General features: G+C 38.3%; 4 protein-coding genes and 2 long non-coding RNA genes across 6 annotated transcripts in view; 4 read left to right on the top strand and 2 right to left on the bottom strand.

Annotated features, from left to right (window-relative positions):
• The window catches only part of LOC124180779, a 762-nt gene extending 72 nt beyond the window's left edge, over positions 1–690 (top strand). The window contains exons 1-3 of the long non-coding RNA XR_006870309.1: positions 1–24; positions 265–529; positions 617–690. The exon at positions 1–24 is cut by the window's left edge and continues 72 nt beyond it. This is a non-coding gene — a long non-coding RNA (uncharacterized LOC124180779). The remainder of the gene's footprint in view (positions 25–264; positions 530–616) is intronic.
• An 8,893-nt stretch (positions 691–9,583) lies between these two features.
• On the bottom strand, positions 9,584–12,706 carry LOC124187808 (cullin-3B-like). The gene is made up of 4 exons (XM_046579994.1): positions 12,614–12,706; positions 10,234–10,422; positions 10,013–10,177; positions 9,584–9,679 (listed from the first exon to the last, which is right to left on the bottom strand). Exons 1-4 carry the CDS (start codon positions 12,704–12,706, stop codon positions 9,584–9,586), a joined length of 543 nt encoding a protein of 180 aa, XP_046435950.1.
• Positions 12,707–16,851: 4,145 nt separating this feature from the next.
• Positions 16,852–17,429, bottom strand: LOC124180783. The gene is made up of 2 exons (XR_006870310.1): positions 17,380–17,429; positions 16,852–17,011 (listed from the first exon to the last, which is right to left on the bottom strand). It is a non-coding gene; the product is annotated as an uncharacterized LOC124180783 (long non-coding RNA).
• A 2,443-nt stretch (positions 17,430–19,872) lies between these two features.
• On the top strand, positions 19,873–20,663 carry LOC124187807. Its single transcript, XM_046579993.1, has 2 exons — positions 19,873–20,488; positions 20,542–20,663. The coding sequence occupies exons 1-2, from the start codon at positions 19,873–19,875 to the stop codon at positions 20,661–20,663; spliced, it is 738 nt and encodes a 245-aa protein (XP_046435949.1).
• A 17,771-nt stretch (positions 20,664–38,434) lies between these two features.
• On the top strand, positions 38,435–41,228 carry LOC124187806. Its single transcript, XM_046579992.1, has 2 exons — positions 38,435–38,957; positions 39,010–41,228. Exons 1-2 carry the CDS (start codon positions 38,435–38,437, stop codon positions 41,226–41,228), a joined length of 2,742 nt encoding a protein of 913 aa, XP_046435948.1.
• Positions 41,229–41,291: 63 nt separating this feature from the next.
• Positions 41,292–43,712, top strand: LOC124187805. The gene has a single exon (XM_046579991.1). It carries the CDS (start codon positions 41,292–41,294, stop codon positions 43,710–43,712), a length of 2,421 nt encoding a protein of 806 aa, XP_046435947.1.
• Positions 43,713–72,089: the final 28,377 nt, after the last annotated feature.

Genomic DNA, 72,089 nt, shown 5'->3' with positions numbered 1-72,089 from the left:
AATTTTCTCTCAATGACACCAATGGTAAGCGAAGAATTGGATTAAACTATTGGAAAAAGACACGAGCGTCGAAAACGGGAAACTTGACGAAATCTTTTCAACACAGTGCAACAGAAAGTGAAATCTTTTATAGAACGCCAAAATTGATATTTACTAATAAAGAATAATGCACTTATAATTGGAAGAAACGTAGAATGTCGATGGGCTTATAATATATGTCAGCGATGTTCCTGTTCGTCTATCCTAAGATTTCTGTGTTCTCAGATCTTGTAAATCTTGGACCGTGCTTGCAACGATCTTGCGAACGATCCATGTTACTCGGCTAGGCGTACCATCCCTTGTCGCAATTACAACGTAAATAAACTGTGTAGCTGTAGCTGTGTAGCTTTTGCGCAGCGAAACAAATTGTGGGACAAACACAAGGCGAAATCTCGCAAACACAGACCCTCGATGGTCGTCTCGACGGACATCAGTTACGGGACGCACGTTTGCATGAAAAACAGTCCAATGTACCAACCGGGAGCGATCGGTAATTCGCAATTTTCTGAAAAAAAACCATTTTAATCGTTTTTTCGACATTTTCTTTCAATTTTATCGCTGGCTTGATTGTTTTCAGGCTTCACCATCGCCAACGGCGTTCCCAAGGTCAGTCAGCTGCTCTTGGCCGCCTGGAACCTCGATTCAACTTACCGTTTTCAAATTTTGCCCGCTGGGTCTCTCCATACCGGAGAATCTGTCGATAAATGCGAATCCAATGGAAACGCCAGTGCCACCGGCAGCAGCAAATCGAACCACAAGGAAACCGCAGATCATTTGAACATGCTGCCGTCTCCTTCGCCGGCCTCGAGCACGTGCAGCGATACCGGAAGCATCACCACGAATCACAGTCAGTTTTTATCGATTTTTTGTTTCTTTTTCCGTCAAATCCTTCGAGTACACACTGGGTCATTTTGACCCGTTAAATTTTTTCTCTTCTGTTTCGTGAAAAAATGCATTCAGGCTCGCATAAATTCGCAACTAGAAAAAAGAACGAGGAATTCATGTTTTCCGGAATTGAATGATTTGAAAAACGTCTCGGGTCAGTTTGATCCACTGTGGACTTGAGGAGGTGTTTTTCTTTTTTTTAAGCCCTTCGAGGACACATTGGGTCATTTTGACCCGAAGAATTTTTTCTCACCGGTCGTTTGGCATTGCATTTTGTTTTTCGTGAAAAATACATTCAGACCTATAAATTCGCTGAAAAAAAAACGAAAAGTTCATATTTTCCGGAATTGAACGGTTTGAAAAAAGCCTCGGGTCAGGTTGACCCGATGTGGACATGTAGGATGTTTGTGCGAAATGTTTGCATGTTTTGCGTGAAAAAAATATATTCAGGCCCATAAATTTGCAGCAAAAAAAAAACGATTCACGTTTTCCGGATAAAAAAATCTTATTTTTCGGAATTCAACGATTTAAAATCCCCCTCGGGTCAGATTGACCCAAAGTGGACTTTTTGCTCCTCGCAAATTTATGAAGTTTGAAGAAAATTCAAATTTTGAGGTTGATTGAATTTTCCAGAACGCGAGAAACGTATGACCCCGAGGAGCGACGGTGAGACGGGTTCGATGACACCACACCGGCAACGCCAGTGGCCACGACACCTCATCAGACGTCGATATTGACGCTGAGCAGAATTACACCAACGAGACATTTGGTATTTTGACATATTATGATGAAAAAAAAATCGAAATATAGAAAGTCACTCTTTTCAACTCCAATTTAAAAAAGGTTGATGACCCACCTAGCTCGAATACTTAGAATGAATTCTTACTTCAGAAGGAAGCTTAAAGATACGACAATAAACAATCTTAATAGCCACTTATTATTAAATAATCGAGCTTCTGTACACACTTTATTTTCTTTCCTTTTTCTTATTGCACTCTCGCTTTACTCATTTCTTCTTTTTGTTCCCGTTACGAGACGATGAAACAATCGACAAATTCTTCATGACACTCATCCTTTTTTTTTGCCTTTTTCAGTTTTCCACTTGTCGCGCTATTTCGTGCCTTCATTTCCGGTCCTTGCTGAGATCCGATGGAAACTCCGAGTTGTCAGAAACGGAAGTGATCGTCCGCGACGACAGTAACAGTCTTTCAATGTCACTTACTTCGGTTGCATCTGCATTTACGAGATTCACCAAAAACAAAACACGGTTAAACCTTTCGATCGACGACACATCACGTTTTATTGTTATTATTATTTCTCGAGATGGAATCAACCACATTGTTGTTGTTCCTTAGAATATTGTCTACATTTTACGATATTCAAGTCACGAAATTACTTTTCCTTCTCTTTCATTCTGCCATATGGATTTCGGATTTGACCGGTAAAATGAAATTGTTCGACAAAAATTTAAAAAAATGATTTCGATCCTGATTTTTGCTCTGAGGTTGAATTGTAATTTTTTCTCATCAATGAAAATGAAAGAAAAAAGACAATATCGAAATTTTTTTCTTTCTATCGAGTAACTCAAACCTTTGCCGCACTGGACCCTAGATTGTAACTATACGTATCTCACAAGAAATTACGCTCCCAAAACTCGAACGTAGACGATGAGATGGGGTTCTATTTCTGTCGTAGCCGATTCAGGTTTTTTTTCTATTTTTAAATCGTCATACTGCTCCCAATTCATGGTGTTGCGATATGAATATGCGGTGAAGTGCCCCGAAGTATACCCGACTACTCCACATAATCTAGAATTAATTTTAATAAATTAGCATAAACGGTATGAAATTATTATTGGTGATTTATTATACGCACGGTTTGCGTCAAATGTATTGAAAATATCTTACCGGTATTGCTCATCACTCATCTCTTCGTTGGTTTTAAGTTTTAAAAATAATGGTATTTCGGAGAGCTTGCATCGCATTCCCTGCTTGTCGCTGCTATTTTTATGGATGTCTGCATCGACGAACAGATGAATTCCCGGTCGACTGATACGCGTCATCGATCCATTACAGCCCTTTGTAAAACAGCGGAGTTTTGTAAGACGCGCCCAAAAGTTGAGCGCAGCTTCCAGGGCGCCAAATCCGGATTTCGCCACTGTTTCGTGATTTGGTGACAGAAGGGCCGATGAATATTCTCGTCTGCACAGTTGCAAGCATTCTTCGGTTATGTGGACACTTGGTGCCGTTTTCATTGCTTTATCGACGAAATTGTATACGCTGTCGTATGCGCTTAAAGTATAGGACAGAACTTTATTCGCTGTTTTTATGTTCGGTTCCGGGACATACAAATTTAAAAGAACGCGCACTCGATCGTTGTACGTTTTACTGGTGACTCCCGTATTTAACGTGTTCACAACAAACTGGAGTCGGGTTCTTGCATTTTTTGATTGCTGAATCGTAAGCCGTGTGGTCAATAGCTCCAGATATCAGCACTTGTGCCACAGAGTCGAAAGGGCACGTCGACTGTACGAAGTACGTTTTGCTGTTCAGTTTAACCGGCTTCGATAATTTCGAACCATTTTCCAGAAAACATGGTTTCCTTTTTCTCTGTCTTGCAGCTGGTTTTTCATCAATTTGGCTGTTTATGTACCTTATTTCTGGTAATGCTCCGAAATATGTACTTTTTTTCGACGTCTCTTCTGTCTTCACTTCATTTTGTGGTTCGTGTGCTTCGTTTTCGGGCATGTCCTCACTTCGGCTATACGAATGATCCCATGCATCAGCGACTTCTACAACATCCTCTTCGTCTGCACTTTCAACAACAGCACCAATGGCAAATTCGGTCTTGGGCACTTGGCCTCCCCAATTCTCCACAGACCACTGGTCAGGGTCATGCTGTGGAATCTGCGGAGTCATTGAAGTAAGATTCAATGGGCGCGGATGAGGCATTATTATTCATTTTTGGCTTCGTGCAATTGGTCCAAAGTGGAAATTGCACGGCAAGTGGCTTCATCGACGCAATGAACCCTGGTACATAAAATGCATTCATTTCACGCCCTTCGTTTCCAGTTGTAGCACTTGTTTTTAAAATTTTGTCGACCCATTCTGCGATGGATTTTATTTCGCACCCATCACACTGACTTATCTCATAATTTGAGAGATTATCAACTGGACGGAGATGTTTATTTTCTTCGATGTCGGTTCCAAATTTTCGTAGGGCAATGCCTGTCTTTGCCATTATACTCTCCAGATGATTTCTAATTGCGAGGACACTTTCAACCTTTTCAGCAGCCTCGTCGTCCTTGATTGGAATCGCCACGGTAGAGTCCAAATATTTTTGGCTTGCGACAACGAATGTTCGCGTCAATAACATCTCGAAATGGTTGATGTCCGAAGATTGAATCATTAACGCAACGGACCGGAGGAAGAATTGCTTCACTTCGATGTGCGTAACGAATTTCCCACATTTCCACCTTGACACAGCATGAATTATGTGCGCAACGTCAACCCGTAGGTGAGTATCTACCTTTATCGGTTGCTTTGCCACCAGAATTTCAAAACAGTTCTGAATGTATTTCTTAAATGTTGTGTCGTTAAATTCCTTGCACATTCCATACAGGAGCGCTTTGGAATAATTGTATATCGCAAGCTTCGGTTTGGGCGCACCGGCTCGCATAAATAGATGGATCCAATTCATGATGAAGTGCGCGTCGTGTCTCTCCGAGAGCATCTGGTGGATCAGAATAGTCAACTTAACGAAATTAATACCCATAGTGTACAGGAAAATTGGACCACATCTTGATTTGTCGTTTCGATCGATTTTTCTAACTAAGCTCCCTGTCGCATCAATCATTACGGTACTGATTGTGCTGTTTCTGCAGTATTCTTTGTACGCATGAAGCTGTGATGGACTGCGATAGACAACAATAAAAGGGGTTGATGTGATGTACTCAATTTTGCCAAGAAATTCTGGTTATTGCGATATAGCTTCTAGCGAAGCATTCAAGTTTGTCTTGTTCAGTGGGTCGAGCCCCAAATTCTTATCAATTCGCTGTTTTTTTGCTTGCCGCAGAACAGGTGCATCTGCAAAAAAGTGGCTCCGCATCCCCCAGAACCATTTCTTCCCGTGCCGTGCGTTTTCGGAAATTGGATGCACCTTCATGTACTAAATTTTTCTGGACCTCCTCTCTGTATTTTCCATTTAGAGAACGTAATACGTTCAGTATAACACTGTCATTATTGGTTGACTCTTTTTCGATAGTCACTTTTAGTTTATTTTGACACGACGTTCCTTTACATTGACCCTGAATTGTGACATAATTACCGATACAGGTTGGAGCTTTTGCAATTTTGGCACGCTTGAAAACGTATGCACATGGAATTTTCGTCTGACGTGAGATGGCAATCGGTACGATATTATTTCAGACTCCTTTCTGTAGCGTCGGTCGGCATCCGGAGGACAGACCTGCAAGTGCAAGTAATATTGAAGAATAGGAATCACAAAATATTTTGCCTTATTATTTTGGCCCAATTTCAAGGTGGCCATTGTAGTTATATTTCACTGACTGATTTAAGTAATTCATTTTTTTTTTAAGATTTGCTTCAGAGAGAGAGAGAGCGCTCACAACAGTAGTACAAATGGATAACATTTCGAATTTCGACTATTGGATAAAAACCGCGAACACGCTTTCTACGGAATCATAATAATTTTACTTTTTTTACAGGACTGCCAATTTATCGTTGCTGAACAGCCTGGTTCGACAAAATTCGGTTAATAAACAACCTATTCCTATATTTTTAGTTTTTTTGTTCATTTTTGTACCAATATATTTCGGACAAACCATACTGCTCAGTCCGCCCTATTCATTATACTCCTTACATTAAATGGTTTGAAAATAAAAATAAACAATTTTTTCAATTCTAACTGAAGGAAAATAAAAAATTGAACTAAATTTGAAATTATAGATATTTTTAATGAGCTAAAAAAAATATTAAAATATCAAAAAAATACTATTTTTTTGAAGAATTTGAATTTTACTTCCCAAAAAAAGAAACAAGCTTCAAAATATGAAAATATGTTGTAAAATTAAATACCTTATTCGATTAATTAAAAGAAAAAGTATCGGAGACGTACTCGTGGGTTTGATAGCATCCCATTCTTGGCTTGTGAGCTTCACCGTGAAGAATTCTTGACCATCTTCCGGTTCATTTTCATGATTTGCTGCGTAAAACTCGTCGGAACTTTCGAACGTTGTCGATTCATTTGACGAATACGAATTGCTCGGATTCGTGTCTGTTTTGTCCTTCGACGGTGGAGTAATTATGCCCTTTTCCTTTCGTGCAAGGGAGAGAATATTTCGGCGATCCTGGACCACGTTGTTATAAACATTGTGAATACTCCACTTCTTATTTAAATCTTCGGAGATTTCTCCCATATTTCATCCGAATAATTCGGCAATTCCGATGTTGCGAAGCGCGTAATGAATTTCTTCAAGCTCCGCACAGCTTTTTCCACTGTCACAGCAGCTTTCCGTGGCATATTGCGAATCAAGTGGTCTTATACGCGAGTATTAAATCAAAAATAAATCCATCCGAAAATTAAAAAAAAATCATGAACACTAAGGAGGAACAACACAAAACTTGGGATAAACAACACAAAAATAACGCGAACGAAAAGAACGTGAAAAAAGTTATTAATAATTAAAAAATCGATCATAAAAGGAATGAAACACTGAAATAATGATTATACGGAAGCTTCAAAATTTTTATAATAAAGTCAAGGGAGTTTTATTTATCACCGTGTCGCGTTAGAAACAAGACTGAGCTCGCTTCTTCTAAGCGATGAAAATTGTATGGTGCACCATACAATGTAACAGCAGATCAAAACAATGTTTACAAATTTCCATCAAATTGAATGTAGAATTAAATTAAATCTCGCTTTTTGCGAACATATATGTATAACTTGGATAACGGTTAACGGTAACGGATAAAGATAACTTGGGAAAACGGTTGGGATACTACAATACCGCACTTATTGAATTGAAAAGGTACATCGAATCTTGCATTTCTGTCGTTCGTTTATTAAATTACAATTTCGAAATTATTCTTCAATACTTTTCTTAGAACTATCGCTCATGAATTTTTCTACACTTTGGAAAAATGTTGTTGGTAAAAAACATTAGTCTTGCCGATATCGAGTTGGTGATGGTGTCGCAAAGTGCAAGGCGATGGATCAGACGTGACAATTTGTCCCTCTCGCTCCGTGTTACTTTTTCTTTTTCCAACTTTTGGCTATTTTTCAAAAACAGCCTCACACTGCAATGCCATTTCCCCTTTTTCCATTTTTTCTTTAAAGTTACTAGAAATTCTGTTTTTTTTTTCATTCACTGAACATTTTGAATTTCTTGGGATGAATCATTGAAAATTGAGAAAACTGGAACAAGGTCAGTCGATTCATTCTACGCAAAAACAAAGAAGGTTTTTTTTCAGGTTGTTCGAATGTTCGCCAAACATTTTGAAACGGGCGAACCAATGCGTGAAAATATGTTGCAAAAATTGTGCACATCCAAGAACATGTTTCCAGCTTCGGAACTTCAGCTTCAAGTTCTTTACGGTATGCTGGACCAAGTTTATCACTCGAAAGAATTGAAAGGTTCGAGCGCAGAAATCTATAAGGAAATCCGATCCAAGTTCTATGAACTTCTTTACGTGGAAAACACGGTAAAAACGTATGATTTTTTTTGTATTGATGAGAAAATAAAAATATTAACCAACTTCAGATTCGATAAAAATCACCGGAATAAAAATAATTCGAGTCAATCGGGATCGAGAAAGTTTTTAATTCGATCGAATTTTTGCAATTTTTCAAAAAAAATAGTTCAGTCGAACGCATCCATTAAAATATCCATTTTTTCCAAAAAAAAACATTTCTTTTTATTGTAGGCGAAGTTTACCGAACGCCATAAAAATGAAAAATTTCCATAATAATTTAAGAAAATGGCATAAAAAAAATGGGAAAAAAACATGAAGTTTCTGTTTCTCACTAGGCATGGCAATTGAGATTTACCCACATTGTTGGATACGGAGCAAAATATTACGCGCATTTGATATCACGAGCGGTTGCTTCTTGGATTTGTCAAACGTATTTCCAAGCGGATCCATTGAGCAGAAGTTGCGGTGAGCGTTACCGTCGCGAGTGTCTTGCTCACGGTGGTGGTAAACCGACATCGCGATTGGCCTCAGATTTCCTCAGCAAAGGACCGAGTGCGACGAATTTTGCAAAGTCTCTCGTTACGGAAATCGATAAAGAAATCGACTGCGTAATGAAAAATAATAAATATTAACGATGTACAAAAGCTGTATATTCAATGAAGAAATTTTCTGAATTTCGCATCATCTTCGTTGTTCTTTTTCTTTTTCTGTTGTCATTTATTACAAGTACGGAACCTTGCCCTATTTACACTGTTGAAAAAAATCTACGAAATATTACATAAAAATACGTTTTCGTAGGCGAGCGCATTTTTGTTTATTTTCTTTATTTTTCATTTAATCATTTATCATTATTTTTACGAAATGGTCGAATTCAGCACGCATAATATTCGTTGAGAACTGGCCATCGTTGCTTCGTGTAATCTTCGCAGTTATTGGCCAAGGGAATTCAGTGACAGCCAATTATTTGACACATTTTTTATCTTGTTCCTTTTTTCTTGGATATTCTCTCGCTAGATTGAAAATTAATCGACAACGATAAGCATCCATCCAGTTTTGAGATGCAAGCACAGAATTTTTTTTTCTTTTTACAATCTTTTTTTTCTCTGTTTTTTCGACCTTTCAGGCTCTTTGCTGTTTGAAAAAAATTTTCGAATCCTTGGTCACTGATATTTCACGAAGCGCGAAACTTCGTTGACTCGTTATTATTCGAAATGAGAATGAAAAAAAGATAAACAAAAAGACGTGTCACAATTAGCGCACTTGAACTCGCTCAAAAGTCTTTTATTTTTAATCCCTTCGACAATTCGAATCTCTTTTTCTACGAACAGCTAAAAGCAAATGTTTGTTTTTTGCACGAGCTGTGGAAAAGTGGCATTAAAAAATTCATCACGTATGAATCTTAACAGTACGTAATTATTGTTTTATTTTGAAATCTGTTGATTTTCTCGAGGAGAATGTCTTGAGAACAATCCTCTCAATAATAATACAGAAGGGCAAACATACCAGCTGCATAAGTAAAAGAAAAAAAAGTAAATGGCTTTTCACTGAGCGCACTGACCGTTCGCGAATTCGATGACCGATTTCATCGTTCAATTTAACTCGCTCGTCGTTTTTTAGCCAATGTACTAAAATCCTTTCGGAATTGTTTTTTTTTTTCATTCCTCTTAACGTTCACTCGAGTTCCTCCGTAGCAGGAAAAACAAATGATAATCGTGCATTCTAATCGCTTCTAAGCAATTGACGGATCTCAAATTCACCAAAAATCGAAGAAAATATCACTGGAAAGTCTCTCGTTCCTCGTTTTTTTCTTCTGATCCAATCGAGCCGGAAATCACTCTGAAAAGACGCTTTCGGACCGGAAACTTTTCGCTTCTCCTTTCTCGTTGTTTTTCTCCAACAAAAATCGGATTTACCCGGCTCAACATAACTTTGGCAATTGGTTGAGGCTACGCAACGTAATTGTACTGATTAGCGTTATCCTTATCACGCCCCATGTAGTCTCTGTCTATTAACGAAGCGATTCGCTTCTTCACGTCGGCAGGCTGCGTAATGAAGTTAATAAAAAAAAAAGTAAACACTTGAGTATTTCGTACGTCCAAGGATTTTCAAGAACTTTCAAAATTTACGAACTCTCGTAAATTACAAAACAAAAAAAAAACGATGCATACAATTAATAAATCGCGAGAAACTTCGTTTCGAAATTGAGTAATTTGTCGAGATTTTTTTGATCCATTAAAAAAGTTGTTGAGCATTTTTTTTTGGCAATTTGCAAAACCTTGAAGCGGATATGTAAAAATAGGGAGAAGAAAATTCATTGACAGAATGAAAATGACGATAATTTGGAGAAAGAAAAAACTTGATGTGAAAATTCTTACCTTGACGGGAAATTTGAGTTGGTTGTAGAGCTCGCTCATTAAAAGATTATGCGTCATACTTTTTCTCATTTTCATGATTCTTACTATGGCTGCGTCTATCTGATATTGTCGATCCTGATAGACTCTTTCTTCCGATCCCCATCCTGCGATTGCTTGTGCTCTTGGCTGCACAAGAAGAAAAGAATGGGAAAAAAAATTGATCAGAGCGCTTTCAAAATTACTTTGGATTTTTTTGTAGCCGCTTTGTCAGCCTGTTTGTTGTTCCTAACAGGCTTAGACATTGTACCGTCTCTGTTAATATTTCTCGAACTTGTGCGTCTCGAGCTCTCAACGATTTTAATGACCTCGATCTCGCTGTCGATCAGTCTCTTGGCGTCATTGAAAAAATTGTCCCTTGCGCCAGAATCTGTCTGATAGCAGAAATGAAAAATGACGTCAATGATATTCAAACAAACTTTCGAATTTTCGAGTGCTCAAAAAAGAAGAAACGATAAATGCACGCGTTTGTAACACGGTGATAATTTAAACTCTGAATCAATAAAGATAAACTCAGATTTTCAGTATTTACAACGAAAACAACATTAATACGCCAACTTAGTGCTGACGGATGTAATTTTTTAGCGTGGGCGATATTCGAGTAGAGACCAGCAGTCCTTATATAGACATGCTTGTGCTATAGAACTCTCTCTCCGCCTTTTATCCCTTCTGTTACTGCACTTTTTCCTCATACACATTCATTGAGAGCTATATATATACCCGTAAGAAAATTATTATTTATATCTATGTATAAACACGCAGATTGGGTGTCTCTATAAGCACGGTTGAATTCCTCAACCTACTGAACGAACCGTAACAATGACACTGGACAATGACTGAAAATTTCATAACAAAGCTATAAAATAAACGTCATTATTTTTAGTTCTCACCATACCACGTATCGTTTCCCTGTGTTTATAACCCCTGAATTCCCACAAGCTTCAATATTTGATCACAACTCGACGATGTTTGGCAAGATCATTGAAAAGACGTCAGATAAATTTATTATACGACTTTATTCCAGAAGTTCTTTCGCTCTTTGAACATTATTGCTCTCGTTGGAATGTTGCTCAATTTTTTGAAGGATTAATTGATTTTGTTACTGGAGAACACACGATGAAACAGAAACGCCAGTTTCTTCGGCGCAGAACACTCATGACCAGCCTCCAGCTGATTTTAAATACACTGCGCATGTACACCGCGCATATCCATTGCGCAGGCCGGAAGTGCTCGGAAACTAGGGGAAATCATGGGGAAATCAATCACTCAATAACTATGGAATATCAATTGAAATATTAACTCTCTAACAGTTTTTTTCTACTCTCAAGTCCTCTCAAACGATTCTCAAAAGATTAAAAAAAAAATTAAACGTCTTAGTCCATTTTTTGAGGAGATAGAAAATATAGGGGCTAACTTTACACCCTAAATTAAAATCAATTTTCCGAAAAAACCATTAACTCTCAAACGATTTTTCTTTACTCTCAAACCCTCTCAAACGATTCTCAAACGAATCGCGTTAATTAGATTTAGAAATAATAACTTCGTGGGGCCAACTTCACGGAGGTCAAACACCGAACCATAAGAATAAAACCGTCGAATGGCACCGTCGCAAACGAAAGGCTTATATTACATTAGGCGTACGGAGGGCTTTGAGCGATACCTACCATATCGGCAAAATTCAAATCCGGTGACAAAGTTCCAATCAGCAAATTCAAAAATGTCTTCAAGATAGGTTACACTCCTAATTGGACGACTGAAATATTCACTATAAGTCGAGTGGAAAATACTCATCCTGTGACGTACAAGCTTAAAGACTACCGAGATCAACCTATCGCTGGTAGTTTCTTTTAACAAGAGCTCCTCAAGGTTAAACATCCGGATATCTATCTCGTGATGAAGGTGCTCAAGAAGCGTAGAAGAAGAATATACGTTTAATAGTTAGGTTTTGACAATACACACAACGGTTGGATAAACGAATCGGACATGTGACATTTGAATAAATGAATTTTTTGTAAAAACGTATGTGCCTCTTCATTTTATACCCGACACATAACAAGTATGCATCTCTATTCTTCAGATAATCGACAGACATACGTATCGTTGTACAATTTCTCATACTTTGGAGCGTTCTTATTCACTATCCTACATGATAATATCTTATACATCATGGTACAGTTATGAATCAAGTCCTACATAGATTACGATACGATAATTACAGAGCTGAGGTGCAGGTTTGTAGCCCCACGGAAGTGTGTCGGTTGTGTTTTGAAACACGATCCGCTTGTCGTCATTCGAGCTCAGTGCCACTTTCTGCTGTTCTATGGTGTATACCTCGTGCTTTCGACTGATTATCGAATGCTGATTTCTAGACAAATTTTCACGGTTCAAAACACATTCCAAATAATCGTTGAAAGTTAATTTTCTCAACGCTGATCCTTTGACACCTTTGACACGTTTATTGTCTTTCTCATCTCCCAAGACTCGAAATGCGTACAAGTTAGCTCTTAATCCTACAAATTCCAGCATTATTTTTTCGTTATTCTCATCTTTCATTAGGCCGCGAACTTTTTTGATCGCTCGAGGCATTCCACAAACGTTGTCAAGCGGATAATCAGACGTATCGAATTTATGCAAGTCCTCTTTCATATGTTTGTACATGTCTGGGACGGTAAAATTGTAAATCAAACTGTCGGTATCCGTATACATTAATTTTGCTCGGTTGCCGAATTTCCGTTTAATATAGTTATAATGAAAATCGTAGATATATATTTTAGCCCGATCCAGGATGGAGAAATCTGCATACAATGGTTTATTCAACTTGACTTTCTTCTTACTCATTTCGACGATAATTATATCTGCGTCGAAAACGGTGCAGCTGTGAAAATCAGGTTTGGCTATAGCAGCTCTAGCACCGTATCTTCCATCCCATTTCGTGATTAGCCTGATATCTCTATACTTTCTATCATTTTCAATTGTTTTGCCAGAAACTGCGTTGTTCGTCGGTTTGTAAAAATTTTTCTTGAATTTTTTCCGAAAATCGGTATTCAAATCTATGTATTTTTTCAGCCACGGGGTTTGTCTGAATTTAAAAACTCTGTGAATATCAACCAACTTTAGACCTAATTATGAGCATTATTCCATAACGCTATAGTGAACAACCTAGTTCTTCTTGGAAAGTAGCGTGGGCATCAATTCCGGTTGCCTACTATTTCAGATCGACCATATGTATGTCGGTGAGAAGCTCGAGCTCAATGTCGATACACTTCAACATCGCATCAAACAACAAACCGGGCGCAGTGTAGTAATGTAACGGGTCCAGGTTGTACGTTGTCCAACAGCTCTGTCGAAAGTTTTAAGAAACGTCGGCTAGTAAAAACACGTCCGTTTGTAAATACAAGTCCGAATGCTCTCCCAAAGTTTGAACGTTAAAAGTTTGCCAAACTTCACATTCATGTGCACAGTCGTCATCTGATATATCCCGATCATTCAATTTTGAGTAAAATTGTTGTTTGGATGGTAGCCGTCTGTCCTCGAGCTACTCCCAACTGTCTATGTAGTCGTACGGGAACACTCCTCTTCTGGTCAATAACTGAAATTCATCTGAGCTACGATTAAATTTTCGTGTGATTGATTTTTGATCATCACCGAGTTACGTTGCTGATTTCTCAAGACTACTGGGCATGAAACGGTACCAATCTATGAACCTAAACTTTATATTTGTCCCCTCGACATATTTTGTAAAAGAAATGTACTTTTCTTTGTTTATGGGTGGAAGCTTAATTGTGCCCTCGAACGATGTTGCGAGTGCTTTGATCAGAAAATGTAAATCGTAACCCGACAGATTGTGGAATATCACTGCGATAGTGTGTGAATTTTGGTAATTTAGATTGCGACCTCGATGAGCAGCACCACGGTACTTTTCTGTGAAATGGCAGTGATCACGATGTTTCACGTCTGTGAGTGTGAATGGTTTTTCACAAATGTGACACACTGTTGTTGAATGAAATTCGTTGATTTGATTGAAATTGAGCTGTTCCATCGGTACAACAGTTTTGAAATAAACTTCTAACGAATGTGCCGATTCCGCTAACTCATTCACAAACCATTAAATGCAAGTCTTTCCACGATTAATTCCGAATTTTGAAAGCGAATCGTCAAACGCACCATGCACATAGTAAGCTGTATTATACGGGAGATGATTCTGATTAATTGTTCCATTTTCCCCAAAACTTTCAAGAGTGGGCTGCAATAAGCATTCTAAATCTGCGTAAACGCAGAACGGAACGGTTTCTTTATGTTTGAATTTTTCCCTCCTCTGTAGGTAGAATAACTTTGGTTCTGTTTAACTTCATGCAATCCACATTATGCTTGAACAAACACTTTTCAGATTGAAAGTGTGATAGACACCTATCACATAACCAAGTACGACGTTTATGTTTAGAAATTTGAGAACTTGTTCATCGAGACAGATTTCGAATAAAAGTAAAATGAAAGATTTTCTAGTTTTCCATATCAATATCATTATCGTCATCGTCAGTGATTTTAGTTTCTATAGCTAAAAGGTGAATTACAGATTTATCAGACTCATTCTGACTCAGGTGAGTCGGTACTATTTCACTTTTTTTCCGATCACCTTAGTCTATACCATAAACGTCAATTGAAAGACCGTTAAGCTTCTCAAATTTTGAAATGTTGTTTTCGTCTAGAGACATAGGAAACTTTATACCATCACACTGTAGCACAGAGCTGAAATGCGGGTACGAGCTGGTCGCGTTGGGAATGTTGTTGTCGGCTGGGAACAGAGCTGCGGTGACCGACCAAAGAAAGCAGTAAGAGTCGTTGGTTCTGACGTTTACTACAGCCTTCTTAACACTGATATGCATAGGTAACGGGGTGTATGTGAACACACCGCCTCGTAGTGGCAAGTACCTGTTGATATTTACAGTAAAATTGATTACTTCAGTCAGCGACCAGCCTGAATCCTTCTCTTGGAAATCTGCCACCTTTTTCAACAAGCGCTCTATCGCGCTTTCGATGAACCATTCGTTGACATCTGTTGTCTGGAGGATGATTTCATTTCTCGGATTGAAGAATTTGATCTCTTTCACCGTGTGATCATCTTTTCTAACTTCAAATTTACAAGCCAGGATAACGTTGGCTTTCAAGCTCCTGTCTTTCTTCAGAGCGTTTTTGAGTCTTGTTACAACTAGTACCTTTGCGTCTTCAAGAAATCTCTCCACATTTTTATGCTTCAAATGGACGATGGATCCAGTTCGAATTCTTCCCTCGAAAGCTGATTCCAAATCTTCCCAGTGAACTCGATCGCTTCTTTTTACTTCCCGCGTACCTCCACCTTTTTTCTGAAGACTTTCAAGAGTCCGATCGTTGTGATAATTCTCATCTTTTCTCCAATCAATGAAGCCTTTCGCAAAATTTTGTCCAGAAGCCGAATATTTTGACTTCCAAATTTCATCTATTTCTGAATATCTGCTGTTAATGATGATTCGTCTAAGATTTTGTACGCCGATTCCATAATATCGATCAATCTCAAACACTTCGCGGATTCCATCTCGAGCTGTTTCCTCAAGTATACTTGACAAGACAAGACTTAATGATCGTTTGCAGTGATGAGCGTTCTTTTTATAGGGCAGCTGTACGTATGTTTGTGTATGCGCGCACACTTTTTAGCATTCTTGGAGCGATAGTAACCCAACACCGCAGATCCATGGCTCTGAATATACCGCGGCTATCGGTCGACCTTGCACTCCCGTTCAAAATTCATTGTGGAGTTTTCAGTACAGTTACAAGCCAAAAAAATGTCACGTGGTTAATATCAAACCGACATCCGAGTAAGTGAAAAACAATTCTCAGAATCATTAATTTTAGAATGTCGCGTGGTTGATAACGTGGAAAAGGAGTGTGAGGTGGTTGATGTAACACATCAGCGATATCCGAGTGGATAAAAAACAATTCTCGGAACTATCAATTTTGGAATGTCACGTGGTTGATAACGTGGAAAAAGAATGTGGAGGTGGTTGATGTTACACATCAGCAGTCCTACCGTGGGAAAGGAATTTGAAGTGGTTAATGTTACACATCAGCAGTCCTATCGTGGAATAAGAATGCGGGACGGTAAGAAAGTTCTCGCCCCCGCTGCACCCTCTACTGTTGGCATACGAGCACTACATAAAGACTTTGACCCTCGGTCGGTACGATTGTCAGTAAATCAGCACGATTTTGTCCTCCGACTGATAAGAATTGTTGGTAAAGCAGTGCGATTTTGACCGTCGATCGATACAACTGTTGGTAAGGTTGCACGGTTGTGACCTCAAGTCGGTACGGCAGACTGTGACGTCAGCGCGGAAACGGGTTTGAGTCTGGGGAGAATGTCAGTGAGAGTCGGTGAAAGGAATCTGTAAGTAGAACCCGCTTTGCTGTCCTACTCAGCGTGTAAGGAACACGATATAGCGTATTCGGAAAATCGTGAAAACCTTGAAGCTAGAAGCGTCGCGGATAAAATACTAGCCGAAAAAGCATGGAAACGGGTTTTGCAAAGGAGGCAAATTTGGTTGAGAGGGCAGCCGTTTGGGCTGTAGCTTACACGATGAAGGTGAAAACAAAGTTAGGCATGGGGTGTCGAAAACCAAAAAACGTTTACTTGAACAAAATCGTACGAGCGACAAAACAGTTTATGATTCGGAGCTACGATGCGAAAACAAGCATTAAGGGGGGAGCCTGCTTCAGAGGCTTCAAAAAATCGGTTTTTTCGAGGATTTTTTTGGGGAGGAAAGAAATATCCGATCAAAACGAAACTTTCAGAGTTTATTGATATGTATTTCAACAGTCTTCTCGAATTTTTTCATTAGGATACATGTCATATTATGCCTGGTACAAGCATTTCACCGAGGCGTCTCGAGTATGCATTTGTCGTGCGGCGGGAAAGGTGCAGGTCGCAATTTCCATCTGAAACAAAGAAACCAAAAAAATTTTCACTTCTCAATCGTATAGTTTCTAGTTAAACCAAGAAAATTCCACAAAAAATGAAAAATTCAACAATTTTTCGCAAATTAAAAAAAATTTCATTCTTCTTGGAAAAAGAATTCATTTTAGATTGTTTGAAAAGTGGGTTGATATTAACTTTCTTAAGGTTTTTTAGGTTCAACTAGAAGAGAATTTCATCCCGAGTACAATGCAATTTGTCTCGTTTCGATAGGACATTTAGTTTTTTCCCTATCTTTCCCGCCAATGAGGAAAAAGCGTGAAAAAGAAAAACGGAGAAATCGTGCGTCAAAGATTTCGTACATAAAAAATCGTAATTTTCTTGATCTTACCGCATTTATATGCTAATCAGCGATTTCAGGTCCATAGAGTTGCCCTTCTGACTCTTCAAAAAACTGGTTGAAAACTTCAAAAAACTGGTTGAAAACTTTAAAAAACCGCTCGTATACCTGCCCGATGCTTGCTCACTATTTCTTCTGTAACTCCAAAAACATTTCGAATTTGCGTCTGAAATTTTAGGGACACATTATTGGATAGTTTGGGAAGATATTTATGCAAAAAAAAATATATCGATTTTTTGAAGCCCCTAAAGCAGGCTCCCCCCTTAAGTCTGCACTCAAAAGTGCTCGAGAAGCTGTGGAGAAAGAAGGCTGTTAACATTATGTCCGATCACCACGCGTTCTACCGGTACCCTCAAAAGTTGGCGGTTTTCTACTTTTTCTCATACCTATTTTTGCCGGTCTCAGCGCTACTGGTGCGTTAGCGGGGGGTACTGCGGGTATAGCAAAGGCTGTAAACGATGCGAACGCGGCTGAAGGAGAATTGGAGGAAAGCAAACGACATAACAAAACGATAAAAGCTATCGCCTTAGGTAAAGGTCTCTATCTCAAACCTTATAAAGAGGATTTCGGTCTTCATCTTTCAGAAAACTGGGTGTGAAGCTACCACGCCGAGCGTTGATTAACTGGAATTTGCTAAAGTATGCAAAAATCATGAAAAGTCCATACTTCCGAGGTGTCTTTATGCGCAACGAAATGCCCAAAACCGGACCGCGTAAGAACGAGACCACTGTAGTCAATCTCGACGATAAAGATGGCTTGGGATATACTGGGTTGCATATAAGAAACGCGGCAACGATGTAGTTTACTTAGACAGTTTCGGTCATCTTCTACCTCCGTTAGATCTCCTGAAATATCTCGGCGTTGGTAGCGTTGAGTACAACGATGAAAGGTATCAGGCTTACGGTTCATTCGATTGCGAACACTTGTGTCTGAAATTTCACAGCGATGACCTATACATATAAACATGACACGTAATTCAATAACGTCAGTCCAGCACTTGCAGTCATGGATGATTCGTTTACGCTAACGATATCGGGAACGTCTTCGATTCTTGGAGCGCAATATTTTCCTACGAACGAGTTTGCTTTAAACAAACATTATGTTTTCGGTCTCGTTGAACTGTTAACCTTCAATTCCATTCCCAACGTTGATGTCGGTCACAATAAAATATACGTAGCCGATAAGGTAGTCACTGCATCCACTGGCAGCTACGAAATTAGATATATTGAAAAGTATGTTCAAGACACGTTCAAAAATACTCACACTAAACTCAGCATAAAGCCTAACAACAATACGTTGTGCAGCAAAATAAAATGTAACCATATCGTAAATTTAGAACCCGACGATTCTATTGATCAGCTTCTCGGATTTACACCGCGCGTATTGGCAGCTGATCAAGCTCACCATTCGGATATGCCTGTAGCTATTCTCAAGGTCGACGCGTTGCGAGTCGAATCCAACATTACAACGGGTGCCTACGGCAACGAGGGCAAAGTGCATACTATTCACGAAATTTTCCCTATTGTTCCGCCGGGATTCAAGATCGTGGAAGTGCCGTCGCAAGTCATTTACCTCCCGATCATTGTCAAGCCCATAGATCACATACAGCTCCGGTTAGTCGATTGAGACGGAGACCTGGTTAGTTTTCGCGGAGAAGTTATAACTGTAATACTGCATATTACATCGCAATAAAAGATAGGTATTGTATATAATAGACTGTCCAAAAAGAGGTATATTAGTCAGTCAGCATGTCCCGATCAAGTCAGTCATCGATCGATTCCCGAACCGACAACACGTCGAAACGTGAAGTTCCTGATAGCTCTGGGTCTCAAGCTGACCCCTTCTGGAAAAGATATTTCCGACAGATAAAACTGCGATTTTGCTGTTTCATTGCCTGCTGCGTACTATGGAGGAGGAAATCTTGAGCATTCAAACATCTGTCGTCTTTGACGAATCAATCGCCCACTAAGAAATACACGCACACAAACCGTACGCATCGTCAACTTTCAACAACAGCGATGGGATTCGATTCACCGTTCAGCATTAGGATTTATGCGTGTTACCGAGCAAGAGTTCGCTGCATATCTTTGGAAAACTGCTTAAATCGGACGGCACTGCAGCAGCGATTACAACTTTAGTCAGTAACGCCATCTGCCATTTGTTCGAAGATAGACGGTACGAACTAAACGCAGTAGAGATTGATAAATGTAAAAACGTTCGTCTGACCAGCCTGCCGAAAGGTTTCGCTTCGCTCAACCCTGGTCAAAGTTGGCTCATGGAAAATGCTGGATGGCTCGATGTTCAGGAGACGAAAAAATTAACTAATGCCGGTGGCAACTTTGATATAGTTATTCCCTTGAGCATGATATTGGGCTTCGCTGAAGACTATCGCAAGATCATCGTAACGCAAAACACCAGCTGATTCTTACAAGATCAAAAACTGATTTAAATGCCATCGCTCAAAATCAAGACGAAGAATTTAAAATGGTGATCAATTTGGTGAAATGGTTAGTACCTTATGTGAAGGTCTCGGATCAACGAAAAATCGCACTGTTGAATTTCATTGAGAAAGATACACCTGTCTCCATGAGTTTCCGCAATTGGGAGTTGTACAAATATCCTTTGCTACCGGCAACCACGAAACACGTTTGGACTGTGAAAACGTCCACCCATTTGGAAAAACCGCGATTCTTCATGCTCGGTCTTCAAACGAATCGAAAAATCAAAGCCGGCAAAAATGCCAGTCATCTTGATCACTGTAACATTACTGACGTCAAACTCTCTTTTAATTCCAAGTATTATCCGTACGGTAACCTGAACTTGGACATGAGTCACAATCGATTTGCATTACTGTACGAGATGCATGCAAACTTTCAAGCCACCTATTACGGCAAAGAACCAGAGCCTCTGTTGACGAAGACCGAGTTTCTACAGTACAAACCTTTGATTTTCATCGACTGTTCGAAACAAAACAAGGCTCTGAAATTTGGGCCAGTAGATATTTGTATTGAATTTGAGGCTGAAAATAACTTTCCAGGCGGTACATCTGCCTACTGCCCGATTTTACAAGATCGTATAATTGAATACAATCCGCTGGGTGGTGGGGTAAGGAAATTGGTATAAAAACCTTGAAGGTTGTGACAATCGATTCAGTATTTTTCACGATGGAGTTTATAGTCGATGTTCAAGGATTCAGAAGACCGGATCCTGGTTTAACACCAAAAGAGTTGGCAGTTGTGTCACTCGACGAAGATTGGAATCATTTACTCGCTTAGATAATTTTGAAGAATGCTCGGTTCGTTTTTTTCCGACTCTTGTACTTAATCTCTGTGACGGCGGCCATTTGCACATTGTCAACCCACACGTCGTACCCTATGATTAACCGTACTTGATGACAATCTAAAAATGATAATTATCTTATCAAAATTAGTAGCAATTCAGTGTAAAAGTATTACCAACAGATCGTTTTCCGCTACTCGGTGCTGTTACTTTCAGGACAGTTTGAAAAGTGTTGCATGAACTCGTTTCATTAACGCATTCATTCGTTTCTTTGTTTTAATTACGACAATTGGGAACAAATTTACAGGATCGGCGAGGATGTACCGAGAGCGATTCCCGGGGGACGGGCAGCCACCGTCAAGGCAGTCCTTTCGAAGGTACGATGTTCGCAATGAAATAATTTTCTGAATTGCATAATCGTGTTAATTTGCATCAGAACTCTATGCAGCTTGCGCGCATTGCCCTAAATAATATATTTTAAACTTTTATGCGACATAACTGTCGGCCACGTCAATTTTTTTTCCTGTTAGAACCCGGTGCTTGTGAAACTTTGCAACAATGTGTGATTCGAGTATGCGAAACTTCATCTCTAGGCTGGCGGCAACGGAGCAGGAGCACGGCGTGCTGAAGTGGGCACGAGAGCAGCACATCAAGCCGGTGCGGGATGGCCCTGTCCGAGCAGCGGTGGAACACGCCGTCTGTGAAAACGGAAGACAGAGCCTCAGACGCCTCGCGAGGACACTGCGTACGTTTCTTTTTGATCGTTATATTTTTTCTCAAATCAATTTATTCTGAGATGTAGGTATGGGGCATTCCGTGCCAAATTCGCTGATTTCAACACTCAGTATTATTGGTTAGTGTCTATACAATTACCAATTGCTGTGCAACATTTTTCCGCGTATCCGCTTCTGGGTGAAGTATACGAAACCTTTTAAAAGATCTGTGAGAACACTAAAAGATTCAATTTCGTGTTTTCATCAATTTCGGATCGACCCCGTGATTAATTGATTTTTGAAATATTGCTTCCGGCGTTTCCAGAAATTTCCAACTGACTGGAATCAACCGTATTTTAGTTATTCACATTGAAATCAATGGTGCGCGGGAAACCCGAACTGTTCGTTTCATGCAAGGGGGAAATAATTCGAGATTTGAGTGACACGGTAATTGTTTGAGTTGAATTAATCTGAATAAATTATTGTAGTTTAACTCAATTTTCTTATTTGAAATAAATTCTTCTAAGTGAGGTGGATTCATATAATTCAACTTGATTCGTTTCAATTCATAAATTTCAATTCTTGATAATTCACGCTCATTCAAGTGAGGTTGAAAAGTTTTCAATTCATTCTATCGCATTTCCAATTCATTCAAATTACTTTTCTTAACTCTACTTGATTTCACATTTTTATTCAATTTTTACTCTCTGTAAACATATAATTCTGGCATGAACCCAAAGTAATTCGAATATACTTGATTTTTAATTTTCCGTAATTAAGTTGTGTCTCAATTAATTCTCAATATTTCAGTTAAATTTGGTGCGTCAGTTAATTGTCATTAATCAAGTTATTTCACATTCATTCAGGTGAATTGTAATTAAGCCGAAAATTCAGTAACTCATCAGTTCAACGAGATGTTTCCCCGTCGGTTTGATGCGAAATTTTATTACCAAGTCGTACCTCGTTCTGTTGGGTGAGATTTATTAGAGACGAGACAATTCTGGACACGAATTCAATGTATATTTAGAGGTCAATGCGATAATTGTCTCTTCGTGCTTTCTAAAAGAAGTAATTAATTCCCTACAGAGGTTCCTTGAGAGTCTGTCAGAAAAATCGCACGTGAGCTAAACCGTCCGTTCAAGTACCAGCCGGTGCGAAAGCTGTGCCCAGGTGATGCCGAACGAAGACTGACATACTGTCGCTGGGGACTGGAGCGTCTGCAGGAGGATCCCGATTTCTTCGGGACCGTGTGCTTCACGGACCAAGCGCTGTTCACGAACCTCGAGCTCGTCAACAAGCAGAACCGTCGTTGATGGGCTCCGGAAAACCCACACTGGATCGTCGAACAGGTCAACCAGCACCGTTGGAAGCTCCACGTCTGGGTTGGAGTACGCAGGACAGGATCCTCGGGCCCATTTTCCTCGACAGAAATCTGACGTCTCCCAAGTACAAGACCGTACTCACCGAGGAACTCCCCCGCCTGATGGACGAAAACCCCATCCGTATGGACCAGGTTTGGTGGCAGCAGGACGGGGCCCCTGCCCACAACAGTAACGCGAACAAGGCAATCCTGGACGCTATGTTCCCGGAGCGCTGGATCGGTACGAGAGGTCCGGTTAGGTGGCCAGCGCGCTCATCAGATCTTACCGTCTGTGATTTCTGGTTCTGGAGTAGAATCAAGGAAATCGTCTATGAACGGGCCTCCACAACGAAACACGACATGCGCCACCGCATCGCCGAAGCGTGTGCCGCTATTCCTGTTAGGGTAATGCAACAGGTTCGAGGGTCGATCGGGAAACGGCTTGCACTCACTGTCCAGCAGAACGGAGGGCACATCGAGCTTCTCCTCAGGCAACGGAAGCAGGAATAAAATGTGAGATGTGATTCTTTTTACAAATCTTTAATGATTGACGACGCGAAACTGTCATGAATTAGTATTATTGCTATTTAGAGGGCTAAAAAAAAAAATCCTCAGATGTGTGAAAATAATTATATAATATAACAGAAGTGGTGGGACGTCAAAACTCTTTTTCTTTGCTACCGCACACAAAATTGTATCTGATGTTTGAATAACATAGGAATCGGTATCATCAAAAAGGCACCTCGTATTTTTCTTATTTTGCTGTTTAATGTTGAAAATAGGTAAGACGATCGGCCCGTGGGGTCTCGAGGATAAGCAAGGTATGGCTGTCGGCGGACACGAAGAGCTGGCCAAATTAGACGCGAAACGCAAGACAAGTTTCTTTTTATTGAACGCTAATATTAAACACTACAAAACTATAATGATTGATTCTTACTGCGAATAAATTTGAGCTTCAGCGTTTCTGTGATGCGAGAATGGTGTCACGAAAATCGTAGAAAGTCCAGTGCACATTCGTTTGATTTTGATGCACGTTGAACTGCATCTGTAGTTTCAAAAATGTTAAATCTAATTTTATCAAAATATGTGCCTCGTATTTTTCTAATCCTCATATGTGATTCTCAAAAACAGATGCGACGACAGTTCCGTGTGGTGTGGACGACAGCAAGGAATGGCTTTTCGCGGACGATAACACAGAACGAGACCAGAAATGAAACGCAAGATAAGTTTCTTTTTACTAAAGGCTCGTAATGAATATTACTAAACTCTAATGAATCTTATTGCAATTAAACCTGAGTTTCAGCGTTTCTGTAATGCGAGTATGGTGTCACGAAAATGGTGAAAAGTCTGGCTTACATCCGTTTGTTAGATTTAATTTTATTAAAATATTTGCCTCGTATTGTTTTAATCGTGATATTTGATTCCCAAAAACAGGTACGACGACAGTTCCGTGGGGTGTGGACGACAGCAAGGAACGGTTTTTGGTGGTGGTTTTAGTGGGTATTCCGTAAGGCGAGTCCCACACTCCTGGGAGTGACGGTACCCTACCTAGGGTGGTCCATAAAGGATTTTCCCACCGATTTGGCAATACGCAAAGGAAAAGAAAAAAAATTAAATGAATAAATGAATAAATAAATAAATGATTAAATGAATAAATAAATGAATGATTGAATGAATAAATAAATGAATCAATCAATGAATGAATCAACGAATGAATAAATGATTAAATAAATAAGTAGATAAATCAATAAGTAAATCAATAAAGAAATCAATAAATAAATTGAATAATTAAAAATAATTATATGTACACGCACGAATACAGTATCTCAGATTACGTCAATTCAGAAATTTTAACTTGTATGTCGAGGTGGTGCACTAGTGATATGAGAAAAAATACACCATTCACAATAATGCTGCGTCCGTTTCATAATGCATTCAATTTTCTGTAAATAATTCATAAATTCAATGTCTCCAACAAGATGTTGTGTAGCTACATTATGAAACTGCGACTATAGTCGCAATTAAAACAAAGAAACGAATGAATGCGTTAATGAAACGAGTTCATGCAACACTTTTCAAACTGTCCTGAAAGTAACAGTACCGAGTAGCGGAACACGATCTGTTGGTAATACTTTTACACTGAATTGTTACTAATTTTGATAAGATAATTATCATTTTTAGATTGTCATCAAGTACGGTTAATCATAGGGTACGACGTGTGGGTTGACAATGTGCAAATGGCCGCCGTCACAGAGATTAAGTACAAGAGTCGGAAAAAAACGAATCGAGCATTCTTCAAAATTATCTAAGACAACGATAGTTTGACAGAGATGAGTCCAACCGGGAAAGGCAAACACGAAGCAATGCCGGAGAATGTTTATCACGCAGTGAAAAGTAATTACGCATTATTTAATGTATGAAATGTCGGGGGCAACATTGCAAATATTATGCCCGCGTCCCTGTGAATTTCAACATTCGTTGAAAAAATTTTCGGCGAGGAGGACGGATTAACATACGAAGAGTATCATAGGTGCATAATTCTGTTGTGCGATACTATGCGCAATCCCAGAAAATGACGGATTCCCGAATTTACGCATTGTACATATTTTGAAACAAAATATTTCATTGCACATGTAAAGACTAATCAAACATTTGTATTACCATATCCGTAAGGGATTGTATAGAATTAAGTATCAAATCTCTGCATTGGTTTACAAACTCAATATTATTTTGCTAGTTATTGTCATTGACAATAACATTACGTATCAATTTGTCGGACAATTAACGAAATTCCAAAATGCAACGGCATATTTTCCTCGAAAATAGTTTCGAACCGTAGTTTACTGTCCCCGGTTTGATCATTGCGTGAAAATAACGCTGGCTCGTGGCAATATTGTCCTCATTGTTACTACTAGAATCACAGAAAAGTCGGCCACCCACGTGCTTTGTTGCCGCGGAAATATTCGACGTACGAAAGTAAATACACGATGTCAGAATTAACCAATTTTCACGCATCGTTCTCCAGAATATAAATAAACTGACCTAAAATTTTGCGATGAACAAGCAATACACTGTCAAAATTCGGATGGGTTCTGTTCGTTTTTTAAAATCATTTTTGTGTATAATAAGAGTGATAAGCCTTTGTCAATAAGGCTGCACTTTGACAGAATCGGGTTGATTCGAAGATCATTTTCGAAAGAATTGCAATTTTTGCGCTACATCATCTCGTCGTCGCCGCGTCGGCAAACGGTAATAGCGGGATCTTGATCGGCCGGATCGGCCACGCGCGAACGTTCGCTAACCTCCGCGCTACAACGGTTGTCACTGGCAACCGATGATAACAAAATGCTTGTTAACCTCCCGTCATGCTGTTTTCGTGTTAGTTATCATTGATAATTTCGATGCGGACGTTTTTGTTTCGCTTCTCTCAATGCAGATATTTTCAAACTACTAATCTTGTTGCTCGCCTAGCTGAAAACAGAGAATGTCAGTCCAACGAAACTCATCGCGCAGAATCGTCAATGACATGTCGTATACCGCTACCTGGACTCGGGTGAAGTTGGCGGTGGTCGATTTTGCCAGATATTTCAATTCCACCTGTTCCGCTACCCAGTGAACACAATTATGTCAAACTGATGTCAGAATGACGTCATGTCACATCATGATTTACGTAAAATGTGAGTCATATATGAGTCACATATGACTCATAATTTCCCACTTCCTGACGTCAGATTCTTACGTAAGATAAATGACGTGAATATGACCTCCAATTGACTTCATTATGACTTAACTGACGTCAAAATGACATAACTCTGATGTCATAGAAAAGTAAAGTCGGTACCGGAAGCTTACAAAAATGTGACGTCCAGCTGACGTACTTGTTATTTAGCTGACGTCAAGATGACTTAAATTTGAGGTAAAATAGTGATGTAAAGTTGCTTACAAAATTGTGACGTCTGGCTGACATGATTATAACTTACCTGACGTCTCGATGACATAACTCTGATGTCATAGTGATAAAAAGTATTTGAGAATGCTTACAATAATGTGATATTCAACTGACATAAGAAATAATTCACATTATTGGAAAAATTACTAATAATTTGTAGTTGTAAAAAATATAAGTTAAAAAATTCAACCACCTGTTTAACTCGAAATGAAAAAATAATTTATTATCTTTATTTTTGGTAGTTCTGCACTTTTTTAATAATTCAAGTTTGAATGTTGACAAATAAGAATTATCAATCTTTCTTTTATCATTTAACGAAAATGATAACAGTAAAAAATACAATTACAGGCCTGTAATGTAATTACGTTGTAGTTCGATGCATGTAATTAAAGAATTTGAAATTGTCTTTTCTTTCTGAGTATAATTAAACAGACGAAGCTTAAATTTCAGAATAGTATTGCGCTCACAAAATCTACTTATATTAATTGACAATAATAATAATAACTATCAATGATTTTTTTAATACTAGAAAAAACCTAAAGAGTGAAAATGACGATTACAGATTCTAATGCAGTCAATGCACTTTAATACTTATTGTAATCAAAGTCTGCAATTATCTATGTTCACTTTTTGAGTTAAAGACTAGCGAAAAAACATTTAAATTATCAAATAGTATTGCGCAACTTACAACTTATCATAATAAAATTTTTTAATTATTATAGTCTTTTTTTCAAATAATAATGAAAACGATTCAAAAAGTGAAAATGACAATTACGCATTCTAATATAGTTAATAAACATTGATACCTATTGTTAATCCAGATGGTAATTGTTCATTTTCACTTTTTAAATTGCAAACTAGCTCACGAATCTCAATTTTATAAATGAGATTGGGCAACTTGAACTTTGACTTATTCCGATAAAATTTGGTGATTATTATAATCTCCTTTTTCTTGAAATGATAATAAAAAAAAATCCAAAAGGTGAAAATGAGAATTACAGATTTTCGTTTAGCCAACGCACATCATTTTTTTGGAATCTGAGTCTGTAATTATCTATGTTCACTTTTTAAGTTAAAAACTAGCGGATAAACATTAAAACTATCAAATAGTATTGCGCAGCTTACAACTTGTCATAATATAATTTTTTAATTATAAGTCTTTTTTTTTAAATAATAATGAAAAAGATTCAAAAAGTGAAAATGACAATTACACATTCTAACATAGTTATTAAACATTGATACCTATTGTTAATCCAGATAGTATTTGTTCATTTTCACTTTTTGAATTGCAAACTAGCTCACGAATCTCAATTTTATAAATGAGATTGCGCAACTTAAACTTTGACTTATTCCGATAAAATTTGGTAATTATTATAATCTCTTTTTTCTTTAAATAATAATAAAAAAATCCAAAAGGTGACAATGACAATTACAGATTTTCGTGCAGTCAATGCACGTCATTTTTTTTCGAATCTGTCGGTAATTGTCATTTTTCATTTTTTAGATCATAAGACAACACATAAATGATATAAAATATGAATATTTGCGTGAATTTTTTTAATTTACGCATTATTTGCTCTGAATTTTTTTATCCATCAGTATAGTTTTTTTGATGACCTGTTTCGCTTGTTCTCCTGCTCTTTGATTGCCAAGCCTAAACCAATTGGTTCTGGCTTTGCCGAATTCAGCTTTGTCCCACGTCGGAAACTTTTCAAGAATAACTTCTGAAATATAATTGTTGTATAAATATTTTGCAGCTTTGTTGTTAAAATTTGTAGATTAAAATCATTTCTTACTTTCACAAATGTCAATCACTTTCAATGCGTTCACTTTGTACTTGGTTATTTTACCTTCCCAGGTGTTTTCCTTTACAAATTTGTCAGAAAATATAAAAGCTAATGCCCTTTCAGTGAAATCTTTACCATTAGCTCCTCCAATTTGTTTGACTTTCCGAACCTAGATAAAAATTTAGTACGCGATAATGTAATAAAAAGAAAATGACCAATAGTTACAAAAATGAGATTATATATCAACAAAAATTTGTCAATTTCCCGTACTTATTAATGTAGTAATATATCACTCAAAAAATATTTTTAAACATTTGTTTCTATATTTTTTTTTATCAATATTAATTAATGGAACTTTTTTAATAGTTGATTTTTTTATTAATTTAAGAAATTCTCAAATATCTGTCAATTTCAGCATCGTGGGTTTTTAAAATATTAGAGAATATATTTTTGTACAAAAAATGATGAATAATGTTCATGTTGAAATATACAAACGTTAAAATTGCAGCAATACCTATTCTTGACCATAAAATATTGAAAAAAGTTTTTTTTGATTTATTTTTCGTTCTTGAATAGGATATGGGAAAAAAAATATTTAAAATTTTCAGATTATATGATGATTAATTATTACAATGGAAAAATTTTTAAGTTTCAGTAAAATTATTAAATCAATCCTTCAAATTATTTTTTTAGTCGTTAATTATTCTAATTAAAGCTATTTTTTTTTTTAACGGATTGTCAGTTATTAAATCAGTATCAATTTGGAAAGCCATAAAAATTTAAATTTAATGTATTAATTAAAATATGTATGTTTTTCTTGAAATTTATATAATCAGATTATTATCTTGCAGCAGTCAGTATTTTCATCAATTAAAGTAATTTTATAATAAAAGAAATAGAAAATTTGATTTTCAGGCCCCAGAAATATGCTTACGCGCATTCGCGCTTAAGGCATGCAATTGAGAATGAATATTTTAAATGACAGTTTTTCAAAAATGTTTACCTTTATAAAATTTTATGTTCAATGAAGTTTAAAAAATGAGTGCATATGTACTGCGAAACAATTTATGTGGATTATAAATTCAATTTTTAATGATCAAAAAGAAGATAAAGTCGCAAAAGTATGAAAATTTTTCAAATGTTGAGATTGAAATTTTTCAACCTAATTGTTGAATGTAATTATAAATAACTCACGAATTCATCTTCGAACGTCTTGCAAGATTTTAGTCGTACTTCAAAGGCTGCCACCCTTTCTTGAGTATCAAGTTTCAAATGGGATTCTACTTCAGCAGAAATAGCAGAGTCCAAACTAGAATTCCCATTGTTGTTAAGAACATTCCTTCGCTTCAAGTCCTTTACTTCTGTTAGTAGTTTACCCAGTAAAAAAACACAAGTATCTAATTTTACTGAAATCAAAATAATAATAATAATAATAATAATAATAATGCCGTAAAAATAAAACAATTTCATCATTTTAATCATCCATTCACTTCCCTGAATATAAAAAAAGTATTGAAACAAAGAAAAAAGTATTGAATTGAAAACTATTGGATTGACAAGAAAACCAATACTTTTCAATACTTTTTTCTTTGTCTCAATATTTTTTTTTAATCAGGGTTAGTAGACAGCTAGTAAAGATTCAAATGATAATATTACCTCCAAAAACTCTGAGCTCGTGTTTGACTTGCACATCTGAGTTCTTATCGCTAACGCCGTTACTTCCTGAAGCTGTTGCTCCTGGTTCGTCCTGTTTTGATTTGTGATTGTTTAAAAGTGCCTTCGCACGATCCATACTCCTAGTAAGCGAGCCGTCTGAATCATCGTCATGAACTTCATGGGAGCTTTGCGAACTAGAGTCTTCTTGATTATTTCTTTTTAAGTAACTGGAGCTCTTTGATGGGGAGTTTTGGGGAAGTTGAGGCAATGCAGGAACTAAAAAATAGAATTACACCATTTATATTCGTGAACGTCAATACATACAATGCATTTATGTGCAATAGTTTTTAAATAAAGAAGCACCAATTATTTAATGTATTGAAAATTTTTACCCGGGCTATCGTCATCATCGGAACTACTGGAATAAATTTTATTTTTTTTGCCATTTATTTTTAAAACATCTCGAACCGGCGAAGTGACTTTCCTTTTTCTGTGTCCCCGTCCGCGAGGCTCCGGCGCTGATGATATTTGAGAGTCATACTGCGAGTCTTCAGCTGCTTTTCTTGCGCTTTCCAAAGTACCTATGATCATCATAAAAATTATGTATAGGTTTTTGAGTTTCAAACTAATTAAAAATTTTATTAATTAATCAGATAATTATAAGATTAATTATTCAATTTTAGAATTTAAAATGTAAATAAATAAATTGCAAAGTTCAACAATTAACGCGGAGGCTAACAGAAATCTGACTTTTTTTTTCATCAGTAAACAATTAAAAAAAAATACAGATGTAGATATCTGTTGCTTTCAGTATAATTAATAATTTTAATACTTACTGCAATATCTCAAAATTTGTATCTCGTAAACTGGCCAGTCCTTAGGTGGTGTTTCTCTGTTCTTAATCTTTTGGGCAATATTTTTTGTCCCTTTCTTCGGCCACCAACATGCAATCTTATCTTTGAACTTTTCATTGTACAAAAGCCAATTCGTGGGTATTTCTGAATACGTATCAAATTTGACGAATGATACGACAGCGTAATCCTTTGTTGTCTTTATACTTGTACTAAAAATTGAAAATAATAAATTAATAGTTTTAAAAGAATATTATCAAAATTTTAGGTTAGGTTTTGCTTTATTGTAACTGTTGATGATAAACGTTGTGTATTAGTATATACTTACATCTTGCTCATCTTTAAAAATTTTTTTTTTTCTTCAAGTATAATTAACTTTGTTTTTGAAAAATAATCACTTTTTATCACTGTTTATAAAATTTATGCAGACCAAGGACTAAATGCACCGCCACTTTATTTATCAGCATGAGGCCCACGCCGTGGGCTAACAGTAAGTAGAAGGGAGGTCAATATTACTGCGCAATGCGCGGCCTGCGCTTTTTATATATCCACAAATTTATTTATTTATTTTCCTATTGTGTGCCTGCGAATTTTAAATAAAAACTTCTATAGAAATAATTTTTTATTACAAAGTATTATGATAGTAATTAATTGTAATGATGTTATTAGTGAGTTATATTTATAAAAGATTAAAAAAGTTTTTTCACTGTTAAATTACGCGGTTAATTGCGCAAAATGGCTGCCTAACAACTAAGCACAAAAAAAATCTAAAGGAGCCTTCATAATCACATATAGTTTATGTTTACATTTATATACATACATTACATTAAAATTTTAATTTATTGCTTATAAATAATAGTGTTCATAATGAATATTTGATTTAAATTGTTTGTGAAATTAGTGTATTCATTTATATGAAAATCGAAAAAGATCTTGACTTTTATATTTAATTGCATGTTATCAAAATCCTTCAAAGTTTTTATGTCTGTATGTTGATTTGAAAGATGATCGACGTTAAAAAATAACAATAGAAAACTGACTAGTATTTCAAGTAAAATAAGCAGACATCTGACAATATTCAGATTTTATTTAAATAAATATATAATTAAAAAAAATTTTTTTTTCACTTTAACATATGAGAAAGAATAAACAAATTATCGATATAATTTTTCAAATTAAAAAAATTTGTTTCTATTGTCTGACATTAACTCTACTTCCTTCAATGTCATAAAAAAAATTTATTTTCTCTATTTCAGACGATATTCATCTCACGCATTATTTTGAATATAATTGAAAATGCCTAACAAGCCAATACGATTTATGACGAAACGAAGAATCAATCACCTTATTCAAGAGGAAATTCAGACTGCAAAAAACATTCAAGATGCACAAAGTACAACAGAGGAAATTCAATCATCACAGATCTTACATAGTGTTTCAGTGGCAACATCTGATGATTCACGAGATGATGTTGAAAATGACCTTGAGATTCATGACCAAAATAGTGACCAATCTAGTTACGATTTGAATAAACAAATGGAGCAAATCACAGAAAGTGATAAAATTGAACGGCCGAAAACTTTAGAAAATGTACAGTTTCATAAAGAAACTGGGTCTGCTTCATCGACTACATTGTCTGAAGATTTGCGGTTTTGGTTATCTGAAAATAGTATTTCGCAACAAGCTGCTAATAAATTAATAAGTATTTTTCGTAACCACGGACACCAAAATGAACTGAAGAAAGACGTTCGTACTTTGATGAAAACTCCTCGTGATATGACAGGAAAGATTATTCATGGCAATGGGGGTTCTCATTTCCATTTTGAAATCGCCCATGGATAATTCGCTCACTGAATAAATACTATGATGTTTGCCCTACAACTATTTTGATTCAACTGAATTGTGATGGGATGTCTTTCAGTAAGTCGTCTAGCAGTCAATTTTGGCCTTTGCTGGCTGCAATTCAGGATGACTTTTATACTGAACCATTCTTAGTGGGACTTTTCCACGGTCACTCTAAGCCAAATGATTTTAATGTATATATAAATCCTTTCGTTGACGACATGAAAGATATACAAAATGAAGGTTTGAAAATCAATGACAGGACTATAAATGTACGACTCAGTGCTATAATTTGTGATGCTCCAGCTAGAGCATATTTAACTTTAACCAAATCTCATAGTGGGTACTTTGGTTGTTCCAAATGTATCCAACAAGGAGAATGGGGAAACTATGTTTGTTTTCCAGAGATTAATAGTCCGCTTCGTACAGACGAGTCATTAAAAAATTAACTGCAAGAAGAACATCACTTGGGTGAATCTTTACTGCTTGATTTAGATTTTGGGATGGTATCTCAAATTCCACTAGATTATCAGCATTTAGTATGCTTGGGTGTAGCAAAACGATATGTAATTCGTTTGGCTAATGGTTCCAAGGCGCATCGACTGACAAAGGATCAAAAAGAAAATGTTGATGAAGCGCTAAAAGCCATAAAAACTTGTATTCCATCTGAATTTGCACGGCAGCCGAGACTGTTAGATACCGTTGCAAAGTGGAAGGCCACAGAATGTCGTCAGTTTTTATTATACACAGGTCCAATCATATTAAAAAATATATTGAGATCACGATATTATAATCACTTTATGGCTCTAAGTGTTGCTATAAGAATTTTATGTGATCCTCAAAGATACCTAGTGTATAACGATCATGCTGATGAATTGTTAAGGTGGTTCGTTGATGAGCATAAAAATTTGTACGGTCAGAATTCAATATCGTACAATGTACATAATTTAGTACATCTTGCCAAGGATTGCAAAAAATTTGGGCCGTTAGATGATTTTAGTACTTTTAAGTTTGAAAATTTTATGTCAAACATCAAAAGTAAAGTTAAGGATGCACCAAAACCTTTAGAACAGGTAGTTAACCGTGTTCATGAAGAAGATGATTTGCCACTAAAGAAACATATTTTCCCATCATATCCAGTGATTAAAAAATCAGATAATGGTAAAATTAATTCTTTAGAGTTTAAGGGCTTCACTTTGAGTTAAAAAAAAATGAAAATTGCTGTTTATTGTCTAATAATAATATTTTATTGATTAAGTGCATAAATGATACCAATGATCAAGTAACAATAAAGGGCGAATATTTTTTTCAATTTGAATCGCTATTTGTAAAACCCTGTGACTCTAAACAATTGAATATTTATTTGGTAAAAAAAAGTATCAATCCTAAATTAAAAACTGTTACAACAGACCTTGTGAAGTCAAAATGTTTATATTTTTTATTTATAAATAGTGATCATTTTGTTACTGTACCTCTATTACAATATAATAATTAATTTTGAAATTAGTTTATATATTTTATTTATGACAATATCCTAATATTTTCAATGTTAAAAATATATTTAATGTTTGCATTTAAAGAGAATTTGCGGTAAGTTGAATTTGGACACTAAATATAAAAGTAAAAATTAAGAAATGTCATATGAAATTCCACTTATGAATTATTAAATCAATACATGATACAACATAGAACATAAATAGAAAAGTATCGTTAATCGTTTTTTCTGATACCGTCGTGACATTAGTATTATGTCACTCGTACGTAAAAGAATGACCGGAAGCTGATGCTCAAGTATGACGTTCATCGTACATCAATTTTACGTAAAAGTATTAGTTGTTTCTTACGTGAGAATATGACGGTATTATGATATCCTTTTGACGTCAGAATATGACTTGTAATTTATGTAATTGTATGATTTATTTCTTACGTAAATAATATATAAATTTATGACTTTGATGTGACGTCACACATATGATAGGGATAAGACATAATATTTACGTAATATTTAAGTCACAATCATGACGTCATATAAAAGTTAAATTTTAGGTCAGCACTATGTCATAATGATGTCATACATACTACTAGTCATCAATAAAGTCATTTTTATGTCATATCTATGTAAAAAGTCGATGATCTCTATGTGACCTATCTATGACGTCATATGGAGGTTGTTCACAAAAATTTCGGTAGAATAGAATTGAACGGTAGCTTTGAAACAAGATACCGTAATTAACCGAGAAAAATTAACGTAGGTCGGGAGAAGCGATATGATGCAAGAATTTACTTGAAACTACACGTCACTGGGCGACGTGATCTTACTCAAGTTGCAAATGACGCTACGAAAAGTATTATTCTGTCAATAAAAAAATACGAGAGTGAGAATTTTACTTCAATCGGTAGCAAACCAAGTAACGATAGCTCGGCAGATAATACGACGAATTCATCATAGATTATACCCGTGCGAAAGATTGTCATTCATTAAGAATTCACACAAATGGTAGCGTAAGCGATCGACTACATAATTTTCAGTAGAATTATTCATAAACGATAGAATCAATAATTTATAATAATCACGGATGTAAACATAACTTTCAAGAGAATATAAAAAACAAAATCACGAGAGAGTGAGAATTTCGGAAAGTTCACAAAATAAAGAAATACACTTAATACACCGCAATACAAAAGAATCAAGAATAATACGCACAACTCAATATAACAAGATACAGAGAAAAGAATAATAGGCAAAAATAATATAGAATTGCCAATAGCAATAGAAAAAGGTGCGGTAATATTGAGAGGCTGATTCTATGCTCAGTTATACTCCAAGGAACTCGATATACGGTACAATAGGCACGAAAATAAATAACAATATTGTAAGCAATAACAGAAATAAAATATAAGGTACACTACTATTACAAAAAAGTATGGAATGAAACGTAAAGCCAATAGGGCTTAAAATACGAAAGAAAATACAAAAGCAGACGAATAGAAATTCACAAATAATCAGAAAAGTCATGAATACAAAAGAATTAATTATTCGGCAGTTACGAGGTCGCTCAGACACGAAAATAATTAAATACTGAAATCATGCAGTTACACGGCGGCTTACTGCAACTCTAATCCGTGGACCATGATTCACACAAAGTCGATGAATACCACAAGAAAGAATAGAAATTATGAGCAACTTCGTAACGATACAATACAAGGCAAAAGCCTTACCTTATTAGATGTTCTCAGGCACACAACACTAAAGATAATTAAAATAAAACTTGAAGAAAAACGGTAGAAGACTAGAAATACGGCAGGAAATTTACGGAAACAAGGATGAAGTTAACAGTAGTGCAACGGTAGAGGGTGTGAAGAAACGGTAGATAAGGTAACGATAGAACGAGAGGAAAAGGATCGGTAGCTTAAATCGACAGAATAATCGAGAGAATACAGATTAAGTGAGCTGTCGCTCAGCGGATCAAGCGTAGAGTAGACGAAGGTCGGAGTTCGGCTCGCCGATCTCACGGTTGTCGTGAGGTGATTCTTCTTCCCTTTGATTGGTTGGTTGACCCCCACCGCAAATACGCCATCCTCCTGAGGCGAATATTAGTTACGGCGTGGTCATGCGTTTCCGAAGATAACCGCTAGATGTGGCGTCGTGTGCTGCTCGCGATTTCGTCATTGACATCAACTCGTACGATTTAATAGCTGCATCAGTTTACTGTCCAGGTTCACTATCATCGGGGACTTCTTTGACAGAGGCATACACAAAGTGCCTCTCCGTCAGAATTACCGAGTGGAGAGTGACGCCTCATTGTTCGCTTCCACCGGCTTTTGTACAGGCAGTAGCCGGCTGCCTATACCCGAGATCATGCAGTCAGATGGTTGGCTAAACCGTGGATCACGACCCGCACGATTAGTCCTTGCCGACAGGAAGGCTGCATCGATCCTCGGAACGATGGCTTTATCAATCAGGACGTAGTGGTTTGGGGTCGGTCCGGCACCAGGCCGGTAAGTCGGAAGATGGCAGGCTACGGTCTGCCCTTCTCGCCATCCTTACGGCATCCGATAGAGCGGGCGGCTGGTTCCTCCTTGAGGAGCGGTGCCCTTGGCCGTCGGGAGGATTTTTATCTTCCTGTTCACCGGCAGTCGAGGCGATACGGAAGGTTCGGGTGAATGCAAACCCGGTAGCAAAAGAAATGCACCAAGGTAGCCAGTATAGTCTGATTAGACTGTCGGTAGGCGAAGTCGTCGAGAGCTGGAAACGGTAGATATCGGTCCTTCGGTGGTCGGGATTGTTGTCGTCCAAGTACCTCATTAATGTGCGCCGAAGCTCGAAATACAGAATTTACAAAGAAAGAATTAGTTAAAAGTAGTTATTGCCTATTTTGTATCGAGTTCGGTTGGAGTACCCTGCTGAGGATGCATAAACTAGAAATAATAACGGTTGTGTGCCCTTGTGACGGGCGACTCTGAAACGCCACGTTACAGTACATCACGTGAATATTCTATAACGGCAAAATGTTGCAGTTGCATAGCTAATATATCGTAACCGTTACACATCATACCTGTAACGATGTGAATGTAACATTGGTAAAATTCACGTTATGTGTATGTTTTGAAATGTTGTCATATCACAGTTGCATAATCAGTACTTGCAACCGTCGTGTAACATTGCTACAACCATTTGAGTGTAACAATGGTTGTACGTACGTGATGTAAATCTGCTAAAATGGCAAAATTTTGCAGTTACATAGCCAACATTTCGTAATCGTTGCATATTATGCTGGTAACGATGTGAATATACCATCAATAATATTCAGTGTTTCGGCAAGGTATCGAATAGTTAAATGTGTGTCTCGCGACTCTCAAAATCGTCCTCGCACTTGTACGCACACTCGCGTGCAATGTTTACTTGCCGTCTCTGCGTCAAATCTCGCCGCTTGCCCGTGTCGCGACTCAAAACCCATCAGCTGTATCTCATGTATTGTCTACTATCTCGAAATCATGTATGTGTATAATCTATGTGTTCTCTCGCTCTGTAAAATCTTCACTCTCTGTAACGTTCTCTTGCGATACGGTTTGTATCGCCTCATCAAAACCAATAAAAATCTAGTTTATCGGCATTCATTATCTCTCTCCATCTCAACATCACTTTCGTTTCATTCACACTCGTTCTCATCACTAATTCGCGGATCCCACGTCGATGATCCATATCTTTTTGCCATCTCTCTAAACATTTTTTGGTCCTTCGAGCCGGATCAGTCGCGAATCGAATCGGATCATTCGCAAATCGAGTCGAATCTTTCGAATCGTTGCGACTTACGGGAAAACGAATTAGCTAGTGAGTGAAACGGAACTATCGCGTATGCATCAAGTTGCGAAAGTTCACGTTATCAAAGTGAACAATCTCGTTATCGGTGAAAACCATTAACAAAAATCAGTCGCGTCCGTTAAATTCAAACGTGCGGTGTCCTCTGTAGTGACCGTGACTAAGATCTGAGCGTCAACAATACCGATCTCTCGAAGTGTGAATCGCGTCGCGCTACTATCAGTGTGTTTGTGTCTCGTTCATGAAAACTCAGTTCGTCGCGTGAGTTTAAATCCTCTCGTACATCAACATGTCGATCGAAGAACATATCGAACGTCAAAACGACTACATTTGGCGCATCTCTCGTGCCGTCAAAAACCTGCGCAAGCTCGGCGAGGCAAAAATCACTTACGGGCAGGTGAAGTCGCGGCTTAATGCCTTAAATTCAAGTTGGAATAAGTTCCAAGATAATCACGAGAAGATCAGCGAGATCAAGTTCGCAGCAAAAGGTGATCAACTCGACGCGATCAAAAGGCTTTCGTACTTCACGAAAGATCATTACGGACTGTGTGAAGAGCACTTCTTGAGTGGCGAAGGAGTGATGCTTGATCTTCTCGAATCTCTAAAGCCTGCGCCTGCAGCAACCGCGCAAGCCGCTGCAGCTCCTCAAGACGCACCAGCAGGAGGATCATCAAAACGGCTACCGCGTATCGAACTGCCCACTTTCGCGGGCAGCTACTCAGAATGGAAGCCGTTTCACGACCTCTTCTCGTCGATGGTTCGCAAAAATTCGCAACATTCGGAAGTGGAAAAGCTGCACTACCTCAAAACCAGTGTGACCGATGAACCATTACAACTTATCCAAAAACATTTCTCTCACCGCAGAAAACTTCCCTCGAGCCTGGGAAACTCTCGTTTCACGATACGAAAACAAGCGGCTTCTGACTGATTCTCATCTCGCGACACTTTTCGCGATTCCTCGCGTCACTAAAAAATCATCATCGGAACTAAAGAGCTTGCACAGCAACACTTGCGAAGCTCTTGGCGCGCTCGAACTTCTCGCTAGTCCCGAGAAATTAGGGGATCACATCATCGTGCACATGACGATTCGCAAGCTCGACCGAGCATCTCTCGAAGAGTGGGAGAAAAGTGTTACCGAGAAACTCGAGCCCCCCACGACTGCGGAGCTCAAGGCGTTTCTCGTCGGTCGCATCCATACCCTCGAAGCCGTGGAGCAAGCTCATGCTCATAATCAAATCGCGACGTCGAAACCGCACTCATTGCAAGGAAGGTCAAATCTTCAGACGACAAGGTCACATACAGCGCAATCAAAGGAACAGTCGTGTGCTTGTTGCAAAGGCAACCACTACATCGCGTTCTGTTCGACCTTTCGCGACAAATCTCTGGATCAAAGAAGGGAAGTGGTTTCTGCGAAAAAGCTTTGCTTCAATTGTCTCGGTCCACATCAGCAGAAGGACTGTCGATCCAACAAAACGTGTCGCATGTGCAACGGTCGACATCATTCCTTGCTGCATCGGAACTTTTCCTCAATCTCGACAGCTGCCAACCGCGGCACATCTCAAGGACAGGCCGCAGTAGCGCAACCTGCAGTGCAGAACGCACCGATCTCGAACAGCGCCTTTCAGGTGAGCAACCACTCAGCTCAGCCTACAATGATCAAGCGCTCTCCAGTTCTTCTCGCCACAGTGCAATTGATCGCCTCGAATCCGGAGACTGGAGAAAGAATCATCGCTCGCGCTCTACTCGATCAAGGATCCGAAAGTTCATTCGTCACGGAGTCGCTAGCGCAACAATTGCGATTACGTCGGCATCAAGCAACGATACCGATCATTGGCGTCGGAGCTCATCAATCGGCAGTGACTCGCGGCATAGCAACATTGCAACTCAAATCTCGTGCTCACACCTCGTTCTCGTGTCAGGTGGAGGCACTCGTGCTTCCACGACTCACATCGTATATACCCTCATTTCGACTTCTCGTCGAAGACTGGCCTCATCTACGAGGACTCAACCTCGCCAATCCAAGCTTTGCACATCCCAGTCAAATCGACGTAATTCTCGGAGCTGACATCTACAGCAACATCATTAGTCAAGGAGTTCGAAGAGGAGCACCAGGAACACCAATCGCGCAAGAAACTCAGTTCGGTTGGGTCCTCTCCGGCTGCGTTTCAGTGGAAGCAGCAAGCCCCTCGTATGGCGCTATCCAAGGCTTCCAATGCTCCCTCGATCACGAACTGCTCGATCTCGTGCAGCAGTTTTGGAAGCAGGAAGAAGTGTCGAAACCTTTGGCACTAACTTCCGAAGAAGAGCGTTGTGAGCAACACTTTCGCGAAACGGTTTCTCGAACTGCGTCTGGTCGTTACGTAGTTCGGCTGCCGCTCAAGGACAATTCGGTAGAGCTCGGCAACTCGCGGAATCCCGCGCATCAAATGCTCCTTCGTTTGGAGAAACGGTTCGGTAGCGACGCGAAACTCAAGGAGGCTTACTCGAGCTTCCTTCGTGAATATCGTCAACTCGGGCACATGCGTCGCGCTATCAATATACCTGAAGACAATTCCCGCGTGTTTTATCTTCCCCATCACGGTGTAGTTCGCGACAGCAGTTCAACAACAAAGTTGCGTGTCGTGTTCAACGGGTCTCAAAGAACCAACCTCGGACTTTCTCTCAATGACAATCTTCTCGTCGGTCCAAAAGTGCAAACCGACCTCGCGGACGTTCTCTTACGCTGGCGACAATATCCAGTCGCGTTCTCATCAGACATCGTGAAGATGTACCGACAAATTTTGGTCCACAATGATGACCAAGATTTCCAGCGAATCCTCTGGAGGGAAGAACCAGGGCTATCGATTGAAGAATATCAACTGACTACGGTAACGTATGGTCTTGCAAGCGCTCCGTATCTCGCGATCCGTGTTCTTCATCAACTCGTTCAGGACGAAGGTAAGCAGTATCCCTTTGCGAGCCACGTCATTCTCGAAAACACGTACGTCGACGACATCCTCTCAGGAGCAGAGGACGTTGATCAAGGTCGCGAGAAAATCAACGAACTCAATCAATTGCTCAAGGCGGGCGGCTTCGAACTTTAAAAGTGGACTTCAAGCCACCCAGAAACTCTCGTTGACATTTCTCGAAACCATCAAGAGATCGCGATGCATCTGAATCTCGATCAAAGTCCATTCTTTCGGGCTCTCGGTCTTGCGTGGAGACCAGACATCGACGCGTTCGCGTTCTCTCCGCAAATTCATCAAACTCGGGACAATTTCACGAAACGAAAAGTTCTCTCACAAACCGCGCAGCTCTTTGATCCTCTCGGATGGCTCTCGCCGATCACGATCAGAGCCAAAATCTTTATGCAGGAATTGTGGGCACTCGGTTTCGACTGGGACGAGCCGATCTCAGCTTCATTGTCCTCGCGATGGATCGAGTTTCTACAAGATCTTCAAGGCATCTCAGCTATCACCATCCCACGAAGGATCGGGTCAAGTTCAGCATCTCTCGGGATAGAGATCCACGGTTTCGCGGACGCCTCTCAAAGTGCATTAGGCGCAGTGATCTACGCGCGAACGTATATCAACACTCACGAAGTGCGCGTTTCGCTAGTGTGCGCGAAAACTAAAGTAGCGCCGCTAAAGAAGGTGACAATTCCTCGTCTCGAATTCTGTGCTGCGAATCTTCTCGTCCGGTTGATGTGTGATGTGGAAAAGACTCTTAATTTCGAAAACACCCCGGTTTATCTGTGGACGGATTCCACAGTCGCGCTCGCGTGGATCAAAAGCCACCCATCGCGGTGGAAGGAATTCGTTCGTAATCGCGTAACGAAAATCCAAGAGTTCGCGCGCGCTCGTTGGTATCACATCTCGGGTTTTGAAAACCCCGCTGATCTTGCGTCTCGTGGTGCATCTCCGGAGCAACTCCAAAAATCAGAACTTTGGACCTTCGGACCATCCTGGCTCTCGAAGCCTTCTGTCAATTGGCCATCCTTATCTCCGCGACCGGAAGAAAACAGTCATCTCGAGGAAAGAAAAGGGCTGTCGACGCACATCGCAACAGCTAAGCCGCTACAAATCTGGGATCTCGTCGATCGCTACTCAAAACTATCGACTCTCCTCAAAGTCACATCATTGTGTAAACGCGCAGCAAATCGGTTCCTCGCGAAGACGACATCGAATCGCGTAAACACGTCTATCACTGTCGGACCGATCTCTACTCTCGAATTGAGCGACGCCCAACTGTTTTGGACCAAGGTGACCCAGCAGGCGTACTTTGCAGAAGAAATTCGCCAAATCGAGACAAGCTCAAGTCTCACTCGAAGTCATCCACTATCGCGACTCACGCCGTTCATCGATTCGAACGGATTCCTCAGAGTCGGTGGTCGACTGAATCACTCATTGCTTTCGTATGACGAAAAGCACCCGTTCATCTTGCCTCGCGAATCATCGTTCTCCACATTGATCATCGATCATCATCATCGGTTGACGCTCCACGGAGGTCCGCAACTCACTCTCGCTACAATCCGACAGCGGTACTGGATCCTGGGAGGAAGAGTACCGATCCGCATGTTCATACATCGTTGCGTTCCTTGTGCGCGTCATCGCGCCACCCTCAGCAGCCAACAGATGGGCCAACTCCCTCAGTCTCGAGTCACGCAATCAAGGCCGTTTCTTCACTCTGGCGTTGACTACGCTAGTCCATTCTCGATTCGAGCCTCCCGCGGAAGAGGAGCGAAATCATGCAAGGGATATATCGTTATCTTCATCTGCTTCACGACCTCGGCTGTGCATCTCGAGCTAGTTTCGGACTACACGACGGAGGCATTCATCGCGGCGTACAAACGCTTCACATCTCGACGAGGAATTTGTGCCTCAATCGCAAGCGATTGTGGAACGAATCTCGTCGGCGCAGACTCAGAACTTCGCCGTCTTCTCGCTGCATCGTCAAAGGAGTTCGCAGAAATCGCAAACACCCTCGCATCACACGGAACCCAGTGGCGGTTCAATCCTCCCTCCGCGCCTCATTTCGGTGGAAAATGGGAAGCCGGAGTGAAATCAGTCAAATTTCACCTCAAACGAGTCATTGGAGAAGCTACTCAAACGTTCGAGCAATTCGCGACGTTCCTCATGCAAGTAGAAGCCACGCTTAATTCTCGACCTCTTTGCGCTATCTCGGACGATCCACGGGATCCAAGTGCCTTGACTCCAGGACACTTTCTCGTCGGCTCAGCATTGAACACAATTCCTGAGCCGTCACTCATCGAGGTGCCAGTTCAACGGCTATCGCATTGGCAACACTCGCGTCAAATGCTGGAGCATTTTTGGAAACGGTGGAGTACGGAGTATCTTCAGTCCTTCCAAAACCTCTCGAAATGGCAGACTCATCACGGGAACATCAAAATCGGATCCATCGTTCTCGTAAAAAACGAAAATCTACCTCCATCTGTGTGGCCCCTCGCGAAAGTGATCGAAGTGCATCCGGGAACCGACGGTCTCGTTCGCGTTGTGACCGTTAAAACGAAATCCTCTGTATTAAAACGTCCAATCGTAAAATTGTGTGTGCTTCCAGTGTCCTTTTAAGACAATTATTGACTCTAAGAATAAATAACGCACGGCGGGCGGCATAATCTAATTTCGCGATCGTTACCGATAGCGAAGCGGGCGGTATGTTTCGGCAAGGTATCGAATAGTTAAATGTGTGTCTCGCGACACTCAGAATCGTCCTCGCACTTGTACGCACACTCGCGTGCAATGTTTACTTGCCGTCTCTGCGTCAAATCTCGCCGCTTGCCCGTGTCGCGACTCAAAACCCATCAGCTGTATCTCATGTATTGTCTACTATCTCGAAATCATGTATGTGTATAATCTATGTGTTCTCTCGCTCTGTAAAATCTTCACTCTCTGTAACGTTCTCTTGCGATACGGTTTGTATCGCCTCATCAAAACCAATAAAAATCTAGTTTATCGGCATTCATTATCTCTCTCCATCTCAACATCACTTTCGTTTCATTCACACTCGTTCTCATCACTAATTCGCGGATCCCACGTCGATGATCCATATCTTTTTGCCATCTCTTTAAACATTCAGGTTATGTGAATATTATAAAATGTTTCAATATTGCAATTGTATAACCAGTACTTGCTACAGTCACACAACATTGTTACAACTATGTGAGAACAGTTATAATACAGATTAGGAATGGTTATAATCTCAAGATTGGCAAAGTCTGAGACAAAAAAATCAGAAACATATTGAGGAGTGAGGTTTCTTGCAAAACAATTTACCACAGTTAATACAAAATCGATAAAAACAAAATAATGGCGGCTGTTTGAAACAAATTGTCACAAATCGATCTAGATGTTTTCACTGATTTTCACTAAGTATTTTAATTTTTGGTCATATTGTGGTAAATTTTGTTTTGTGGGATATATTAATTTTATAATAATTTTTTCGAAATATTGCAGAATGTAGAAAAATTTGGAAGAAAAATTATGAATTATCAACTACAAAATATGAATTTTGAATATATTTTTGCGGTCAGGTTTACCATTAGTTTTGCCAACTTTAATGTATATATATATATGTACAAATTATACATTATTATGAATGAATATAAATAGAGGCAATTGAATTAAATGATTCGATGATATAGAAAGTAATTAATTTGAATTGATCATTTTTCTTGAATTGAAGAATTATTAATTTTCAAAAATTGAAAATATGATATTAAACAACTAATCATTTATCTATCTGTATGTTCTGTTTAAACTTTTCAATAAGTTATAATCCATTGTATAAATGTTCCAAATTACAATCTATGAAGTACATTGAATGGCATTTTTCGATTGAATACTATTTTTATTATAATTAATATGTGAGCGAATAATGAAGAAATATATAGAATTTTTGTAATAACTTCATTCATTTTTGAAGAATTTAATTCATATGAAAATTTTTTTCTTTCAATTCTCCTTTTTTTAAAAGTTAATTGGAAATTATGATATATATACAAATTATACATTATTATAATCTATTATAAATGTAGGCGAATGAATTAAATAATTCAATGATATAGAGAAAAATAATCCATATGAATCATATTTCTTAAATTATAAAATAATGAGTTTTCGAAAATTAAAAATATGAAACTGTTACGCGCCGACGTACTTCCTTGGCGTACCTCTTTCAAAATTCCATTCCATTTCATTTCTTCAATTTCTTTAGTGCACAGATATCATTTCATCAAAATCTCATATTCTAATAACGGCGAGTTCCACCCCTCCTGGCAAAAGTCACGTAGAGACCAACAATGATCCCTAGTATAAGGTTCAACTTTCTTCTATTTAACTGGTACCAAGAACTGAGATAGGAGACTGCTGAATTAGCATCAGTAGCGCTCAGCCTGGAAATATCCCTCTTTTTAAGTAAAACTATAATCAATAAGTAGGATAAACCATTACCTTTCGAACCACCAAATTAAAATAGATTACTTATTAGGATGTATGAATGAATGTGTGAACATTGCAAGTAAATATCTTTTGTTCATATCTTCAATGTGTCACCGACGAGATTGAGAATCGTCGGAACACCGTCGAAGAGCGAGAAGTAACGCTGACCATGTGGATTTGGGCACCAGGAGGTCGCCCTCGCACCTCATTGGCTAATTACCGTTGTAACTAATTACAACTGCAGCTCCTTGGACCCTCGGGCCTAAGAAGCCGCGTCTTTCGTCTGTCAAGTCGCGAAGTGCGTGGACGTAAACCCGGATTAGCCCTCTGAAGCAAGAGTAGCGTTTGGAAAATCTTAGTTGTGACCGACCTAAAGTCTCGCGCTAATTCGTCAAATTCGAGCATTCAGTTATTCTGTTAGCTGCAAGAGACTCACTTTCTTCTACGTTTCCATCTTTTCTGTTCTTTACTGAATCTCATCATTTCGCGAATAGACATTTTTATGCAGTTCCATTTTCCATGATTAAACGGAGTTCGGCCCTGATTCAATCGAATCAGGTAATCTTGAGTAATAATAATAATAATTACACTATCATTTCTAATAAATAAATCGTAGCAATCAATTTCATCATACATTAAAATCAGAAAATTGACACTTTCAACTATAACATTCGATAACAAGATATCATTCCAAATCTAAAAAGACTAAGTGACCGACGTTCAACATCATTCGATTGATCAACTCTTCCAAATTTGAGGTGAGGCGCCTGGTCCAGCATTCTACCGACGCAGACCGATACGATCCGACGGCTCTCAATCTCGTCGACCGATTCACCTAAAGCTAAGTCAATCCGAGTGTTAATCTTCGAAATTAAACGAATTCTTGTTTCACCTTTATAATCCAAATTTACTTCAGTAATATTCATTCAAAAGCAAGTCTAGAATTGGTGGCTAGCTTCACTACCCCCAATTAAATCATACTTATTGTATTCCAAGAATTAATCAACAAGACTTAACAATAGGATATATAATTGATTTAAGATAATCTAAAAAGAGAGATACAATACAATAATCACGACCAGCTAGTTATAACCATCGTTCAGAGTAGATGTTCCTGGTACCAAACAATAATATCCTTTAGAATAGAATAACAAACGATTTGTATAAACTCGAACACTTTATAAATTGTTACTTTCGGCTCTTACATCATTATCACCATTAATTGTTACCAAACATTTCAATCACCAAATCGAAACAGAATATACTTCATCTTTTACCAGTTAAATCATATTAAACATTTATTTTGAACGACCTTTTTCCCATTTTTATTAGTATAAAATTGCCTCAACAATTTAAACAAATCTCACAGACCTGTACAGGACTATAGCAACACGATCCTACAAATTACCGGCTTACCGAAAGGTAGGTCTTTTCTTAGTTTTAATAATTATTCATTGTCGTTACGTGGGAGCTTGATTATTCAATTAATCATTAACTACCACCGCTCAGTACACCCTCACCCCACGTGACAAAACTAAACAACTGATCATTTATCTGTGTGTATGTTTTCTTTACACTTTACAATCAGTTCTAATCCATTGTATAAATGTTCTAAATTACAATGCATAAAGAACATTAAATGTCATTTTTTGATCGAATAATGTTTATTATAATTATTATGTGAGCGAATAATTAAAAAATGTATAGAATTTTTCGGATAATCATATTCATTTTTAAAAAATTGATTTTGTGTAAAAATTTTATTTTTCCTAATTCTTCTTTTTTTGAAAGTTAATTGAAAATTATGATATATAGAAATATGATATAAATCAGAAATTCATTTATCATTTTCTTTATTCAATCAATCATAAATACATACAAATTATACAATAATATGAGTGATTATAAATGTAGGCAAATGAATTGAATAATTCAATTCAAAAAAATACTTCAATTGAATCATATTTCTTAAATTAAAAAATTATCAGTTTTTCTAAATCAAAAATATGAAATTGAGTAACTAATCATTTATCGATCCGTATGTTCTCTTCAGACTTTTTGATGAGTTCTAATCCATTGATAAATGTTCCAAATTACAATCCATAAGGGACAACGAATGGCATTTTTTTAATGAATGATACTCTTATTTTGATTAATATGTGAGCAAACAATTAAAAAATATGTACAATTTTTCCAATAATGATATTTATTTTAGAAAAATTTAATTATTAGAAATTTTTTTTTTTTTTCTTAAGTCAACTTTCTCTTAGAGTCAAATTACAAATTATAATACACATAGATAAAATATACATGATGAATTTATTCATCATTTTTTTATTATTTAACTAATTATATACATGTATAAAGATACAAATCATACATTAATGTTTTTTTTTTATGTTTTTTTTTTTAATTTATTGCATTAAATAGTTACAAAACTGTTTTTAGCAAGGGAGAAATACAATACAAGTTCATACAAAATAGTTAATCAGTTGTTGTGTAGAATAAGACAGCAAAATGTAAAATAAGATAAAATAGAGTAAAAAATAACATAACAAACTGTCAATTCTCTCCTTTCGAGGAGTTGATCAGTGCGGCAAAAACATCCTGAATATATAATTAACTAATTAATGACTCAGATAGTTTTTTTTTTTTTTCACAATTAACTAATAAAACTTATTACATAGATAACAGCTTGTTCAACCAGAATTAACAGTAGAGTATACGTGTAGTGATTTAAATTTTATGATCTATGGTGTCACAGGTTCAGAGCCCAGGCTCTCAGTTTCAAGCACGATTCCACGTAGTTAGCAATCGCAAATATTTCCTTGACATTTGTAGTTGCTAGTAGCTTGTCGATGGTTCCTGTTTTTCGAAGGGTGTCTTGGAGATAAGATGCTCTTAAGGCCGTGAACATTGGGCACATACTCAGGAAGTGGCGGAGGCTGTCAGCTTCGTGTAGGTTACATAATGGGCATTGATTGTTTGGCGAGAATTTAATAGCCAGCATGCTTAGATTTAGAAAGCAATTATAGATGTTGTCAAGTCTTAGTTGTGCAAGGGCGTGCTTAGTTGAAAGAGGCAGTTTTATCAGCAGGTATTTGGCTGGTGTGTATCGGTCTCGTCTGGCTAGCTGGAATTCGAGTGAACTGGAGCTTCTTGAAGCAATTGTATCCCAGAGTAACAGAATTGCACGATACCGCTGCAAAACGCTGTCTGTTCTTGCTTCCCAGATAAGCGGATCAAGCGTATCAAAGAGGTCAGTAGCTTCACATTCCGTTAAAAATTCTCTTATTTGAGTAGCCCAGTTGTAAGGAGAAGTAGTCGTAGTATTTTTGGCTAATTCGAACAGGTGAACCACGCAAATTTTGTGCAGGCAGGTGTCTTTTGATTTGAGCGTTTTGATTAGCCATCTCCACAGACGGAGCATCGCTTTATATGCAACTGGGACAAGACCAAACTCTAGCCGTACAGCCCATTCGGCCGAGTTTCGTGGAAGGTTAAAAAGTTTTTTATAAAAAAAGGTTTGAACGGGCTTCAGTGAATTGCGCTACCAAAGACCCCATGCTGGGAAAGCATACAGGAAAACAAACTCCACCATGCTCTCGAAGATTTTATTGTAGGATTCCCACGAGTCACATTTAGCTTCAGCCAGTATGGTCATAGCAGCTCCAGAGGCACATTTAGCCTTGTTGATAGCTGTTTGTAATGATCTAAGCCCCTTTGTCGACGAGGATATGTTGACACCCAAGTATGAGTAACTTTTGACTACCTCTAAGCATGAGCCCTTGTACATTCTGTATCGCGACAAGCAATCACGTGTCCTCCTAGCAGCTTTGAAGGTGACAATCTTGGTTTTCAATTTGTTGACGGTGAGACCATTTGCGTCGCAGTATTCTTCCAGCACTCGGAGCTTTCGTAGCAAATCTATTGGTGAGTGAGCAAAGATGACCGTGTCGTCGGCGTAAAGAAGCATCAGGATGTCAGTTAGTCCGTTAATACTGAGGCCGTAGTAACCTTTGGATTGCTTAGCGACATTCGGTGGAGCTTCTCCCAGAGAAGTGTGTGAGGAACCGAATCAAACGCTCTTTGGAAGTCTACAAAGATGCCGAATATCTCTCTCCCATCTTTGTGGCGGAATTGAAGTTGTATGGAGCTGATAAGGGAGAATATGGCTTCGGTGCAACCTCGGTTTTTGCGGAATCTCAGCTGGCACTCGGGAAGATGATTTTCTTGCTCTGCCCACGTAACGAATCTTTTTTTTAGAAGAGTTGTAAAAATCTTAGTGATTGTGTTGATAAGGGCTATGCCTCGGTAGTTAGATGGATCAGACTTATCACCATTTTTGTGTATCATAGTCATCTGCATGATTGCCCAGGATCTGGAGACTTGCTCCTCCTCGAGTACCTTGTTGAATAGGCTTCTGAGGATTTCTTTGTGTTGACTAGTTAGTGCTTTTAAAAGCTCGTTTATTACAAGGTCAGGGCGAGGGGTCTTGCCTGATTTGAGAGATGCGAGTGTAGCGTCCAGCTCGGTAAGAGAAATTTCGACGTCTAAAGTGTTGTTGACAATCTTCGGCAGAAGAGATGGAATGACAATTCGTGGTTTGTATATTGTGGCGTAAAAGGCATTCCACGTGTTCACCGGAATTTGGCATTGCGCTCCTTTTCTGAAGCTAAATTTTTTCACCGCAGCCCAGAAATTGGAAGGGACGGACACGTTGGCAAAATCATTCTTGATGTTCAAAATGTAGGCTTTCTTTTTTTTCTTGGCAAAGGTTTCTGTAGATATTCTTGCAATTTGACACTTCTCGGCGCGCCTTAATATTGAATTGACCTTTCTTGCAGTTTCGACGTGCTTTCCGAAAATTTCTTTTAGCGTCTTTGCAGCCTTTGGCAAACCATGGGGTACGGGACGCTTTTAGACTGCTGGTTGAATTTGAAACTTTTATTAGTCCTGCCTTCTGAGCAGCAGAGTGTATAGAGCTTAGCAGCCAGTTGTAGGTGGTATCAGCTGGATCGTTCTAGACATCCCGGAGGTCTTGTGAACTAAGTAGGTGGTTCTGGTATGTCAGTTTGGCTTCTTCAAACCAGACGATTTTTTTCTTTATGTGTGGAGTGGCCTGTGGAGCGCAGGCATGATGTTGGTCAAGTGTCTCGGTATGAATGGTTAGACGGACAGGTCGATGGTCCGAAAGAGATGGTTCAAGAATGACTTCTAGATCCACTATCAGGTGAAGCGCAGAGATGTCAACCCAAACCAGGTCAATTATTGAAGTGCCACGATTATTGAAAGTAGGCTGAGCCGGGGAATCACCAATTGTTCTGCCATTTAAAAGGATGAAGTCGCTGCCGAGCATGAAGTCCATGAGCATACATCCTCTATCACATATTGTTTCATCTGTTGTAGTAATTAGCGGGTTTAGAGGAAGTCCTATGAAGAGTTCCTCTGGCCAGGGGTTCAGAGAGCCTACTTTGGCGTTCAGATCTCCACCAATAATGAATATATCGTACGTTTGGGAGGATTCGATGCCATCAATTACCTCTTGTAGTATATCGAGTAGGAATCGAAGGTCGAGACATTTTCTTAGGTAGACTGAGCCAAGGATCAGTACTGTAGAACCTATTAATACTTTGTTGAAGATCCAGCATGGAGCGTCTTCTAGTAACGATGCTTTGAGGTTAGCGTTAATTGCAGTGATTAGGCCTCCACTGGCTCTTCCGATGGCATGGTTCCTGATGGCATTGGACCAGTATGTGTTGTAGTTAGCGAGGAAAGGTGGTGAAATCGGCTGCGTGTTCCAGGTTTCGCAGACTGCTATGATGGTAGAGTGGTTTATTAACGAGCTGTGTTGGAGGTTTGAGAAGCCGTGGAGATTCCAGAATGTTATTTCAGTCAATTCAGGCGAGCTGTTATCTAGTTTTGCTGAAAATTTTTTGGGACAGTATTCAGTTCTGGAATAAAGGAGCTTACGGTTTTTGGCTGAGGAACAAGAGCGTTTTTTGCCTCATCCCACGAATAAACCAAGTCCTTCGTTGCGATCTTGTTTCCTTTTCTGCTGAACTTTGTGCCTTCACTCACTAGTTGCTTAATCTTTGTTCTTACATGCCAATCTATTGTCCTCTCTTTCGCAGTACGGTCCGGGTTGATGTAGATTTTTGTGCCTGCTAGAATATTTTTTTTGTTCTTGAGAATATGCGCTTTCTGATCAAGATCAAAGAGATTCACAATAATCCGTTTCGTGAATTCTTTTAGCGAAATGTTAAGGCACGATATTCCGAATTTCGTACTGAGGAAATTTTTAATCTCGGATACGTGGTCGCTGGAGGTAAAAGAGTACCCTGTAATAGAGATGTTTGTCTTTTTACTTTCTTTTTCGATAGAATCTAGCTTATTAGTGAGATAAGAGATCTGATCATTTCTAGGATTATTAACACGTGCAGTGAAGTTGAGATTAGAAGAAGACGGGTCCGTCAGAATGTTACTCCGTTGATCCATCGTAACAGCATTTTTTTCAAGTTCTGCAATACGGTTAGTCAGGTCAGTCTTGGTTGCTTTATGTTCCTCTTCTAGCAACATGAGGCTGGCTTTTATCTCAGTGAAGGAGGCCTGGTCTTTCAAAAAGTTCTCTTGAAGTTTGTCCATTAGTTCCTTGGGTTTTTCTTCTTGGCTGGTTCTAAGCGCAGCAATTTCATTGAGAATTCGTTCCATGTCTGCGGGTTGATCGAAAAAGTTGGGCTTGACGGGACTTGACTACTTGTTGAGTTTTTTAGGTGTTCTGAAGTCCAGAGTAGAGTCTTCTGACTGCCAGGAATCGTCCAAAGTTCTTTTTCTCATCGTATCAACTGTGTAGTTCGTGATAAGAGTACAAGATTGGCTGGCCGCAACCAGTAGTTGCTGGTTAGACGGTCTGCCTGACTTCGGAGTGGCAATTACAGGGGTTTTTACTTGAAAGTTACCGACGGCTGCAGGTGTGCTTAAAAGCGATGGAGAGCTACCCGTGGCGAGACCAGAGATGGCGTTGGTATTCATAAATCGCGTGGGCAGTATTAGCCGAGAAACATCCAGCACCTAACTTAGATGCTCTTAGTCGGGCCAAAAACAGGGTGACAAGAAAGAAAACCCGCAGATATCACCAGATTCATTAATTTAGAATGATAGAGTTTTATTTCGCGCGTTAAGAGAGATCAAACACTTGAGGTAGAAAAGCGAATCAGTATAGTTATATGATAAAACTTAGAGAGCACACAGAAAAAGCGTCTTGACTCAACGGCGGTTCAGTGGCCCCCCCAAATCATACATTAATGTAAAATAATATTGGGCGGCAATTCAATGAAATAATCTAATGATATGAAGAATAATAATTTAAATAAATCATTTTTCTCAAATTAAAAGATACTTAATTTCTAAAGACTAAGAATATGAAATTAGACAACTAATCATTCATCTATCTGTATGTTTTCTTTGAACTTTTCAATAAGTTCTAATCCGTTGTATAAATGTTCCAAATTGCAATCGACAAAGGACAATGAATGGAATTTTTTTAATGAATGATATTTTTATTTCAATGAATATGTGAGCAAATAATTGGAAAATATATAGAATTCTTTCGATGATCATATTTATTTTTAGAAATTTTAGTTAATGTAAAAAATTTTTGATTTTCAGAAATTCTTCTTTTCTTAAAAGTAAATTACAAATTATAATATATATAAATAAAACATGAATAATAACTTTATTTTGTAATTTTTTTCATTCAATAATTTTGTATGTATACAAATTATACATTAATATGATTCAATGTAAATGCAGGAAATTGAATCAAATGAATTAATGATACTAGAAATAATTACTTTAACTTAATCATTTTTCTTAAATTGAAGAATAATTAATTTTGAAAAATTGAGAATACGATATTGAACAACTAATCATATAGCTATGTGTATGTTTTCTTTAAACTTTTCAATAAGTTATAATCTATTGTATAAATGTTCTAAATTACAATCCACAAAGTACAATAAATGGCATTACTCTAATGAATAATGTTTTTACTTTGATTAATATGTGAGCGAATAATTAGAGAATATAAACGTTTTTTCAATAATTATATTTCTTTTCAAAAAATTTATTCAATGTAAAACGTTTTTTTTTTTTTTAAATTCATTCTTTTTTTAGAAGTAAATCAAAAATCATAATGTATATAAATGAAATATAAATAATAAATTTATCATTCGATTCTTTCATTTAATTAATTATATATATATACAAATGATACATCAATATAATTCAATACATATGGACGCAACTGAACTAAATAATTCAATGATATGGAAAATATTTAACCTGAATAATTCATTTTTCTGGAATCAAATAATAATTAGTTTTGAAAAATTAAAAATACGAAATTGAATAACTAATCATATATCTATCTGCGAGTTTTCTTTGAACTTTTTAATGAGTTATTATCCATAGTATGAATGTTCAAAATTACAATCCATGAAGTAGATCAAATGGCATTTTTTTAACGATTCATATTTTCATTTCAAATAATATGTGAACAAATAATCAAAAAATGTATAGGATTTTTTTCATAATTATATTTTTATCTAGAAAATTTAATTATTGCGAAAATTTTTATTTAGAAAAATTCTTCTTTTTCCAAAAGTGAATTGAAAATTATTATATACATAAATAAAATATATATAATAAATTTATTCATCATTTTCTCTGTTCAATTAATTATATATGTATGTACAAATTATACATTATTATGATTGAATATAAATAGAGGCAATTGAATTAAATAATTTGATGATATTGAAAATAATTAATTTAAATTGATCATTTTTCTTGAACTGAAGAATTATCAATTTTCAAAAATTAAAAATATGATATTAAACAACTAATCATTCATCTATCTGTATGTTTTCTTCAAACTTTTCAATAAGTTATAATCCATTGTATAAATGTTCCAAATTACAATCTATGAAGTACATTAAATGGCATTTTTCGATTGAATACTATTTCTATTATAATTGATATGTGAGCGAATAATGAAGAAATATATAGAATTTTTGTAATGATTATATTCATATTTGAAAAATTTAATTCATGAGAAAATTTTTTTTTTTCAATTCTTCTTTTTTTAAAAGTTAATTGGAAATTATAATGTATACAAATGTGATATAAATAATAAATTCATCTATAATTTTACTTACTTAATCAATTATATATATATATATATATATATATATATATATATATATATATATATATATATATATATATATATATTGTAACGTGGCGTTTCAGAATCGCCCGTCACAAGGGCACACAACCGCTGTCATTTTTAATTTACGCGTCCTCAGCAGGGTACTCCAAACGAACTCCATACAAAATAGGCAATATTTACTTTTAACTAATTCTTTTCTGTAAATTCTTTATTTCGCGCTTCGGCGCAAACTAACAAGGTACTTGGACGACTACGATCCCGATCAACAAGGGACCACTATCTACCGTTTGCGGCTCTCGACGACTTCGCCTACTGACGGTCTCACCAGACTACACTGGCTACCTTGGTGCACCTTTATATACACCTGGGGTAGCATCCATCCGAACCTTCCGTATCGCCTCGACTGCCGGTGAACAGGGAGATAAAAATCCTCCCGGCGGCCGGGGGCATCGTTCTTCAAAGAGGAACTAGCCGCCTCCCTATCGACGAGGACCGATTGTGTGGGTCGTGGTCCACGGTTTGGCCAACCGTCTGACTGCACGACCTCAGGTACAGGCAGCTAGCTACTGCCTGTACAAAAGCCGGTGGAGGTGAACAATGAGGCGTCACTCTCCACCCGCTAACTTTGACCGAGAGGCACCCTGTGTGTGCCTCTGTCGAAGAAGTCCCCGAGGATAGGCAGCCTGGACTGCAAACTGGAGCGACTATGAAACCGTACGAGTTGGTGTCAACGACGAAATCGCGAGCAGCACATTGCACAACATCTAGCGGTAATTTTTGGAAAACGTACGACCACGCAGTAACCGATATTCGCCACAGGGGGATGGCCTATTTGCGGTGGGGGTCAAGCGACCAATCAAAGAAGAAGAATCACCTCACGACAACCGCGAGATCGGCGAGCTGAACTACGACCTGCTATTCTACGCTCGACCTGTTGAGGAACAGCTTCGTTTCCGATTATTCTCCCGACCATTACTACCGTTTTAAGCTACCGTTCTACCGTCTATTCTACCGCTATCGTTCTACCGTCTATCCTACCGCTATCGTTATCTTTCTAAATTCTTTTCCTTCTCTTTTCCTTTCCTTCCCAGTTTTGTTATTCCTTAGTATAATTTAAATTAGAGTCAGTTTGTGTGCCTGAGATCGACCGTTAAGGTAAGGCTTTTGCCTTTGACTTGTACTGTTACGAAGTTGCTCACAATTTCTATTCTTTCTGGTAATATTTATCGATTTTGCGTGAATCATGGTCCACGGTTAATGTTGCTGTAAGCCGCCGTGTGGCTGCATGATTCCGGTCATTAATATTATATTTATTGTTTCTTGATTGCATCGAGTGATGCCATTTTGTGTGAATCATGGTCCACGACTTCCGTGTGACTGCATGATTTCAGTAATTCATTATTTTCGTATCTGAGCGACCTCGTAGCTGCCAAATAATTATCTCTTGTATTTATGACTTTTCTGATTATTTGTAAATCTCTATTATCTTGCTTCTGTAGTCTCTATCGTATTTTGAGCCCTATTGGCTTCATATTTTATTCCATATTCTTCTTGTAATAGTAGTGTGCTTTATATTTTATTTCTGTTATTGCTTATTATATTTTTATTTATTTTTGTGCCTATTGTATCGTATATCGAGTTCTATGGAGTACAAGCGAGCGTAGAATCACCTTCAGATATTACCGCATTTTTCTTTGTTACTATTGACCATTTTATATTATTTTTGCCTGTTATTTATTTGCCTGTATTTTGTTAAATTAAGTTCTGTGACTTATTCTTTTGTATTGCGGTGTATTTTTGTATATTTCTCTATTTTGTAAATTCTCCGAAATTCTCTCACTCTCATAACTTTGTATTTTGGTATTCTCTCAAAAGTTATATTTAGGAATTCACTATTTAATTCCTCAATTATGTAATGATTGTAAATTATCGAATCTACCGTATGAATAACTCTACCGAAGGCTACCGAGTCGATCGTTTGCCAACTTAGTAAATTGTTACTAACTGTCAATCTCTCATCTTGGTTATGATTTATGGTAAATTTATCGTACCTCTACCGAACTACCGTTTCGTTGTTTTCTACCGATCGCAGTAAAATTCTCTCGTTCTAATTAACAGAATAATAATTTTCGTAGTGTCATTTGCAACTTGGGTAAGATCACGTCGCCCAGTGACGTGTAGTTCTAAGTCAACTCTTGCATTATATCGCATCTCTCGGCCTACGTCTATTTTTCTCTGTTAACTACCGTCTCTCGTGTTAAAGCTACCGTTCACTGCTTTTCTACCGATATTTTTATAAACAACGATTACCTGTTTTATTTACTACCGCTACCGATAACATCTCACTTATGTAACCTTCTCGAGAATACATGATCGACTGACTTATTCATTTTCCTTTTAACTGGAGTTTATTCTTTATTTGGTTATCTTCTTTAATTCTGGAATTACTGCTAGCTGCCTTGACCTCCGCCACTCTACCGGGATGTACGCGATCGTACCTGTGCCTAGCCAGCCATACAACGGGTTCTCTACTTATCCCTTTTGTACTATCTTGTGTTAATTTTATTGATTTATATAAATATTTGAGAATCGACGCTAATGCGTCTGGCGCCCAACTTAATTATTTTGTTGTGTTTTAATATTGCGGATGAGTAGAGAATCGCGCCAAAGTGTCAACGGTGAGTCCTCGTCCGAAAATAACAAAATCTAGCGTTACAAATTAGCGCTCGACGAGGGGCAGAAAAGACTTAACGTTACAATATATATATATATATATATATATATATATATATATATACAAATTATACATAGATATAATCTATTATAAATGTAGGCAAATAAATTAAATAATTCAATGATATAAAAAAAAATAATCCATATGAATCATATTTCTTAAATCAAAAAATAATTAGTTCTTGAAAATTGAAAACATGAATCTAAACAACTGATAATTTATCTGTGTGTATGTTTTCTTTACACTTTCGAATCAGTTCTGATCCATTGTATAAATGTTCTAAATTACAATGCATAAAGAACATTAAGTGGCATTTTTTGATTAAATAATGTTTATCATGATTATTATGTGAGCGGATAATTAAAAAATATATAGAATTTTTCGTATAATCATATTTATTTTTAAAAACTTGATTTCCAGTAAAAATTTCATTTTTCCTAATTCTTTTTTTTTCAAAGTTAATTGAAAATTATGATATATAAAAATAAGATATAAATCGGAAATTCATTTATCATTTCCTTTATTCAATCAATCACATATACATACAAGTTATACATTAATATAATTGATTATAAATGTAGGCAAATGAATTGGATAATTTAATGATATAAAAAAAAATACTTCAAATGAATCATATTTCTTACATTGAAGAAAACACAAAGATAGATATATAATTAAATATTTCATTTTATATTTTTGATTTTTCAGAGCTTATTGTTCTTTAATTTCAGAAAAATTAATAAGTGAGGTAAATTATTTTACATATCATTAAATTATTCAATTCAGTTGCCTCCATTTATATTCAATTATATTAATGTATCATTCGTATGAATATATAATCAATTTAATAAAAAAATGACAAATAAATTTATCATTTATATTACATTCATATATATTATAATTTTGAATTTACCTCCAAAAAAAGGAAGATGTTGAAAAAAAAATTTTCACAGTAATCAAATTTCTCAAAAATTACTATAATTGTTAAAAAAATCCGTCGCATTTTTTCATTATTTGCTTACACATTAATTATGATAATAATATCATTCAATCAAAGATTGCCATTTCATGTACTTCATGGATTATGATTTGGAACATTTATACAATGGATTGTGACTTATTGAAGAGTTTGAAGAAAACATACAGATAGATATATGATTAGTTATTCAATTTCATATTTTTAATTTTAGAAAATTAATTATTCTTTAATTCAAGGAAATTAATAATTTGAAAATGTTCTTCTTTTATGTCACATAATTATTCAATTAACTTGCCTCCATTTATATTCAATTTTAATAATGTGTAATCAGCATATATATAATTATTTAAACGGAGAAAATGGTGAATAAATTTATTATTTATATTTTATTCATGTATATTATAATCTTCAATTCACTATTGGAGAAAAAATAATTTTTCTGAAAAAAAATTCTGACAACAATCAAAGGTTTTAGAGAAAAATATATGTATAAGAAAAATCCTATGTATTTTTTGATTATTGGTTCATATTGAGAAAAATAGTTCTTAGCGAGTCCGCCTTTACGGGTTTCGCTCTTATCCCGATCTCGGGCTTGAGGGCTTCGGCCAATCAAAAAGCAGGCGTCGGGATGGAACGTTCTAGAAGCGCGACAACCTGTTTTTGTGAAGAAGCCTTGGCGTCAAGTCCGCCAAAACGAACGACGCGACGAGTTAGTTCGCTCAGAGACTTGAACAAAGAGGCAATCCAAGTTCAACATCTGCGGTATATATTTTTTGTTACTTTTTGTTAAACATCAGCCAAAGACAGTTTATTTCAGTTTTTCTGAAGACAGTCTATTTTTCAGTTTTCTCAATGAAGTTCTTTTTCTGTTTTTCAAATAAACCAGTGTGCGTTGTGTCACCAAAATAAAGACAAAAAATCATTATCCCTATGTCCCTCATCCTTCCACGACTAATCAAAAAAAGGAAACAATTGAATGATTCAATAGTTCACATATTAATTGAAATGAAAATATAATTCAGTAAAAAAATTCCATTAGATGTACTTTATGGATTGTTATTTGTAACATTCATACAATGGATTGGAACTTATTAAGAAGTTTGAAGAAAACATGAAGATAGATGAATGATTAGTTATTTAATTTCATAATTTCAATTTTTCAAAATTAATTAATTTTTAACTTAAGAAAAATGAATTATGTAGGTTAATTATTTTCCATAACATTGAATAATTTGATTCAGTTGCCTTCATTTGTATTGAATTATATTAATGTATCATTTGTATATATATATAATTAATTAAATAAAACAAATTGTTAATAAATTTATTATTTATATTTATTTTATATATATCATAATTTTCAGTTTACTTCTAAAATAAGGAAAATGTGAAAGACAAAATTTTCAGATTGATCAAATTTCTCACAAATAACTATAATCATTAAAAAAAAAATATATACTTTTTCATTATTCGCTCACACATTAATTATGATGAAAATATTATTTATTCAAAAAATGCCAATCAATGTACTTTATGGATTGTAATTTGTAACATTGATACTACGTTTTATAACTTATTAAAATGTTTAACGAAAACATACAGATGGGTGAATTATTAGTTATTCAATTTCATATTTTCAATTTTTGGAAATTGATTATTTATTAATTCTAGAAAAATGAATAATTTAAATTTATCATTTTTCATATCATCGAATTACTGAATTCAATTGCCTCCATTTATATTCAATTGTAATAATCTATAATTCGTTTATATTTATGATTAATTGAATAGAACATATGACGAATAAATTTATAATTCATATTTTACTTATATATATTATGATTTTGAATTCATTTTCAAAAAAAAAAAATTTTTCTAAAAAAAAATTCTTACAACAAATAAATTTTTCAGAGGTGACATAGTTATTCAAAAAATTCTATGTCGTTTTTGATTATTCGATCACATATCAATCGAAATGAAAACATGATCCATTAAAAAAATGCCATTTGATGTACTTCATGGATTGTAGTTTGGAACATTTATACAATGGATTAGAGCTCATTAAAACGTTTGAAGAAAACACACAGACAGATGAATAATCAGTTATTCTAGCTCATATTTTTGATTTTGAGAAACAAATTATTTGTTAATTTGAGAAATATGATTCATTTAAATTCATTATTTTTTATATCATTAAATTATTCAATTTAATTGCCACCATTCGTATTGAATTATCTTAATGTAAAGTTTGTATATATATATAATTGATTAAATTAAGGAAAATGATAAATAAATTTATCATTTACATTCTATTCATATATATTATAATTTTCAATTTAATTTCAGAAAAAGGAAAGATTTATAATATATAAAAATTCTCAAATTAATAAATTTTTTTAAAAATAAATACAAATATGATAAAAATCTTATATATTTTTTGATTATTTTGTTACGTCCTCCAGGTTTCATATTCCTTTCTCACGCTCTTAGTTACCTTACGCTCTGAAGTCTACCCTCATCGTTCGCGAGTCAGCAGGTTGTCCTGTAACTCGCGGCTAGCTTGCCTGCTACATCCGGCGAAACCAGGCAGATCCATCCCGGCACTCAAGCAAGACACCTATCCCTCTAAACCAAGACCATACCCTTTTTCCCTTGACCGACTCCGTTGCATTGACCACTAATAAACAACCATACACTTTGAATCGTTTACCTTCCCTTAATACCGATCCCTTTCTATTCCATTCCCTTCCTGCATTGGGAGTAGTAGCACGCGAGTGCATAGTCGACGTGAACGGACCCTACAATAGCCAAATAACACCTTGGCTGGGCGTGGAGTAAGCTCCGATTACCGCTCATCGGAGCCTACGCAATCTACCCCGTAACATTTTGGTGGCAGTGGTTTTGCCCGTCGACCTACTCGTCAGTGCAGTGCTGCATGTTTTCTACGAAAGTGTTGAGTGCTCAAAATTTCTAACGCCGTACCAATCAGTGATAGCCGTGTTACGAACGAACTCTGGGCCACAAAGTACTGTGACAGGCACACAGAACCTATTCAACTCGCCACGGACACAGGCTCTGCAAAGAGTCCCTAATTTCAATAACTCCGTCACATCTTGGTACTATTGAAATTCATCGATTGATACGACATCGAATAACTGTGTAGCGGGTGAAAATTTAGTGCGATAGCCAAGTTAAGCCGCACACCGCATCTGAACACATCACTTTTCGAACCGACAAATATCGAATGGACCCTTCCCGCTCATTCGGACTCCTGCAACCCTGTTAAAAAGAGAATCTGGACCCGAAAGTGGCATCGCCCTAAGACCTGGATTACCACACTTATTTATCAACACGCCACGGAGTACCTCATCTATACCCTCCTCGTGCCGACGCATGACGTGTATCGCCTCTTCAAGTTTCACCTGCGTCCAGCTGCCTACAACCATGCTGTTCTCTGTTTTTGCGTTCTCCTTCGCCCTGTATGTCTATTCTAAGTCTTAGTGCTAAGTTGATATTTTTATTCCTATACTTGCAATACCCTGCTTAAATTGACGTGGCACCAATTAACGAAACCGGTTCAAACTTTTGGTCAGTAAAAGATGTCTTGCCGACAATCCCCCCTTTTGACGGCCACAACATGCCCTTTGACTCATTTGTAGAACAATTACGTCACGTAGAGACTCTTATAAAAGCTTCGGATAAAATGACCTTCGCCAAATTTGCGCAATCAAAGGTTACAGGCCCCGCTTCCCAATATTCGATAGGCATTAACTGCAATGACGTCGAGGACCTAATGACTGCCCTTAGCCGAGCATACCGCCCGGATATCCCCATACGCCAGCTATCTGCTCAATTAGATAGAATTACACAACAACCATATGAGCGCATTATAGATTACTCGTGCAGAATAAGAGCAATATCAAAAGAAATAAGCACAGCGATCATAGCCAAACACCCACCAGACTTAGCAACGCTTCGACTGAACGATCTAAAGAAGGATACCTCTAGATCGTTTATTAGAGGGCTTCGGCCAGAATTGGAGTGGAGAATCGCTACTATCAGACCATTACCAACCTTCGAAACTGCCGTCAGCATCGCCGAAGGTGAAGAAGCCGAGCTAATTAACCGTCAGATATAATTCTCTGCACATTATTTTACCCCCTCTACACCCATGTGTCTGCCGTTACCCCCCCATAGTGCTCCTCCGTCTCAGGTGCCCACCGTGGCCTCCTCTATCCCCCCCCCCCCCCTGATGTCATTGCCCACACGTGGTTACGTTTATCAACCAGCGCCTCGTACCGAACCCGGAACCTACGCCCAAGCGCTCATAACAGCTTCAGCTGACCCTCCACTAATTTCGATCGACACCCCCGAGCTAATAAAAATATCTACATTTATTATTGACACCGGTGCAGACGTCAACTTGGTCAAAGAAAGTTCCGTTAGGCCCCTCGTACGACGAACAACCGACAAACGTTTGACGCTGACTGGTATAACGGACAAAAAGACGCAAACTATCGCAAAAACGGAAATACGTTTTAATAATAAATCCCATACCTTTCACTTGGTCCCTGACTCGTTTCCGATTCCGCATGACGGCATCTCAGGCCAGCCCTTCTTACGAAAGAGAAAACAACTATTTCTTTCAACTCGAACTCGGTGATGCTTGGATCCTCATTGCCAATCCACTTTGATAAATTCGATGAACCCTCGTCCGCGCCCGAAAAAACGCGCGTAATTACAATACAGGCCCGTACCGTGAAAGCCATCCCACTAATAGTTGCGAACCCAGACACTAAAGTAGGTTACCTTAAACGCATCGATTTAGGCAACAATGTTCTATGTGGTGAAGCGTTAGTTGAAAACCAGAACGGCATCGCTTACTCGTACGCGTTCAATTGTAACGAATCTGCCGTAGAGATAAGACCCCCAACAGTAACCCTAGACGAGTTCGACGAGCCACTGAGTACAGTCATGCCCAACGCTACGCATACTGCATCGAGTAACCACCACAGCGATGCCCGCGCCAAAACCCTCGTTTCGCACCCAGGCCCTCTCCTCAGCAACTCATTAATTCTTTCTGCCGCCAAGCGTACATCGCGACCGACTAATAATCCCCCCTCTTGCCCCATCCAGTCCACTGACCTCGCGCAACTGCAATCCGATCCTCCTATCCCTGACGACAGTACACCCTGTCCCGGTGCCGCAACAGTGCTCTTGACTGACAGTAGGTCAGAAAGATTGGACGTCCTAAAGAGCAGCGTACATCTTGATCATTTGAATGAGACCGAAAAACGATCTATATTTAACCTCGTAACAGAATTTAACCATCTGTTTTATCTCCCAGGTGATAAGTTAGGCCCCACCAATTTATCTCATCACACTATCCCCACGACGGACAATACGCCTATTCATACCAAACAATACCGTTTTCCCAAAATTCACAAAGACGAAATTGAATCCCAAGTTGATAAGCTACTCAAACAAAATCTTATTAAACATTCCTCATCTCCGTATAATTCCCCGGTGTGGATCGTTCCAAAAAAACCGGATAGTGACGGCAATAAACGATGGCGTATGGTAATCGACTACAGAAAACTTAACGAAAAAACAGCCGGCGACGCCTACCCCATACACGATATCACGGAAATCCTTGACCAGCTTGGCTCAGCTGAATACTCTTCCACATTCGACCTTGCTTCCGGGTTCCACCAAATTCCCATGCATCCGGATCACAGCACGAAAACTGCATTTTCGACACCTAAAGGCCATTATGAATTTTCTCGTATGCCCTTCGGACTAAAGAACACGCTTGCCACGTTTCAAAGGCTCACGGACCAAGTCCTTCTAGGCCTACATGGCAACGAGATGTTCGTATTTTTAGATGACATAGTTATTTACGCTCGAAACTTGCAAGAACATGAAATTAAATTTCGGAAATTAATGAAGCGACTAACCGCTGCTGGTTTAACTCTACAGCCAGACAAGTGCGAATTCTTGCGCAAGGAAGTCGTTTACCTCGGACACCTCATAACTGAGTCAGGAGTAAAACCTGACCCTGGTAAATTGATAGCTCTGAAAGAGTATCCTGTCCCCAAAAGTCCGAAAATGTTAGACAGTTCCTTGGCCTTTTATGTTATTACCGAAGATTAGTTCCAAATTTTGGAAAAATTGCTAAATTCCTCAACAATATAACGAAGAAGGATACCCCTTGTATCTGGACGTCCGAACACCAGTCTGCCTTTGAAACCTTACGCGATTGTTTATGCAAAGAACCAATTCTACAACACCCGGACTTCAACAAACCATTTACGCTCACTACAGACGCGTCAAAATTCGCGATAGGTGCAGTTCTCAGTCAAGATGAAGACGGTGCCGACCTACCGGTAGCATACGCATCCCGAGCCCTCAAGCCCGCTGAATTAAACTACTCGGTACCTGATAAAGAATTCTTAGCCGCCTACTGGAGTATGAATCACTTCCGCCCCACATCTATGGTCAGAAGTTCACTTTAATAACAGACCACGAGCCACTCAAATGGGTAAAAAGCGTCCAGAAGCCTAATTCCCGTTTATTACGATGGAGCTTAGAACTGGCAGAGTACAACTTCGATACGAAACAGAAGTCCGGAAAATCTAATACCAACGCTGATGCTCTGTCCAGGAACGCACCGCCCGACACCGCTCAAATTCTTCCCATAGATGCAAAACGCCCCCGTCCAACGACTGAAGCCTCTAGCGATAAACCAAAAAAACGCACTAAAAAGACTCATCAGTACCCCAAACGCCCTGGACAGACCACAGACGAGTCCACCAACCCAGCTCCGCTAAAACACCCTAAAATCTCACAACCCTGTAAGATGATATACTCCTCTGATTCCTCTGATTCCTCTGATCTCTCCGACGATGAGTTCAGCGATGAAGAAACTCCGTTGCTCAAACCCCCCATCGTTACCCCGGCACCGATCCCAGTACATCGCCAACCTAAACGCCATCGCGAAACAAATTCCTCAACAAATCCTGGGCCTCATAAAAGACCATACCTGAGCTATTTTTCAGATTCTTCCCTCAGCTCGGATGACTTACAGACCCCAGAAACTAAATTAGGAATCGATGACTTTTGTCCAGCCACGGATTTACCGGGCCCTTCTTATAGCGATTTCCTCATAGAAAGCGAAACTTTTCCTATCATGCGTAATAGACGTATCAAAGAAATAAAAGCTGACCTTTTGCAGCAAAAGGATAACTTGGCTCATTGCAAATCGGCCGACTGCCAAATGTCAAAAGGAATCGCTTCAGAACTGACAGAACGTAAATTCATAAACCGCGATCAACTTAGAGAATTCGACCCGACTGTGACTGACGTTATTTCTATGGTACATGGAAACCGGAAAATCTATAACCTAGTTACAAAGTCCAAATACAGTGACAAACCTTTGCCCCACGTTGTTTTTGATACCTTGGTCAACTTTAGGAAAATCTTGCAAGAAGATGGCGTAACATCCGTCTCGATACCATTGATAGGTTGCGGACTCGACAAATTAGAATGGAGCGCGGTACGCAGAATGATCCATTACGTTTTTAAAAATTCGAAAATAAGAATCACCGTTTACCGCCTCGACCCTCCGCTTCCTGCCACCGCGCGCCCCTGCATTACACCCCCACCCGTTTATACTAACCTCCCTGACCCTGTCCCTTACACATCTGGATTACCCCCCCGCCGCCATCTCCGAAAGGAATCGGAACGTCCGACTAAACCTGTAGCACCTCGTCCGATTCCACCTCCACCCCCACCCACTGACGTCATCATGCACCCCCCCTTGTCGGGCCTCCGCGTCCCGCTAGGAGATACCCCCCCGCTACTTCCAGGCCGACGAACCCTTCCTTACACTCCTGTTCCCCCCCCCCCCCCCCCCCCTCGCCCCTCCCGCCCACCGCTGATCACGACGACAGTTCCGACTTGCTCACGGACGCTGAATACTATACGTGCACTCAACAATTCGACTCTCATATGGAAATTACTGACCACAACCATGACAGTGCTCTCAACACTAACGATGATCAAATTAATGACCCTTACGGTTTCGCATATTTTATTGACAACTTGGACGACATACCAGTATCGGACAATGTTAAAGATACCAATGATGGACTTCTGATGCTCAAAACCAACTATGCGCACTTCATATCGACAGACTGCGCTTGGATCAAGGGTATACCAGCCCAACTTGCCGGCAAGAATATCGTTGACCCAAAGATAGTAATGAAGCCTCGTCCGCGAAAATTTGATATCATTGAATCTAAGCACAATAGTCGACGTATTTTCACCCTAGTATTGAAAACAAAAAGCTCGGATAAAAGCAACTTATACGATATCTTCAAGCTATTGTCCAAACTGAAAACGGCTTTAGCCGATTCAAACCTAAAGTCTCTTGCCCTCCCGATAACCGATGACAGTTTAGACGCTCTCGATCCTCGCGTTATCCAAAAACTTCTATCCTATATTTTCGCAGACTTAGGAATTCAAATCATCCTTTGTCGAAACACGACTGTCATCCCAGATGAATGTTTACGAAAAGAAATAATCAGAGAATGCCACGAATCGTCAGTCGGCGGTCATCAAGGTGTCACTAAAATATATAACCGCATTAGACAAAAGTATTTTTGGCCCCGTATGAAAGAACAAATCCAAGATTCCATAAGAACTTGCGAGAGTTGCCAAAGAAAAAAATTGGTCAGAGTAAAAACCAAATTGCCAATGATGATAACGGACACGCCTGCCGATGCATTCGACAAAGTGGCATTAGATATTGTTGGACCTCTACCCCTCACTAAATCGAACAACAAATATCTCTTGACGATACAATGCAATTTGACGAAATTCCTGGACGCCATCCCTTTACCTGATGCCACCGCCAAAACTATAGGCGCAGCATTCGCAAAAGAATACATCACACGTTACGGTGCTCCTCGAGCAATACTTACAGACCAAGGACAGAATTTTATGAGCACAGTCATCAAACAACTTTGTAAACTTTCCAAAATTAAGCAAATACGAACCACAGATTACCGCCCACAGTCGAACGGATCTCTAGAACGCAGTCACCTTGTTCTCACTGAGCACATCAAACACTACACGGATGCTGGTAAAGACTGCGACGATTACATCCGCTTTGCAATTTTTTGTTATAACACCGCAAAACACGAAGGTACTAACTTCACCCCCCATCAACTAATTTTTGGCTCTCAAGCCAGACTCCCAACATACGCGAACCCTGCCAGCGCGTATACTCGTTCCTACGATTCCTTCCTTCTAGATTTAATCGCTAATTTATCCAGCATACGAAAACACGCCGCGTCCAACCTACAACAAGCAAAGCATTGTTCCAAGACGTATTACGACCGTAACGTCAACAGCCAAACTTTCGAAGCCGGCCAAAAGGTCTATCCACTAAATGAAACCCCATCCAAATTCGACGACCATTATGAAGGAGTGTATACGATTAAGCGTATAATTAACAATATCAACGCTGAAATTTGGATTACCCCCGAAAAACTAAAATCGTTTATTTCAATACATTGAAATTGGCACAAGAAGAAAGCAATTAAAATTTAAAAAAAAAAAAAAATCAACAGCCATATGCTACCAAATTGCCTGCGATCGCGTTACATTACGTCTCATACTCTTGCATATCGTTGCAGGTGCAGTGATCTCGACAGCAAGACAGACGATTCGACTAACGTCGCGATTAAGCAACTGAATCAGAACCCGGGAATCTTCTTCGAACAATTGCAAGACCTACGTACATATAACAAAGAATGGACTTTGCTGAACTATATAGACCTCCAATATTTATTCGACCGACTTGACCAAACACCAGAATTCTTGACCATAATAGAAGGTAAATGCTCTGTCGCCAAAAACTACTGTTACACCGGCAACCATATTCAAATATTGGCTGATAGAATAAAAACCATGAAACTATACCAAAACCGAATAGAATATTTAGTTGGCCATCGCACAGGCGAATCCACTCACTCCGAACTTGCTAAATTAGCCCACCATCGCGGAACACGAGGCGCGATTAATTTCATTGGTAGCGTATCAAAATCCTTATTCGGCACCCTAGACGTAAAAGACGGAGAATATTTTAACCAACAAATTGACAACTTGTACAACGACAGTAGACACTTAGCATCCCTGCTTAACAAACAGACAAATATTGTACAGTCAACGTTGGGCGTCTACGGGAAAGAAATCAATAGCATGATAAGCCATGACCGCGAACAACATAAATTACTCACGGCCCTCTCGACTGATGCAGCTATTTCAAAAGCCTTAATCGCCAACAATACCTTCAGAACGACTTTACTTAACCGACTAATTGACCTGGACCGACACATGAACGAATACGAACTTGACCTGTCCATCTCAGTAAACGCTATCCTCTTCGCTCAAAAAGGTATCGTCCACCCTAAAATTCTATTATCAGAACAAATTATTTCCAGTCTTAAACTTATCCAGTCACTCAGACCACAAATAGAGTTTCCTATTCCAATGGATCCAAATTACGCTGAAGAACTGATTCGAATCTCTAAAATCGACATAGCGTATTACGAACCCAGACTGCTTTATGTGATATCTATTCCGTTGCTCAACTCCGAGGCCTTTGACCTGTACCGACTGCTTCCCGTCCCCGTTAGACAGACATACGACTCTGCAGATAACAAATTTGCTTACATTCAACCTGGCAGCGACTACATAGCTATAGCACTTAACCGAGCGTCGTACTTTCAAATCTCGGAATCCAAATTTAGTGAATGCATTTTATCCTTAGGAAAATTCATATGTAAGTTGACACAACCGCTTTTCCGACCGTCGACTCACAAACTCTGCGAAGTAGACCTTTTTCTGAACCCGTCCAGAAAAATTCCAAAACAATGTGATATCAGATTGACCGCATTCGATGGAACCTACTGGATGGAATTATCAACATCTAATTCTTGGATTTTCTCATCTTCCACTCCTGAGACTCTTCATACTCTCTGCCCAAATGACCAGACCTCTCGTGTCACAGTTTCAGGTTCAGGCATTATCACCCTAGACGACCTGTGTACGGCTAGTACTTCTGAAGTCACTCTCAAAACTTCGAAACGCTCACAATCTACCAAGACCCTCTCCTACGTCCCCAAAGTTACCTTGGATCTAAGTCAAGTATCCCTCAGTCTTGATTTTGATATTTCCACCGACTTATCCCTTGTTGCCATCTCACCCGTTCGCGAACCATCGCATATTAACCCCCACGATCTTGCAGTTACCAGCGTTTACCTGAATGATATACTGGAACGCTCAGCTGACCTGAGCACACAATATCGCACGCGAGATAACATGCAGCGCTTCACTACCAGCCTTGGTTATAGCGGCATCGGCCTCGCGTCCCTCTCAGTAGCTTTCTTCTGCTACAAAATCTCGTTATTTAGCAAAATCTCAAGGCTGTGCTCTTGCTGCAAATTGGGAAGGACACGACATATCCCTCACCCGCGTCGTACAAAACCCCAAATTCCTATGCGCCATGCCATCCACCACCCGCACCTAGAAATAATACCATTTCCCGATGACCTGCCTCCTCGCTCTTCGTCGCTACTCCGGACCCAATCTCAAATTGAAATGACGGAATTAAGCATATCTAGGCCGCGTAAATTGCTCCCCGAGCAGACCCTTAACAATAGCTCCGAATCACTCGAAGTCTGGCGCTAAGCCCTCCGCTATTAGCAATCATATTCTTTCATTGCCTTACTCTCCCCGTAATAATCTGCAGCTGTAATATAATCATCAGCACGTTGCATAGGTTTCGTTTATAATATACACAATATCTATCATATATGCAAATCTATCATATATACCACTACATTTATAAGATGTCATTTAAAAAAATCTCATCCAAATGTATACTAACCCACTTAAACGCGCAGTAACATCTAGGCGCTATATTTTAAGACTCCTCTTTGTAATATTCTGTAAGTGATTCAGTACGATAAGATGTCATTTATGAATTTTTTTTTTCATTCAAATGTATACTTACCCACTTGAACGCGCACTAATATCTAGGCGCTAGATTTTAAGACCTTCCTTTGTAATATTCTGTAAGTTAGTCACTACGTTTCATGGCATTCCGCTTCCTTCCGAACATCCTATTGCGTACCCTCACCGAATGTTCTTCCCTAAGGGGGGGCGTGTTACGTCCTCCAGACTTCCTATTCCTTCCCCACGCTCTTAGTTACCTTACGCTCTATAGTCTACTCTTATCGTTCGCGAGTCAGCAGGTTCTCCTGTAACTCGCGGCTAGCTTGCCTGCTACATCCGGCAAAACCAGGCAGATCCATCCCAGCACTCAAGCAAGACACCTATCCCTCTAAACCAAGACCATACCCTTTTCCCTTGACCGACTCCGTTGCATTGACCACTCATAAACAATCATATACTTTAAATCGTTTACCTTCCCTTAATACCGATCCCTTTCTATCCCATTCCCTTTCTGCATTGGGAGTAGTAGCACGCGAGTGCATAGACGACGTGAACGGACCCTACAATAGCCAAATAACACCTTGGCTGGGCGTGGAGTAAGCTCCGATTACCGCTCATCGGAGCCAACGCAATCTACCCCGTAATATGAAAAAAAATTTTTTATCTAAAATTTTTTTTTTTTAAAAGTAAATTGAAAATTATAATATATATATATATATATATATATATATATATATATATATATATATATATATATATATATATATATATATATACATATATTATACATTAATATAATTAAATATAAATACATTTATTCATACATATATATATGTATATATATTGTAACGTGGCGTTTCAGAGTCGCCCGACACAAGGGCACACAACCGCTATTATTTTTAGTTTACGCGTCCTCAGCAGGGTACTCCAACCGAACCCGATACAAAATAGGCAATAACTACTTTTAACTTATTCTTTTTTGTAAATTCTTTATTTCGCGCTTCGGCGCAAGCTAACAAGGTACTTGGACGACAACGATCCCGATCAACAAGGGACCACTAGCTACCGTTTGCAGATCTCGACGACTTCGCCTACTGACGGTCTCATCAGACTACACTGGCTACCTTGGTGCACCTTTATATACAACTGGGTTAGCATCCACCCGAACCTTCCGTATCGCCTCGACTGCCGGTGAACAGGGAGATCAAAAATCCTCCTGGCGGCCGAGGGCACCGTTTCTCGAACAGGAACCAGCTGCCAGCTCTATCGGATGCCGTAAGGATGGCGTGAAGGGCAGACCGTAGCCTGCCATCCTCCGGCTTACCGGCCTGGTGCCGGACCGACCCCAAACCACTACGTCCAGGTTGATAAAGCCATCATTCTGAGGATCGACGCTGCCTTCCTATCGGCAGGGACTAATTGTGTGGGTCGTGGTCCACGGTTTGGCCAACCGTCTGACTGCACGACCTCAGGTACAGGCAGCTAGCTACTGCCTGTACAAAAGCCGGTAGAGGTGAACAATGAGGCGTCACTCTCCAT

The sequence above is a fragment of the Neodiprion fabricii genome, chromosome 1 (assembly GCF_021155785.1).
Source record: "Neodiprion fabricii isolate iyNeoFabr1 chromosome 1, iyNeoFabr1.1, whole genome shotgun sequence".
Lineage (NCBI taxonomy): Eukaryota > Metazoa > Arthropoda > Insecta > Hymenoptera > Diprionidae > Neodiprion > Neodiprion fabricii.
This window is presented reverse-complemented; position numbering and strand designations above follow the sequence as displayed.

Excerpts from the sequence above, each read along its gene's own strand:
- LOC124187808 (XM_046579994.1), bottom strand. The coding sequence starts at position 12,706 with ATGTACAAACATATGAAAGAGGACTTGCATAAATTCGATACGTCTGAT. Across the intron at positions 10,178-10,233 it reads CGGCTACAAAAAAATCCAAA|CCAAGAGCACAAGCAATCGC; the intron begins GTAATTTTGAAA and ends CTTCTTGTGCAG. Across the intron at positions 9,680-10,012 it reads AACTCAAATTTCCCGTCAAG|CCTGCCGACGTGAAGAAGCG; the intron begins GTAAGAATTTTC and ends TTCATTACGCAG.
- LOC124187806 (XM_046579992.1), top strand. The coding sequence starts at position 38,435 with ATGTCGATCGAAGAACATATCGAACGTCAAAACGACTACATTTGGCGC. Across the intron at positions 38,958-39,009 it reads GCTGCACTACCTCAAAACCA|AAAACTTCCCTCGAGCCTGG; the intron begins GTGTGACCGATG and ends CTCTCACCGCAG.
- LOC124187805 (XM_046579991.1), top strand. The coding sequence starts at position 41,292 with ATGCATCTGAATCTCGATCAAAGTCCATTCTTTCGGGCTCTCGGTCTT.
- LOC124187807 (XM_046579993.1), top strand. The coding sequence starts at position 19,873 with ATGGTGATCAATTTGGTGAAATGGTTAGTACCTTATGTGAAGGTCTCG. Across the intron at positions 20,489-20,541 it reads TGAATACAATCCGCTGGGTG|TATTTTTCACGATGGAGTTT; the intron begins GTGGGGTAAGGA and ends CAATCGATTCAG.